The 72,089-nt window shown below is 38.5% G+C and overlaps 2 protein-coding genes across 4 annotated transcripts in view; one reads left to right on the top strand and one right to left on the bottom strand.

Moving 5' to 3' along the window:
* Positions 1–2,431: 2,431 nt before the first annotated feature.
* On the top strand, positions 2,432–32,529 carry RPP30 (ribonuclease P/MRP subunit p30). 3 transcript variants are annotated; one of them, XM_069099203.1, is made up of 11 exons: positions 2,432–2,580; positions 3,817–3,872; positions 5,325–5,381; positions 5,851–5,925; positions 6,842–6,913; positions 9,924–10,013; positions 20,188–20,304; positions 20,856–20,885; positions 24,624–24,661; positions 30,441–30,495; positions 31,970–32,529. In XM_069099203.1, the coding sequence occupies exons 1-10, from the start codon at positions 2,499–2,501 to the stop codon at positions 30,481–30,483; spliced, it is 660 nt and encodes a 219-aa protein (XP_068955304.1). In that variant the 5' UTR covers positions 2,432–2,498; the 3' UTR covers positions 30,484–30,495; positions 31,970–32,529. The 3 variants fall into 3 exon arrangements, with proteins under 3 accessions (XP_068955304.1, XP_068955303.1, XP_068955302.1); XM_069099201.1 differs by lacking the exon at positions 30,441–30,495 and adding an exon at positions 25,217–25,296 and having other exon boundaries at positions 2,433–2,580; XM_069099202.1 differs by lacking the exons at positions 24,624–24,661; positions 30,441–30,495.
* A 5,447-nt stretch (positions 32,530–37,976) lies between these two features.
* ANKRD1 (ankyrin repeat domain 1) overlaps positions 37,977–72,089 on the bottom strand; it is a 392,615-nt gene continuing 358,502 nt past the window's right edge. Inside the window, exons 2-10 of the mRNA XM_069099204.1 lie at positions 49,214–49,304; positions 48,313–48,492; positions 46,164–46,301; positions 45,752–45,859; positions 44,136–44,234; positions 42,406–42,504; positions 42,136–42,234; positions 41,928–42,026; positions 37,977–38,907 (exon numbers count right to left, since the gene is read on the bottom strand). Coding sequence (XP_068955305.1) covers positions 38,797–38,907; positions 41,928–42,026; positions 42,136–42,234; positions 42,406–42,504; positions 44,136–44,234; positions 45,752–45,859; positions 46,164–46,301; positions 48,313–48,492; positions 49,214–49,240 — 960 coding nt within the window. The 5' untranslated portion in view covers positions 49,241–49,304 and the 3' untranslated portion in view covers positions 37,977–38,796. The remainder of the gene's footprint in view (positions 38,908–41,927; positions 42,027–42,135; positions 42,235–42,405; positions 42,505–44,135; positions 44,235–45,751; positions 45,860–46,163; positions 46,302–48,312; positions 48,493–49,213; positions 49,305–72,089) is intronic.

Below are 72,089 nucleotides of genomic sequence, written 5' to 3' on the forward strand. Positions count from 1 at the left end.
GAAAGAAGGAAGGTGAAAGGGAAAGGAGAAAGGGAAAGAGGTACCCAAATGAATGTAGAATTCTAGAGAAGAGCAAGGAGAGATAAAAAGGTTTTCTTAAATGAGTAAAAGAAGAAAACAATAGAATGGGAAAGATAAGAGATTAAGAGAAGGTGGCAAGAATACAACAAAGAACTATAATAACAACAACAAAAAGATCTTAACATCAATAACCACAGTGATATGATTACTGCTGTAGAGCCAGACAGCCTACCGAATGAAGTCAAGTGGGCCTTAGGAAGCATTGCTAAGAATAAGGCTAGTGGAGGCAATGGAATGCCAGTTAAAACTATTTAAATTCTAAAAGATGATGCCATTAAAATGCTGCATTCAATATGCCAGCAAATTTGGAAAACTCAACAGTGGCTACTGGGTTGGAAAAGATCAGTTTGCATATTAATCCTAAAGAAGGATATGTTTAAATTACCAAATAATTGCACTCATTTCACACCACAGCAAGGTTATTCTTAAGATTCAAGGGAGGCTTCAGAAACATGTGAATCAATAATTATGAGAACAGGCTGGTTTCTGAAGAGGCAGAGGAATTAGAAACCAAACTGTCAACATTCAACAGATCATAGAGACACCAAGGGAGTTCCAGAAAAGCACCTACTTCTGCTTCATTGACTACACTAAAGCCTTTGACTATGTGGATCACAACAAAATGCAGCAAGTCCTCAAAGAGATGGGAATACCAGATCATCTTCCTCGTCTCCTGAGGAACCTGTATGTAGGCCAATAAGCAACAGTTAGAATTAAACACAGAACGATTGACTGGTTTAAGATTAGAAAAGGAGTAAGATGAGGCTGTATATTGTTACCCTATTTGTTTAATTTATATGTGGAGTAGCTAGGCTGGATGAATCAAAAGCCACATTTGGGGTTTCCAAGAGAAATATCAACAATCTCAAATATGTACATGATATTACCCTAATGGCAAAAAGTGAAGAGGAGTTAAGAAGCCTCTTGATGATATAATGTTATTGGAGAGTTATTGGATTGATTGAAACTAGATTGAAACTTAACATCACAAATACTAAGACCTTGGCAACTGGTCTCATCACTTCCTGGCAAATAGAGGAAGAAGAAATAGAAGCAGTCTCAGATTTTATATTCTTGGGCTCAAAGATCACTGCAGCCATGAAATTAAAAGAGACTTGCTCCTTGGAAGGAAAGCTGTGGCAAATCTAGATAGCATATTTAAAAAAAGCAGAGACATCACTTTGCCAACAAAAGTCTATAGTAAAAGCTATGGGGTTTTTCCACTAGCAATGTAGGTCTATGAGACTTCGACTATAAGGAAAGCTGAGGGCAGAATGAGGCTTTTTAATTGTGTTACCGGAGAAGACTTTTGAGAGTCTCTTGGATAGCACGGAGATCAAATCAGTCAATACTTAAAGAAATAAATTTAGACTATCCACTGTAAGGTCAAAAACTGGAGCTAAAGCTTAAATACTGGTTACATAATGAGAAGAGGGAACTCATTGGAAAAAACGTGATGTTGGGAAAGATTCAAGGCAAAAGGAAAAGAGGACTGAAGAGGACGAGATGGATTGATAGTATCACGAACTTAAGAGTTGAACAGGTAGAGGAAGATAGTAGCTCTCGGTATGGTCAAGGGCGTTAATAAAGAATGTGATTTGACTGGACAATAGCAACACAGGCTAAGAACTGGGATACAAAGGAAGGTAAAAGGCATCCCCTGCTCTCAAGGATCTCACAGTCTAATGGGAAGACAAGACGAAAAGTGCGGTATGCAGGATAAATTGGAAATAATCAACAGAGGATGAGCGCAGCTGGGCTCCAAAGCCAGAAGGTCTCTACTCTGATGGATGCCTCCATCCTTTATTTCTAATAAACTACGGTGCAAAAGGACTCTATAAATGCGTGTAAGCTACTAATCCCCGCGGATGAAAGTGACTTCTGTTCTCCACTTTTAAGAAATTCTTCTTCTTGGAGAGTCCGCTTCTCAGCTCTTCCCTTTAACCACGCCCCCAGGTCTCCACTTAGCCTTGTGCGAGGACTGAAGGCCTCTTCCGGCCTGGGCTGGTCCAGAGCGGAGGGGGCGGGGCCTGAGACCCGAGAACTAGGACTGACCTCCGAGTTGCCATGGAAACTAGGCCTCGGGAGGCCGGAGTGAGGCATGGTACCGAAAAGATGGAGACCATTGGTTCCCGATCCAGGGAGGAAGGAGGAGACGGGCAACTCAGAAACATTATTCTTCAAGGCGCTACCTATTTCAATAACTGCCCGCGCTAGTATGAACGAGAAAAGTTCGCGAGCTTTGAACAATACTCCCAGGGAGACTAACGGGAGTAAGGGATGAGACCGAAATGGAACTACAATTCCCAGAATGCCCTAGGAAAAGGAAAGAAAGGGGCGGGGTAAGGGAGAAAGACCCCTGGCCCTACTGCGCAGGCGCCTAAGCGAACGTGTATTATTTATCACGTGATGCCGGCATGGCGGTGTTTGCGGATTTGAACCTGAAGAAGGGCTCTGACACGAAAGCGCTTAAGGGGCTTCTAGAGAACGCCGCGCACCGTGAGTGCCCCCGGTGGAGTCGGGTGGTATTGGGGCGGGGGCATCCGAGCCGACGTAAACTCTTTGTGATATTCGCTGTACAGTCTCCTTACAATTGGGGGAATCTCAGCCCCAGAGAGGGGGGGGAGCCACGTGGGGAGAGGGGCATGCCAGGCTCAGGGTGTTGGAGCCTGCCCTCCCACCGGGTGAGACAGCGTCACGCGGGGGCCTGGGTGCAAGAGCCAGCTCTGCTGGGCGACCTCGGGCGAGTCACGGAACCTTCCCTGGTCCCATGTAAAAGGAGGACCAGGTGATGGCCAGAGACCTTTCCTACCCCCAGCAGAGTGGGTTTCTGTCCCCCAAAAGGTCAGCATCAGCATCCCTCGTAGAGTTGGCAGGATCCAGGGGGGCGAGGACGGAAAGCGTTCCCGGCCCCTCCAGCCCGAGGTCGCCGGCAGCTGTTACTACCGTCACCCAGACAGAAGGCTTGTCAGTAAAGTGCAGGGACCTGCCCAAGGACACTCCGACCCGCAGCCCAGTCAGGGGCATCATCGTTTGGGAAATTGCCTTAGTTTCCTGGTCATTGTTTAGGAAGTCAGATTTTTGGCTTATCGATTTAGAAATCCAAGATCACGGAGCCTGATCCCTTCAGTTTACAGATTAGGAAACTGAGGCCCATAGACAAACACAGAGGTTAAATGACTTACCTGTGCTCACACTGGTGGTAAGTAGCAGAGTCCCAATTTGAATCTAGATTCCTCGATTCGGAATCCATTGTTTCTCATCACACCGTGTTCACTGGGTTTTCGTGTATTTTTATCATTGTAGTAAGCTAATGGAACTATATAAGGGAATCAGTATAGAGAAGCCCCCTAAACTACATTTGTCTATGGGAAATGGAAGATAATTTGGTTTATTCTTACTCAACTCAATGATTTCTTTAAAAAAAAATGCTGTTCACTGAACTTGTAAAAAGTTGTTCTTACTAGTGCAACAGTCAGATTTGTTGATTATATTTAATGCACTAGATTTGTGTTTGTTGGGGGGAGTTTCAAAGAATGTAGAAAATAGAGCCCTAGTCCTCAGTGTTTGCTATACACGAAAGAAACTTGTAGTTAAAGAAATGAAGTACACAGTTGAGGGTTAGTTAGTGCTGGGTCAGTGTCATACAATTTTGAGATCTGGACATGGTAAAGCTATACGTCATTGGCCTCTAGGAGAGGGAGATTATGTTTAACCTTGTGTTTAATTTTTTAGTTGGGTTTTCAACTGTTGCCATTAATCATGTTGTGGACTTTAAAGAAAAGAAGCAGGTAAATGTCTCAATGTTTTTATCTAAGTAACAAAGTAGTACTGTGTTTCAGCATCTTTGTGTTTTTCTATGGCAGAAGCTACTTGAAAACATGTATTTTAATTAAGCGCAGAAAATTGGGACCTTTTCCATTCAACAAAGATTTACAAAATCCATACTGTGTTTGTTCCCTTAATTTGAGTCTCAGCAAATTTTCGGTGTATTTAAGTTAGAGATTAATTGAATACTTTCTCCACAAAATCCTACTCCATACAAGCACCTTATCTGCATCAAATCCTGTGCTGTATGCTGGGAATACAATAAAAACAGTTCCTTTCCTCAAGAAACTCATGATTCAAAAGTGACCCAGACTTCATAAAGGATATGCCAATGGAACAAGCCCTGGCAGGCCCCCAGAGGTAGACTATCATCCAAAAACCAGCCTGACTAAATTCAGAGAGGCTTCTCCCTGGAAAAATGACTGCCATATGGGTTGTGTTTGGGTTGGGTTTTTTTTTGCTATAGCAACACTTAAAATTGTCTGCTAAAACATTAATGAGTTTCATGGTACACTAATAGAAGCAATACATAAGAAGGGAACACTGATCTTTTGAAGTCCTGAAGACTACTATTTGTGTGACTTCTAGCTATCCTATGTATGAAGGTACTCACTCATATTTGTTATAGGAAGGTACCTGCTTAGTTGTAGGAAAAAATAACTGAGGTAATCTACATATAGATGTTTATATAGCATGATTTATTAACTACAGGGTAACAACGGTAGAACCAATATTACTAAAATTTTTTCTGGCATAAGTCTTGGTCATGAAGACATATGCTGAGTACATAACTAGAAAATACTTATTGGAATAACTTATTAGGTTTAAGGAAACTTCTGAGTAAAAGTGTTTTGCTTATATTCAAGACTTTATTCTTGTTTACATTTTAAAGAGCGAAGTATGATTGCACTGAATTTAAGTTCTTGTTAAAACTTAATGCACATTTTTGTTTAAATTTGCCCTTCTTTGTATATTCGACATTCATGTATTCCATTGTAGACTACTCGTATATTATAACCTGAGAATTATAGTCCTTCCATGCTGTCCAGTTTTTCCCATCACCTTCTCTCACTGAGGTCCAAGGATAGGTCTTTGTTTCACTTATCATTCTGAAAAACTATTTGCCAATACCTAGCCAACGCATCATAGTGTACTTATATTTTTATGTTATCCATCTTTTTTTTTTTTTTTTTGCCTTTTGGAGGGCAATTGGGGTTAAGTAACTTGCCCAAGGTTACACGGCTAGTTTTTTTGTGTGGGTGTTAAGTGTCTTGAGGCCAGAACCAAACTCTGGTCCTCCTGACTCTGGGGCCGACACTTTTATTCACTGTGCCACCTAGCTGACCCTATGTTATCCATCTTAATGCTACTTTTGATTAATTTACTCAATTTAGGTTTGACTTTTTATCTTGTAGGAAATTGACAAACCAATAGTTCCTTCAGAGCTCTTTTCATCTTTGCCTATTGTACAGGTAAGTATCATTTTCACGTTCTTAGAATTAAGTATCTGATAGATGTATTTGATCTGCATCATTCCCCTCTACAATGCTTTCCCTTTCCCATTTTCTAGTCTAAAATTGACACCATCAAGTCAGCTTATCCATTTAGCCTCTCTTACTTACTGCAGCCCTCCTTATGTTTACTCTTCACTGACCTGCTATAGCACTTTTGGACAGTAGTATAGAAGACACTAATTATAAATTGTACTTTACCAGTAATATATATTAGACTTTGTTTATTCCACTATATTGTATGATCCTTGAGGATAAGGATGACATTTTATTCTTTTGTTTTTCTCAAAGGACCTAATAGTGCTGTGCTCACTTAATAAATGTAATTTGCTTTTCTGAGCTATTTCTTTTAATTAATATTTTTCTCTAGTGAAGAGAAAAATAAAGTAATTATGCCTTGTACTTCTTTAATGGATTCTTTTACCTACAGGGGAAATCAAAACCAATTAAAATTTTAAGTAGACTGACACTGATAGTATCAGATCCATCTCACTGCAATGTTCTGGTAAGTCAGCTTTGTTTTTCTCTTTAACATACATTTCACAGTGTGCTTGTGATTTTTTTTCCCCTTCAAATAATATTTAGTCATATAGAAAGGAATAGCTTTTTATCCTTTTACAGCTTTAAAGTATGTGTCCCATTTGTTCCATTAAGATTTTTCTGATCATCCAAGTTCAAAATGATGTCTTCCTTCTCAGAGTTCTTGCAGCATGCATTGTCTGTACCATTCATAGAACTACCTTCTGTGATCAGTAGGTTCTCTGCAAAAAAAAAACTCCTTTGTGACAAAATGGACAATTTTTTTTTAGCTTTCTAAGTCAGTTTGAAGCGGTGTTAGTATGCAACTTTGACTCACTGGCATGCCCTTTTCAGCCAAGCATGTCATTGCAGCTGATTCCAGTTTCAATTTGCAGAACCCAGCTGCTAAAGAAAAACAGGGAAGATAGAATAGAATCATGATGCAAAAAAAAAAGTTTGACTTCAGCACTTTCTGTCTCTTCACAGCATTGTAAAACTGGAGGGAGTTTTAGAGATGACTTTATCAGTTTCCTCAGCTGTGTGAAATGGGGCCCCAGGGAGGATTAAAGTCCAGAGAGCTGAGGTGATTTTGCCAAGATCACATTCCCAGTGAGTTGTAGAGCTAGCCCTTACAGTAAAGCACTGAGCATTTATTAAGCTCTGCCTGTGTGCCAGACACTGTGCTAACCGCTGGGAACACAGGTGCAAGAAATGAAATCATCCCTACTTTGAAGGAACTGCTATTCTAAAGGGGAAATCAGTACACATGTAAAGATAAACATAATAAGTGTAAAGTATGAATATGCACAATCAATATAAAAAGAAGCCAGATAGTACAGGGTAGCTAGGAAGGAAAGGCACAGATTTCTCTTATGGTAGTATTTTTTTCTTTCTCACAACAGAGAGCAACATCTTCCCGCGTCAAGCTATATGACATTGTTGCAGTTTTTCCTAAGACAGAAAAACTTTTCCACGTAAGTGAAAAATATTGTCATCTCATTTTTTCTTTCATTATGGATATACAAGTTTCGATCCCAGTGCTAACATGCACTATTTGTGCAGCCTCTGCCTGAAGACCACCAAATTTCCAGGAGAAATCCTCCTCCTTCAGGGGCCGGGCATTCATATTTTACTCAGCTCTGATTGTGAGAGGCAGGTTTACCTAATTTCAAGTCTACATTGTTCTCTTTACAACTTTGACACATTGTTCACAAAGAAGGGCAAAAACAGTTTCCTGTTCTCTTGGCGCTCTTATTCTCCTCAGAGAGAACAGGTCTTACTCCTCCTTTATGTGACAGCATTCATGTTCCATCTGGGTCTTCTTTTCTCTAGGCTAAATGTGCCCACGGATCTTTCTCCTAGACTTTGAGACACTGGTGCTCTCTTTGCTTTTATTTTTTCCCTTCATTTTACTCATTCTTTTTGTCATTATCTTTCTCATCCTACCCCTAGGTCTTCCACCCTGCCTTTTCTCCTTTCCTTCTCCCTCTCATTCCCTTTTACTCTTTCCCCTTAATATAGATTTTGGTAATATTTATGCAATAAAATTGTATATTGTCTATTAATTTTAAAGGGCAAACTAAGCTGTTTTTCTCTTAATATACTTGCCTACACCTCTTACTAAAATTTCTTTGCTTTATTTGCAGCCCTCTATTGATTTTTTTCCCCTGTTTGGTCTGTGACCCCAATAGAAAAATGCATTTGAATTCTTATGTACATATGCTCTTTGTGTTATGAGATTCTGTTAATGTGAAATTATGTAATAAAGTTTTGGGCATAAAGGCTACATGTTTAGGGTCAGCAATCTTTTAGAAGTGGTATGACAAGCTAACCTTTTTTTTCTGATTTGCCTAGTATTCTAGCAGGAAGGTCATGGAGACAAAGATGGCCTCTGGTCAAAAAAAATTCCCCCTCTGCCAATTAGCATTATTTTGGGTTAACCAGGTCATCTTTTTCCAATAAAAAGGGTAAACTGCTTTATTCATACCTTTAGTGTAAAATACTTTAATCAGATGTCCCTGCCTCACCCACTGTCTCAGAAAACACTATTTCTGAAGAGAAAAAGGAAATTTTAGATGATGGAGTACTATGGGGAATTAGGGAAGGGAATAAACATTTGTAAAGCACTTTCTATATGTCAGGCACCTTACAAATATTTCATTTGATCTCCACAACAAATCTTTGGGGTAAGTGTTATTATGATCCCCATTTTTCACTTCAGGAAGCTGAGGTCGATAGAGGTAAAATGGCTTTCCCAGGGTCCCTTAGCTAGTAAATATCTGAGGCTGGATTTTATCCCTAATCTTCCTGACAATAGGCCCAGCATTCTGTTCCCTGCTATGCTCCCTAGAACCTCTGTAAGATGTCATAGTAAGAATTTTGGACAGCCAGATTGATGTATAAGGGCACAGAAAGAGGATCAGGAGAGGTTACGCTGAAAGAGGCATGGGTAAAATACTAGAACCAGTCTTTTCTAGAGATCTGTGCCACCCTAATTAACTGAGGTGCATAACCAATATTAGGTTGCCAAATTTGGGCTTTACTTTGTAGAGGGATTCCCTATGGAATTCTTTAAATTACATTTACATTATATCAAAACAATGATTGTCATTCTAAAATTTTGATTTGTGTTCCCCAAAAGGTATCAGCATTTATCATCTTAACATGAGATATGTCACATTAAGATTGCTGAAATACTGGGGCTCATTTGCAAAATTCTGAAAATCATTCTAATCAGTTTTTTTATAATGTCCATCATCTAACATTTGGCATTTTACAAAGTCTATAAAAACTTAGTGATAGTCTACATATTTTTGCAAACCAGTTCCTGGAATTTTTAAGAAAGAAAATAGATTTTTTTCTAAGCAGCATGTCTTGAGATTTTTAGTTAGCTCCCTAATTTATCCAATAGATGGAGCCATTGACTAGGAGAAGGTTTTGTGATACACATTCAATTCTTCAACCACTGTCAATTCTTTATTTTCCTTACTAGTGGAGAGCACTAGTAGCCCTGCTTATGCTAGATTATGACATGGAAGTTCTTGGTAACTACTTCATGAGGTGAAGTCTCAAGAAAAGCACAATTGTTCCCACCATTTATTTTAATGCCTTACATAAAATATCCTTTTAGTCTTCTCTCTATGAAATAGTTAAGCTCTCTAGACTAAGCCACAACAAAAAATCAGTGTATCTGATACCTCTTAGCTTGCATTATGACTGAACAGGAATAAATATATTTTGTTATCTCATCAGTGATGAAGATCTTTTTCTAATTGTTACAACTCTTTTCAACACCTAATTATCCATAGTGGCTTAGAACTCCTGAGTTTAAGAGATCCAGAGCTTCAGGCTCCCCCTATCAGGGATTACAGGCAGGAGGTACTATTCCCATAATTCTTGCTAAAATAAAACCTTAATCCTAAAGCACTTCAGATTGGAACCATTTTTTCTCTTAAGATTTTTTTATCTTTTTATAATTGAGGTATGTAGTGATGTTAGGGCACCTCACATGATTTCATTTGAACCCTTCATTTTGAGACTTGAGTCTATAAAATTGCAAGTTGAATTTTTAATGCACCAGAGCTTGGATAAAGAACTGCCATCCTTTATGGTGTAGATACAAGGTGATGTAGTACAACTGGAACCAGAGAAAATGTAATTGGGAAATGTTTAAAAAGAAATAAAAATACAATCCATCATAGATAAAGTTAGTTTGTGGTTTTCTAAGTCAATATAGACGTGCAAGGATCCTTGTGCACAGTTTAGTGGCCTCAATACTCCAGCTCCAGTGCAGAGAAGAAGTTGATCTATCTTGGTAGAGGGAGCTGCCTTATCCAGGACTTCCCTGATGCCAGTGAAAGGACAGGTGTAGTTCCTCTCCCTGTTCAAATGAGCCTCTCAGTTGGATTGTACTATTTGTCTCATTATCTTTGGCTTTAAAAATATTTTTTAAAAGAAAACAACAAAACTTTGTTTTGCTTACAGGTTGCTTGCACAAGTTTAGATGTAGATTTGGTATGCATAACAGTAACAGAGAAATTACCATTTTACTTCAGAAGACCTCCCATTAATGTGGTAAGTATGGCATACTTTGATCAGAACTGTGATTTTTTTTAGTAAAAGTTAAGAGTAAGTGAGTGAAAGATAATTAGAACAGAAGATAATTACTTTTGGGGTAACTTCTTTTTCATGACTGAAGGAGAAGTTCAGCTTTTTAAGATAAAATAAACTATTAATATGAGTTTGAATAAGGTAACTAATAAAAGTTCTTAAGAGGCACATTTCTTCAAAAAGAATTGGATAATTATCAGTATGTGGAATAAGTACACTGGAAAAAAGAAATCAAAAAGGAAATAAAGAAGCTTGCACTTTTCTCCAAAAACCTGAGAATTTTCATCACCCCAGGGAGTGTGGACTAGAGGGAGAAGCCCTGAGGAATTAAGATTAGAGGATTTCAGGATCAAGAGATTCAGAGGTGAAGAAGGCCAATAGATCAGGTAGTTTGACCCCCTTGTTTCACAGAGGAGGAAACTGAAGCAAGAAAACAAGAAAGGTGACAGTAACCCAGGTGGTAAGAAGTAGAGCCAGGTCCAAGCTTGTGTCCTCTCCTTCCAAAGCCTGAATTTTCCAGCCATGTAGCACTGTCCACCTCTCTGGGTCTCAGCATCTCCATTTATCAAATGAGAAGTAGGACTCAGTGTTGGGTCTTTTAGCTCTAAATCCATGATCCTTTGGATCCAGATCCAGTGTGCTTTTTATACTGTATCATATAGAAATGATCTTATTTTTAAAAAGTTTCCCTGGAAAAAGCAGTTCATGAAAGAGCTTAGAGCTAATAAAGTCATCTCATGAATGGATTACTACAAACTTGAAGAACTTCAGGCTTCTACTATAACATATTTTCCCTTACTCTGTTTCTACTGGTTTTCTAATTTGTCTCATGTTTTGTCCTATTCTCTCTCCTCTCTCTCTCCAGGGTCACATTTATACCAAATAGGTGATCTAACTTCAAAACAGTTTAAAAGAGTTAGCCCCTCAAATCATGTTTAGTGAAGCTTGTTCTTACCAGAGTTTTAAAGAGAGAGAGATATAATAGAGCAGGAGCTTTTTACCTGGGGTCTAAGAAAAGTGTGTGTGTGTGTGTGTGTGTGTGTGTGTGTGTGTGTACACACATTTTTTGGTAACTTTTGATATAATTGATTTTCTTTGTAATCGTGTGTTTCATTTTATGCATTGAAAAACATTATTCTGAGAGGGTCCATAGGCTTCACTCTACTACCTCATGTAAGAGTTCCCTATGCCAAATGACACAAACAAAAAACCATTAAAAGCCCCTGTAATAGAGGAATCTGGCCCTCTGATGAGAGGGGCAGCAGCTTTAACAAACTAACAAGGACAGGTATCAGAATGGACCCCCAAATTATCTAAGGTTTCTGTTCTATAGTGGATTTTCATTTAATTCATTAATTTCTTAAGGTTAGAGTAACATCTAAATCAGGGATTCCTAGCATGGGGAATTGTGAACTTTTTTTTAAGTCTTAATAGTTGTATTTCAGTATAATTGGTTTCTGTTATATAAACTTATGTATTTTCTGTTAAGCATTTGAAAACATTTTCAGAAGGGATCCATTGGCTTCAAAAAGATTCAGAAGCCCTGATTTAAATGGAAAAGGGTTGAATGAGAAATTTTTATTTTTTTATAGCTCCTATCTTCATGTATGAAAGAATGAGTCAAGGGTGAAATAAAAGGCAAAGGGCAAGTTCCCTTCTTTTGCCCTATAATGTATGCTACATATAACCAAAGACAGGATGTAGATTCTTGATCTTTGAAAGAGACAGAATAGATTGAAAGGAATGCAACTTGCTCATATTGATTATTGTGGCAACCAGTCAGGTTGTCTTTCGAATATTGCTCTGTGTGCTTGCATGGAGATCTTCATGTGCCACTTACCCAGCAAAACTGAGTATAATGCTTCAGGGGAAAATATAGTCATTTAGTGAAATAGAGGACGTTCAAGCATTCTTGATGAAAAAACCAGAGCTGAACAGAAAATTTGACTTTCAAATCCAAGAGGCAAGAAAAGTATGGGAAGGTAAACAGGAAAAAGAAATCATAAGAAACTCATTAAAGTTGAACTATTTATATTCCTACATGGAAAAATGATCATTGTAACTCAAGAGACTTTTCTCAGTATGAGGATAGTTGAAGGGAATATATGTGTGTGTGTGTATGTGTATATGTATACATACATATATATGTATGTATAGGAGGGTGTATGTATATAAATATACATGTGAGTGTGTGTATATGTATGTACATGTATACATAGATAGGGCACAGGATGAGTTGAATATGAAGGAATGATATCTAAAAAATAAAATTAAGAGGTGAGAGAGGAATATATTGGGAGGAGAAAGGGAGAGAGAGAATAGGGTAAATTATCTCATGCAAGAAAAAACTGTTACAGTGGAGGGGAAGAGCAGGAACGTGAAAGAGAATGGGTCAACCTTATTGTCATTGAAATTGGCTTAAAGAGGGAATAACATACACACTCAATTGGGTATCTTACCCTACAGGAAAGTAGGGGGGAAGAGGATAAGAGGGGAGATGATAGAAGGGAGGACAGATTGGGAGAGAGGGTAGTTAGAAGCAAACACTTTTGGAAAGGGACCGGGTCAAAGTAGAAAATGGAATAAGTGGGGGTGGGATAGGATAGAGGGAAATATAGTTTGTCTTTCACAATGTAACTACTATGGAAATGATTTGGGTAACTACACATGTACAACCTGTATTGAATTGCTTGTCTTCCCAGTGGGAGTGGGTGAGGAGGGAAGAGGGGAAAGAATCTTGAAATCAAAGTTTTAAAAACAAATGTTAAAAAAAATTTGTTTTTTATATGCAATTGAGAAATAAGATATACAGGCACTGGGATATAGAAATCCATCTTGCCCTACTAGAAAACTAGGGAGAGATGGGGGAGGATATAAGAGAGAACAGACTAGGGGAAGGTATATTCATTAGGCTCATTATCTTGGGGTGGGGGGTAGGGGAAAGATGGGGAGAAAATTTGTAACTCAAAATCTTGTGGAAATAAATGTGGGAAACTAAAAATAAATTGAAAATGAAAATTATGCATATGCTTAAAGTAATATACATTCACTTAGCTTAATAGGGAGTAGAAAGAGGTTCTTTTTTTTTCCCTGCTTAATACTATTCTGGTTTTTCCAATTACACGTAAAGATAGTTTTCAACATTCTGAGTTCCATATTTTTCCCCCTCCTCCCTCTCCAAGATGGCAGGAAATCTGATATACATACATGTAGTCATATCAAACATATTTCCACACTAGTCATGCTGTGAAAGAAGAATCAGAACAAAAGAGAAAAACCATGAGAAAGAAAAAAAAAGAAAATAGTATGCTTCAATCTGCATTCAGACTCCATAGTTCATTCTATGGATGTGGATAGCATTTTCCATCATGAGTCTTGGAATTGCCTTAGATCATTGTATTGCTGAGAAGAGCCAAGTCTATCAAAGTTGATCATTGCACAATGTTGCTGTTACTGTATAGAATGTTCTTCTGGTTCTGCTCACTTCATTCAGCATCAGTTCATGTATGTCTAGAAAGAGGTTCTTGTTTACTTCAGGGGGTTCTTGGGACTCAAGGATTGATTTTTTTCTTGGCAAAAGTGGTTGGCAAGCTTTTTACATTAACACAACCTTGTTAGTATACCATCAAAACCATCATCAGTCATTAACTCTGGTGATGTGGTTTGTTTACTTTTGTAGTGACATTTGGACAAAAATAGATAAGTTTTACTAGTCCAGTGGACAAAAAAACTTGAGAACCTTTGGAGGAACTAACATTCTAGAAGAATGAAGGAAGGGTTCAGAAAATGGAAGACATTGGTTCACTTTGTTCACATAGAAATTATAGCCATTACCATCATGCACTGAACAAATGTTTGGAGTAGCAAAGCCTCATTAAAATACAGGTCTTTCTCATTCCCTAGATATGCTCTTCCTACTCTTCCAGTATCTCTAGACATTAATGGTCTGATGTCAACTTGCAGGGATATTTCTAGTAGAGTGCCTTGACTGTGCTTTATCTTGTATTTCTTAACATTTTCATCAATGACTTGGATGAAGTTATAGATGTTATCTTTCTCAAACTTACAAGTGGTTTAATAATAATAAGGATAACACACCAAATGACAGATTAAAGTTCCAAAACTTGGATAAAATAGTAGTAGGGTGAATGAAAAAAGATGAAATTTAATAGAAAGCAATGTCTTTCACTTGGGTTCAGAAAATCGCTTCTTAAGTCCAAGGTGGGTCAAGCACAGTTTTTGTTGTTCAGTCATTCAGGCTTGTTCAACTCTTCGTGACTCCATGGACTATAGCATGCCAGACCCTTCTATCTTCTATCTCTGGAAGTATGTCCAAGTTCATGTTTTTTGTTTTCATGATACTTTATCCATCTCATTCTCTGCTTTCCCCTTTTCCTTTTGCCTCCCTTTGCCTTCAATCTTTCCAATGTCGGTCTTTTCCAATGAGTTCTATCTTCTCATTCTATGGCCAGAGTATTAAAGCTGCAGTCATTGAATTCAAGCATTTGAAGGATGGTCACATGGAAGAGGGATTGTTTTTGTTTTGGCTCCATAAGGCAAAACTAGGAGCAAAGAAGCAAATTTAAATTTGTTATAAGAATGTTCTAGTACTAAAAACTTTTCAAAGGTGGACTGTGCTGCTTCTGAGAGACTAGATTTCCACTCCCTTGAGGTTTGTATGCAAAGGCTGAATGACTGTTGTCAAATGTTAGTAGAGAGGATTCTTCTTCAGGGCCTGTGTAGTCTGTCCCTCCAATTCATCACAGCCTACCTTCTGTAATTTACTTATGGTTCAGTTTTATTGACACCTAAAGGTGGTTTTAAGTTTATTGAACATTTTCAATGATTGTTTGCATGTTTACTTTCCTTCTCTGGTTAAAGCTTTCTTGTTATCAGTTAAAATTCCTTTTTGTTGACTATCTCAGGTAGAGATGCCTAGGATTATTGAGAAAGCAGGAGTTTGAATTGAAAGAGGAAATATATTGCCCACTTGAATGCCAAAGTGGTCATATGAACTCCATTTTTCATTGCACATGACCTTTCATTTCAATTCAAAAACATTTATTAAGCACCTACAATATGCCAGGCACTTAGGACTAAATTGTAGTTTTGGATTGATCCATGACCGTTGATTTTCTCTAGAGCTAACAAACAAGAATTAAAGATTTCAAAGTAATTTGTCAAAAGAACATTATTCTCTTTTATGTAACAGGCAACTAATTTCTGTTGAAATTATTATAGAATAAGCAATCAAGTACCCATTTTATAAATTTCATTTTTCTCTGAAGGTCTGCTTGTTAATTCTGAGAATTTTATTACCAGTGTTCCTTGATTATAAGTATTGTTCACCTGTTCTGAGTTTATAATGCCTTCTTAATTCTTACTTCTCATTAGGAAAAAAATATAAATTCCCAGTGCCAGAATATTTGGTCAATAAGAATAACAAAGGCAAATCATGTAGAGACATTGTCCCTGTTCATGGAGAGAGCCATTCTGAATAACTATTGATGAGCATAAAAACAATTTGCATTTAAATGTTCTTAGAGGCATAAGTCTAGGTTTTTAGGTTTGTATTTTAACTCAGTGCAACAAGGAAGTTCATATGAGAAACACTCATTTATTAATACTTTATATGTTTTATCCCAGAGTTTTCTTGGAAGTTTAAAAGTAAGCAGAATAAATTGTATTCCAGAACATAAAAACTGGTTATTTGCTGTTTTTTCCTTTTAAAATATGGATCATATATAGTAGCTTTCCAAGAAATCATTTTCTCTTCAATGTAATAATTTAAATAAATTAAGACTGTAAAGTCCATGAGGACCAGGATGTTTATTTTTGTCTTTTGCTGTCTGCATCTGGTATCTAGTAGGCACTTAACAATGATTGTTGAATTAAATGGATAAAACCAGTTAGGATTATTGAGGAACCTTCTCATTCAGTTTTTTAAAATTTAAATTTAAATACAAAATAGGAAAAAAAGAAACAAACTTAAATACTGTAAGTAAAATAATACAAAATAAGAAAAAGCATTGCTGTATGCATATCATAACATAAGAGAGGATTCAGAACATATAGTAATAAATTTCCATTTGAAGAAAACCATATAATAAATACTATGCATTATTTTGAGAGCTGTCCATCTTTGCTTCCTTTTAAATTTTCTTTTGTTCTCTACTGTGCACTTTTTACTTTGTTCTTTTTCTTCCTCCCCTCCCTGCTACAATTAAGCGAAGATATATTTATTTTTATATATGTGTGTATGTATGTGTATATATACAAAACACATACGTAGACATGTACACACAAAGATATACATATACCCATGCACACTTGCTTATACATACATATACTTAGATATTTATAATTATACTCATATATAGACATATACATTCATATGCATCTATGTAAGACTGTACTATACTTATTTATCTTCTATTTCTCTGAGAGTGGATAACCTCTTCATAAGTTCAAGTGTTTCCATCTTTTTCCATATCTACCAACTTGTCATTTCCTATACCATAGCAATATTCTAACCTTATACTGCCTAGTTGTTTTAAGTAGTCTAAAACGATGTTGGTGAATATAGTTGACACATAGTGTAGTTTCTGTATTTTTCTCTTTTGATTAAATTTATTTTAACCTTAACTTTGTCCTAGATCATGATAACTGCTCCTGCGCTTTTTTCCCCTTACAAATTCTGCTCATTGATCTTTATTTTGTTTGTGCGTATGTATCTCTTATTTCCTATCCCTCTTGACTCCTCAGCTTTACTTCTACCTACCTTGCCCTCCTATTACTTACGTATCCCCCCCCAAGGATCCCTTCCTTATCCTCCCATTCCCATTAATCTAAATACCCTTCTGTACCCCCCTGCTTTGACCTATTTCCCTCCCCTCCACTCTAAAGATCTCTCCCTATTCCCTTAGCATTTTATTTCTTTCTGAATTTAGAAGACTTTTATACTCTTCTAGAGATATATTGTTTCCTCTTGAACCCATTCCTGATGAAAGTATGTTTCCAAAACTACCAGTCCTCCTCCCTCATCTTCATATCTTACTTTCACACCTCATTTGTATAAGATAATTACTCTTTTTAACTGTTCCTAAATGGTTTTACTTTTTAAAATAATATCATGCTCAGGTCTACCCAAATCTTTCTTATGAACTACCCAATTACTAATAGCAATCTTAGACACACATTTTAGATTTCCTCATAAAAAAGTTAAATAGTCTATTCTTGTTGAATCCCTTATAATTAGTCTATACTTTACATTTAGTACGTACTTTATATTTCTCTTGGCTCTTGTATGTCAAATCATCTGTTAAGTTCAGTGCTTTTTTTTTTTTAAACAAAATCCTGAAAGTCTGACAGTTCATTAAATGTCCTTTTTTTTTCATTCAGGATTATGCTTCGGTTTGTTGGGTATATTTTGGGCCAGAACCTCAATTCTTTTGCTCTTTGATATAGAGTGTTCCAAGACCTGTGGTCTTTTAGTGTTTTCTCTGCCAGGTCTTATGTGATTCTAATTATAGCACTGTCTTATTTAAATTGTTTTTGCTTCTTGTTGTTCATAGTATTTTATCCTTGAGCTAGGGGTTTTGGAATTTGACTGTGATGTTCCTGTGGGTTTTTCTCAGTGGTAAAGATAACTATAGTGAGTCATGAGAAGACTCGCAACAGGAAAATCTCAGATGAATGGATAATCCAAACCCCTGCTTTTGGCCAAATCTCAGCTTTTCCTCACCTAATCTTTTACCACAGTCCCTAATAACAAAAAGTCAAACTGCCAGTTCAGTATTTTGTTTTCTTATTTTTCTAGTAAAATCACTACTTAATAGCAGTGAAGCTGAAACCTAGGCAGTGGGATAAAAAAGCTGTAAAGCTGAATGAGAAAAAAGAAGTCTTTAAAAATCAAATGAGAGAGACTGAGAAAAAACTTCTTTAAAAAAAAGAACAATTCAAGAAAAACAAAATTATTTCTTAATCGTTATCCAGTTCATAAGCATCTCTTTTGTCTCCAGCTTTTTGCTACGACAAAAAAAAATGCTGCTCTGTATATTTTGTTATGAATGGGACCTTTCTGTATTTGACCTTGGAGTATATACATAACAGTTGGGTCTTTGGGTCAAAAAATACAGACATATTAGACCCTTTCTTAGCATAACTTGCTCTTTTTTTCCTACTTAATATCAATATATTTTTTCTCCCTTTCACTGCCCTCCTCCAGTAGAACAACAAAAAAGAAAAACCCTCATAACAAATAAACAGTCATACAAAACAAATCCTCACATTTTACCTTCTGTTTTCAAAAAAGAGAAGAGATCAGAATCTTTAACCTAGAGAGGAGGGAGCTTGACTTTGATCTCTTGGAAAATTCTAGAAAAAGTCATCAGAAAGATAACAACAACCATGTGGAAAGTGGTGATTGCAAAGAGTCAGCACCACTTCATTAAGAAGAGATCATTCCATACTGACTTTATTTCCTTTCTTTCAGAGTTACTGAACTGGCAGTTGAAATAAATTCTATAGAATATAGTTGGCCTAAATTTTAGCAAAGCACACGATAAAGCATCTCATACTGTCCTTATGGAGAAGGCATATTTATGTGGATCAGATGTGGATTAATTGGTAATGCCATTAGATAGATTCGGAACTGGATTCAGAGTATAGTATATTGAGAGTATAGTTGGTATAGCAGATAATGGCAGCATGTCTCCAGAGGTGGGCCACAGGCATCTATACTCAACCTCATGTGGTTTAACATTTTTATTAGTGATTTGGACACTAATCAAATTTTCAGGTGAGACAGAGCTGGGAGAGATAGCTAACATGATAGCCAGTGGTCAGAATCCAAAAAGATGTTGACAAAAGCCAAAAGCACTGGATTGAATTAATAAGATGTAATTGAGTAGGGATAAAGGTAAAAGTCTTACACTTGGATTAAAAAAATACAAACTCATAAGTACAAAATGGGGAGAGGCATGGTTAGACTGAAGTCCAGAAGAAGATCTAAGAGGTCTCAGGGGACTACAGTTTCAGATTGAGTCAGCAATGTGCTATGGTGTTCAGAAAAGCCAGTGTGATCTTGGGCTTCATTTAGGGAAATGTAGATAGCTTCCAAGAATAAAGAAATGATTGGTTCTCTAATTCGGTTCTAGAGAGGCCCCATTGGGAAGCTTGTGTCTCGTTCTGAGAGCCATAGTAAAAGAAAGGACATAGAGAAACTGGAATGCACACAGAGAAAGGCAGCCAGAGTGATGAAGAGCTAAGTCCCTCTTGTGTGACACTCACATGAAGGAACTGGCAATGTTGACCCATGATTTTCGAAAAACATGCTGATGGTTGTGTTCAGTAATGTGAAGGGCTGTCACATGAAAGAAAGGTTAGATTTGTTCAGTCTGACTCTGTAGGGCAAAACAAACAGTATTGAATAGAAGGTGCAAAGATATAAATTTAAGATTGATGTCAGGAAAAATGACTTGAGCTCTCCAGAGGTGAAATGGGCTATCCCTAGAGTTGGTAGGTTCTATTTATTAGATAGAAATCTTCTAGCAGAGGCTTCGTGAGTACTTGTCAAGTTGGCTAGAGTAGAGATTCATTTTGGTTATGCTTTGATCTTGGCCACTTATGTCCCTTCCAGTGCTCACATTTTTTGATGTGGGTATAATAGATCACTGCATTTGTACTGGAAGAATTGAGTTTAAATCATGGTTGTGAGCTGTGTGGCTGTTGTTAAATCCTGTCATCTTTCTGATTCTTAGTTTTCTTGTCTGTAAAATGGAGAAGATTTTTCTTCAGCAACTCTATGAGTTAAGAGAGCATTTTTTATAATTCTTGAAGTCTTGTGTAAATGGGAATTAGTCATCATCATCTCTCTATCTCTTTGGGGAGAAGGGAAGGGGAGCTATTTGAACCACACCAGATAGCTGAATCCTTAGTTTCATTCATTTTCCAACTATCTGCCAGAAAAAATGTAACTTATTCTGAGGGAGCCCTCTAATTCCTGAGCATATATTTACCCTTATTTCATTCTTGAACTAAGATAGGACTGTTGAAGTTATATACTAAATGAAAAACAAACATCTGTACAGTGGAATAGGGTGATTCTGTATTTTCCTTTTATCTTTCTTTTTTCCAGGCAATTGAACGAGGTATTGGCTTTGAGATTACTTATTCTCCTGCCATCAAAGACTCCACAATGAGGAGATATACCATATCCAACGCACTCAGTCTAATGCAGATCTGCAAAGGGAAGGTATGTCTGCACTCTGAAAAGGATTTTAAATTCTAGCAGGTTAATTTTTCCTGACACATTTGGATCAAATTTCCTGCCTTTATACCAGTAAATTAATGCAAAAAGTGAATACAAAAACAGGTTATATCATATTATAGGTTATTTTCAGGTTTTAATAAGAAGAGAAATCTTGAAGAGCCCAATTCCCAAACAAAATCTTGTAAACCAGGCCTACACTGAGAATTTAGTATTGTGGAAAAAAGTAGAAATGCTATATAAGAAACACTGGTTTTCTTTAGTGAACCGAATTAAATTCATCTGACCTTTTTCAACCTTTTTGAGCTCATTCAGCCTTTCTGAGTTTTTCTATTTGTAAAAAATCTTCTTATTTCCTTTTGTGAACTATCTTTACTTTTATGTTGTTCTCTTTCCTCCTTTTGATTATTTACCTTATTTTCAAAAAAAAGTCTATGTATGAGCCGATAGCTGATAAAAGTCATTAAGTTTGACTAATCTTGCATATTTTAAATCATTTATCTAAAATTAATTTTGATGAATTTTTTATTTTGTAGAATGTAATTGTATCTAGTGGTGCAGAAAAGGTAAGTGCTATTGCATATTTTTTCTTGTTATACTTACATTTTTTTTTGGAAGCCAATTGGGGTTATGACTTGCCCAAGGTCACACGGCTAGTATGCTTACACTTTTAAAATATTACACTCCAAAGAAAAAATTTAAGTAGCAACATTATCAATACTGAGTTATCTGGTCCTAATGAAAAGAGTTCTCATTGCACTTAGAATCTGGGCAAGTCAGTTGGCTGCTTTGGCTCTTAGTTTCCACATCTATAAAATGGAGATCATGTTTAGGTTTCCTTCCTCACAGGTTTATAGCAGGGGGAAATGTTTTGTTAACTGGAAAATATTATGTAAATGTCAGGCATTGTTGTACCTAAGTTGATGGAATGAGATATTATCAGTCAAAAACCATTTATTAAGCACTTACTATGTGCTAGACATTGTATACAAAATATTTTTCTGGGGTTGGAGCCAAGATGATGAGTAAAAACAGGGACTCCCTTGAGATCTCCCTCAAACCCCTCCTGATACCTGTAAAAAATTACTCTAAACAAATTATAGAGCAGCAGAACCCACAAAAAGACAAGAGTGAAATAAATTTCCAGCCCAAGACAGCATGGATAGTTGGTGGGAAAGGTCTCTTGCGCTGGGCTGGGAGAGGAGTACAGATTGGGCCCCAGCAAACCCGGAGCAAGCCACAAGGGACTGAATTGCAGGTATCTAAGATGGTCTCCAAACTTCTCAACCCACAGATGCCAAAGACAGCTTAGAATGTCAATGGGAAAGGTCTGTTGGATCTGGGTGAGAGAGGAGCATAGACCAACCCTGACCCAGTGCAGCCCCAGGGCATTGGCAGTGGCAGCAACAGAAGTGACAACAGCAGCCAGTTGCTTCCAGAACTCTCAGCCCACAGATCGTAAGGGGATCGAACAACTGATCAGAAGGAGATTACAGGGAGCTCTTTGCTGGCACTGAGGCAGGATTCTGTTGGTTTGCCCATACTTGGATCTGGTCTGCAGTCCTGGGTGGAAGTCCTAGGGTGAGGAGGAACTCTGACATAGAGCTTGTGGCAACAGAAGAGAGAACCCTCCTGACAGAAAAGAGTGCTTGTGGTCACTTACTAACTAGAGCACAGGCCAGGAGAGGAGTCACCTCTCCTTTGGAAGAAGTGAAAACTAACAGGTCCCTAGAAGCATGTCTGAAAATAGCTGCACAAAACCCCTGAAGCTTGAGACAGTACACCCTCCACACTAGAAGCAGAGCCCTACCTTACCAAAGAATTTAAAAGTCAAGTATTTGGCCGGGAAAATGAACATACAACCTAAAAAATCTCAAATTATAGAGTCTTACTTTGGTGACAAGGAAAATCAAAACATACAATCAGAAGAAGACAACAGAGTCAAAGCTCCTACATCCAAAGCCTCTAAGAAAAATATGTATTGGTCTCAGGCCATGGAAGAGCTAAAAGAGGATTTTGAAAATCAAAAATTGGGGAGAGAGAGTGATGAAGAAATAACACCTTAAAAAATAGACTAGACCAAATGGCAAAAGAGATCCAAAAAAACAGTGAGGAAAAGAATGTCTTAAAAAACAGAATTGGCCAGATGGAAAAGGAAGTCCAAAAGTTCACTAAAGAAAATAATTCCTTAAAAATTAGAATGGAGGGGCAGCTAGGTGGCGCAGTGAGTAAAGTGTCAGCCCCTGAGTCAGGAGGACCCGAGTTCAGTTCCGGCCTCAGACACTTAACCCTCACACAAAAAAACTAGCCATGTAACCTTGAGCAAGTTACTTAACCCCAATTGCCCTCCAAAGAAAAAGCAAAAAAAAAAATTTAGAATGGAGTGAATGAAAGCTAATGACTCTATGAGAAATCAATAAATTATAAAACAAAACCAAAAGAATGAGAAAATAGAAGATAGTGTAAAATATCTCATTGGAAAAACAACTGACCTGGAAAACAGATCCAGGAGAGATAATTTTAAAATTATTGGACTACCTGAAAGCCATGATCAAAAAAAGAGCCTAGACATCATCTTTTAAGAAATTATCAAGAAAAGCTGCCCTGATATTTTAAAACCAGAGGGGAAAATAAAAATTGAAAGAATCCACTGATCACCTCCTGAAAGAGGGAAAACTCCCAGGAATATTATAGGCAGATAATATTCAAGTTCAAGGAGAAAATATTTCAAGCAGTCAGAAAGAAACAGTTCAAGTATTGTGGAAACACAATCAGGATAACACAAGATTTAGCAGCTTCTACATGAAGGGATCAGAGGGCTTGGAATATGATATTCTGGAGGTCAGAGGAGCTAGTATTAAAACCAAGAATCAGACCTACCTAGCAAAACTTGTGTGTAGTCAATGAGGAAGAAATTGACATTCAGTGACATAGAGGAATTTAATGCATTCTTGAGAAGTCAGCTAAATAGAAAAATTGAATTTCAAATACAAGATTCAAGAGAAACATGAAAAGGTAAATAGGAAAGGGAAATCCTAAGGGATTTATTAAAGTTGAACTGTTTATATTCCTACATGGAAAGATGATGTTTGTAGCTCATAAGACCTTTCTTAGTATTAAGGGTAGTTGGAGGGAATATATATAAATAGACAGAGGGCACAGGGTGAGGTGAATATGAAGGGATGATATCTAAAAAATAAAATTAAGGGGCAAAAGAGAGGAATGTACTGGAAGAAGGAGAAAGGGAGAGGTAGAATGGGGTAAATTATCTCACAAAAAAGAAGAAAAAACTTATACAGTGGAAGGGAAGAGGGGGGGGAGATGAGAGGGAATGAGTTACCCTTACTCTCATCAGATTTGGCTTAAGGAGGGAATAACATACGCATTCAACTGAGTGTGGAAATCTGTCTTACCCTACAGAAAAGTAGGGGACAAGGGGATGGGGAGAGGTAATAGAAGGGAGGGCAGATTGGAGTCAGAAGAAAACACTTTTGAGAAAGGACAGGGTCAAAGGAGAGAACAGAATAATTGGGGGAGCGAGGATTGGATAGAGGGAAATATAGTTAGTCTTTCACAACATGAATGTTATGGAAGTGTTTTGCATGACTACACATGTACAATCTATATTGAATTGCTTGCCCTTTCACTGAGGGTGGGTGGGGAGGGAGGAAGGGAGAAGTTTCACAAATAGAATGTTAAAAATTGTTTTTTACATGAAAGTAGGAAATAAGGCACACAGGCAAATAGGGTTTAGAATTCTATCTTACCCTACAGGAAAATAGAAGGGGAAGGAGATGGGGGGGGCGGGGCGCAGTAGAAGGGAAGGCAGACTGGTGAAGGGTAATCAAAATGCATGCTGTCACAAAGTGGGGGGAGGAGAAAGATGGGGAGAAAATTTGGAACTCAAAATCTTATGGAAGTGAATGCTGAAAACTCAAATAAATTTTTAAAATATTTTGCTCATCACTTGTTATTGAAATAACAGTTATGACAAAAAAAATGAGTTATTTAAAGCTCTTTATTTTCTAAGTAACATTAATAGAGATTGTTCATTCCATGTGAATTTCAAGGATTTTGGGGATCCCTGGTAGTAGGACCCTAGAGTTAGAACTGGAAGGAACCATCATATCCAATCCCTTTATTTTACAGTCAGAATTCTGAAAATTATAGCCTGTATGATGACCATAGTATTATTATTTTTCTTGTCCTAACTATTGCCTTTTTGAGTACCCAGTTATTTACAAAGCAAATTGTTGAATTGTTATAAATGACTTTATCACAATTTGAAAAATTTTGTTTTTCAGCCTTTAGAAATAAGAGGACCATATGATGTAGCAAACTTGTATCCTTTTCTAAAATCATTGTATTGTTGCAGATTTTGGCTTAGTAGATAGAAATGGTAATGTAATATAAAATATTTCTCCTTTATCTATGCCTTATTTAAATTCTTGACATTTTCTAGGATGGTTGTAGTTTTCTTTATTCATTCAAATTATTTAACAGTTATTACTTTTTATTACTTTGAGAATTAAAAAATATGCTACACATTCACAGAAAATTTTAAGAGGCCAATAATTCCAGTCAAGCCTTTGGTGAAACTCTGCTGATCACTGGAGAAAAATTAGATCAAAGAGAAGTGCTTCCTTAAAATAGTTTTTTTCCTAGATTATACTAATTATCTTTCTTCCAAAGAATCCAGGATTTTATTTGGGACATATAGGGATAGAGTATGAATGGATGGAATCTACCAATTAATGATTAAAAAAAAATTTAGAAGACACTGTGTTTATTATGTGACTAGATAAACTCACATTTTAAATTTTATTTTTGTGAGTTCTAACCCATCTTAAGGCATCTTTTGTTGGTGTGATATTGCAACCCTTAATGAATCTGGCAGAGGCCTGTTGTTTGGGCTCTCAGAAAATGATGCCAAGGCAGCAGTATCCACAAATTGCAGGGCAACGCTTCTTCATGGAGGTGAGTGGTGTGCTGTTTCACAGACTTGAAGTATATTTGCATTTAAATTTCTTTGCCTCTGATTTTGTTTTTTGTTCAGATAATGCCAAGGATTTCTAGGAAGATACATGTATTTGCTAATAGTAGCCAGTCAGTCAGAAAGCACCAGCTATGCTAAGTTCTGTGGATACAAAAAAGAGATAAAAGGCAGTCCCTGCCCTGAAGGAGCTCAAACACTAGCCTCCTGACTTTTCTTCTCACAAGATACTTCCCTTTCAGCTCCACATATTTTCTCTGGCTTCTCCCTGTGCCTGGAATGCTTCCCCTCCTCTTCTCTGACTTTTGACCTCCTTGGCTTCCTTTAAGTTCTAACTAAAATCCTATCCTTTACAGGAATGCTTTCCCAAATCCTCTTAATTCTGGTGCCTTCCTTTCATTAATTATTTCCTTTTTATGCTCTATATAGTTTGCTTTATATATATGAGTTTACATGTTGTCTCCCCTACTAGATTGTAAACTACTTGAGGTAGTAAATGTTTCTTGATTGAATCAGGAGACAGTCTTTCTCTCTTTACTTGGCTCTATATTTCTAATAGATTTAGGCAGTTTTCAATTTGTGGTATCTTGAAATATCGTGTCCTGACTTTTAAAATGCTTAGGATTTTCAGGGAGAGTAGTAATTCTTAAATTATAGGTCCTTGGTTTTTTCCTATTTCAGTTGTTTTTAATATCATATATCTTATTTTTCACCTATTTTTCAAACTTTTGATTTGGTTCTAATATTTCTTTCTGTCTCATTGAGTCATTGAATTCTTCTATATGTTCATATAGCTCTCATGATAAGTCCATTTTTTCCTTTGAGCCTTCATTTGTAAATATGAGTTATTCTTCTAGACTATATTTTTTAGGCATCTCTAGATATGGAATAATATTTTTATACTAGCCAATGTCTTCTTTGTTTTACTCATCTGTCCAGTTTTCATTCTTGAAAATTAAGGCAAGACTTGACCCCATGCTGCATTTTTGAGTAGGATGGTTTCCTCTGCATGGGCCTAGCCTGGATCACCTGGATTCTTGCTTTGTCTCTCCCTGGGCTTTGGCTTCCCTGATGCTGTGAGTTTCAGGATCCTCCTTGGCATCTCAGGGCAGGGTGCTAGGGGCCTCAAAGCTCCTTTGCTCTCTCTCTGGGGCTGAGTATTGACTACCATGCTTCACTGGTCCCTGAGTCTTCCAGGATACAAAGCCATAAGGGTGACATCTGTCTCTAGCCTCCCTCTGTACACACTAAGAAGCTCCAGTTTTGACAGCTCCTATTCATGTTGCCCAGGAACTTCCAGCCAACTTCTTAGGCAGTGCTGTAGTGGAAGAAGTCACTTACTATAGTAAGATATTACTGATTTTCGTGGTCATTCAGTCTGGTGTGAATTTTAGGTTTTTGCTAGAGTAACTGTGGGAACTGGACTGTTTGCCTCCATTCAGGGAGCCATCTTGGCCAGAAGTCAATATTGATTAAAATTAATGAACCATTGGTTGGAACCTGAAAAATAAAGCTTACTTCTCAGTCTTTCTTACTTGAATAAAGATCTGCCTACATGAAAGGCAGAGGATAATTAGGATTGGAAGGACCCTTAGGAGTAGTTTCTGGTCCAGACAACCTCCCTCATTTTATATATGAGGAAAATGAGGTCCAAAATCACACAGGTAGTGACTGTGTAGGGATTCAAACCCAAGTCTTTTTACTATTTGTAATGTAATACAAAGGAAAATTCCCAAGGTTCAAAATACCAGTATAGGTGCTCTCCATTTTATTAATGACAAATTAAGAACAGATGGAATCAAAATTTAACTCATTCAAAATGCAGCATTTACCAAATGTGATTCAATAATCTCCAAGTACTACCCCCAAGTGTGATTTAATCAAGTACTACCCCACCCCTGGACATTATATTCATTTAATCAATCACAAAGTCCCTCTTCTAAATACTACTGCACCCCTAGGCTGTACCTTCATTTAGTCCATCACAAAGCCCCTCTTCTCAAATGGAGCTTAGTTTCCAATTATAAGTAAAGTACATTCATTTGTTCAATCACAGAGCACAAAAAGGTCAAAAGTTCCCCAACCCTGGATCACAATTGAATCTACCCCAGAGTTACAACAAGCTTAAGCACAGCATTTAATACCCAAATGGAGGTCTTTTCTTCATCTTGACAAGAGGCAAGTTCTCAGCAATCTTTGTTCCTGGGGAGACAAAGCTTAGCAAGGCCACAAGATACATTGCCAGTCTCTTCATTAATTCATTCTCTGCAGAACAGAGTTCTGAACTGCAGAACAGTCCTAGGACCCCTGAAAACATTAGCAAAACCCTCTTCCAGGATTTCTGTAAACATACAACACGAAAATCCTTCTTTAGGGCTTCTGAACCAACAGCAAGGTTCCAAGGCTAATGCAACAACAGCACTGTCCTTCACCAGTGGACAGAATTCACTCTCTGTCTGCAGAACAGTCTCAGTAGCTCTGAACCAACAGCAAGGTTCCCAGACCTCTGCAACAACAGGGCTGTCCTTCACCAGTGGACAAATCTGGCAAAACAACATCAAAACAGACAAAGTACCAGCATAACAGCCATGTCTCCTCAGTCCTTGGCAGCTCTGGGTGGCAGCTCTCAAAAGTCCTGGGCAATTCAAAGTGGCCCTCAGCAATCCTCTCGCTCTTTCTCTGCCTCCAAAAGGTTCTGCTTCCCAAAAAGTTCTTCTGCCTCTCTCCTTTTTTCTTGTGTCTCTCTAAATTCACGTCACCAGCTCCTCCCAGTTCAGCTCTCTTGTCAACAAGTCCATCCCACAAGTGGGATTCACAAGCTCTGGGTTTTAACACCAAAAACCAAGCCGATACAGGGGGATCTTTAAATTACATTACTATTACACTATTGATCCAATGTTTATCCCTTTTACCCAATAAATTGAAGCTGTTTGAGAGTATTTGCCTGAATTTGACCAGTTTATTTAAAGAGTTCTTTAAAAAAAACTTATTGAACTTTAAAATCAATATTAAAGACTATTTTTAAAATTTTAATATTTTGGTTTTTTCCCCAGTTACATATAAAAACAATTTTAACCATTTTCTATAATTCTGAGTTCCATATTCTCTCCCCCCTCTTTCCCCTCCCCCATCATTGAAAAGGTAAGCAATTTGCTTAAGGTAATACATTTGCAGTTATACAAAATATATTTCCATATTAGCCATGTTGCAAAAGGAAATGCAGACCAAAAAGGCAAAAATGATAAAGTAAAAAAAAAGTATGCTTTACTCTACATTCAAGCTCCATCAGTTCTTTCTCTGGAGGTGGATAGCATTTTTCATCATGAGTCATTCAGAGTTGTCTTGGGTGTTTGTATTGATGGGAATAACTAAGGCATTTGCAGTTGATCATTTTACAGTATTGCTGTTAGTATGTCAACATTCTCCAGGTTCTGTTCCCTTCAATTCGTGTAAGTCTTCCCAGGTTTTTCTGAAAGCATCCTGCTCATCATTTCTTATAGCACAATAGTATTCCATCTCTAAAGAAGTTGATGTTTTACATAGAGATTTGCTGAAGAGAATAAGGGACTTGCCCACAGTCATACAACCAGTGTGTGAGACAAACTTGAAGCCAGGACAATTTCAAAACTATAAATGGCACAACAGCTGATCTTTAGTGATAGAAGGAGTTTCCTCATCAGGAATTCTCTGCACCAGAAAGCCAGCCAAACCAGATACAAATGTAATTGGAAAATGTATAACAAAATAAAAATACAAAGGTAATATTAATTTGTGACTTTCTAAGTCAATGTACTAAAGACCAGGATTCATTTCTATTCAGGTTTGACACCACTAGTCTACCCTATTGAAATCATACATCTGAATGAAAAAAGTCAATAAATAAACTTATACTGCCTAGAGCATTCAACCTGGTTTTTTGTTTGTGCTGAGGATGGCATTGAAAAATTATTCCTGCTAAATATTTTGTTGCAGGTTAGTACTTAGAATTATCAACCACTGACAGTCTTGATATAATTGAGTTGTTGTGCAAATTAACCTGTGCATTGCATGTATAAAAAAGCATTCTAACCTTTTTTTGTACATAAGATATAATGAATCTTGATTATTATTTAAAAATTAGTTCATCAAATCAAGATAGGGCTATGTTTTAAAATTTGCCACCTTTAAGAACAGATTCTCTATTTTTTCTTGCAAGGATTCTATGCAAACCTAGAAGCATTAGCAGAATAAAAAATCTTCTTTGCTCCATAATAAGCTAATTTAATGCTATATTATTTCATTCTTGACACCTTTTCAGGGGAACTTTTCTCCAGTAGATTCTTCACAGGACTATTCCTTAGACAAAACTTAGTGGGGTGAGAAAGAGCTTTTTGTTTTACTTGCTCACCTGCAATAACACAGTTGATTGAAATATAAGGGGGAAGGGATTCTTATGATGCAGAAATGGGGGTGGGCCAGAGAAAAGGAGTACTAACAAGAGAAATCCTCCTGCACAGCTGTAGGAAGAAAAGCATTACCTAGGGGCAGCTAGGTGGTACAGTGAATAGAGCACTAACCCTGGAGTCAGAAGAATCTGAATTCAAATCTGGCCTCAGACACTATACACGTTTACTAGCTGTGTGACCTTGGGCAAGTCACTTAACCCCAACTGCCTTGCCAAAAAAGGAAAAAGAAAAGTATTACCTCTTAATGAGTTACAGACTATTTTTAAAATAGAATTATTTTTAAAGGAGATAATTTCTGAAATTTCCTAAGATGATTCACATACAGAAGTTGAGTAGTTCTGTTTGTATTAAATCAGTTTAGGTTAAAAAGTTCACTAGGTAAAAAATAGGTATTAGAACTATTTTAAAGATAAAGCTTTAAGATAATCTGTTTTAGTAAAAGTGAGTTTTACATTTTTACTTTTACAGTTTTGGTTTTATACTATCCATTTATTTAGCTGTTTGTATTCTATTCTTCATGGTCTTGATGTTATGAATAAACATTTCCAAATTCAGCATCATTTTCCACTTAGGAAAATGGAAATCATTAGCATTTTCCATTTATTTCAAAACTCTTTAGTCCATAATTGTATATAGTATTTTAATGACCTTGAATGAGATTTTATCTTTAATATAAATCAAAGTGCTTTTAAATGGATGAAGGTATATTGGACCCAAACAAGTTAGCCATGCTAAATGGTAAGGAAGCATTCAAGTTTTTCTTTTGTCATTTTTTTTTATCTTTACATTTAAAGAGTAACATTTAAACATATCTATTGTCATCAACAGCTAATATTTACTGAAGGCTTACTCTATAGAGCATTCATTGAGTTGGGTGCTTGGGAAACACAGAAAGTATAAAATAGGCAGATGTAGAAAGCAAACAGCAAATGATTGGGACAGATCGTAAATGCTATATGGGTTAGTAATTGCTAAAGATTGCTGTGATTGGGGTAGACCTTGTGATTAAAGTAGAATTTAAGGTGGCCCTTAAAAGAAAGGGGTCAGCTTTAATAAGTGATGAGGAAGACCTTCCCAGCAGAGGAAATAGTATAGCCAAAGAGAATAACAGGCTTTCCCTAACATGGCATTCAAAGCCCTTTAAAACTTAGTCCCTATATTATCTTCCAGTATTCCCACCATGAACACTTTATCCTTCCCAGATTGGTATAAAGAAAAAAGCATCATAGTTAGAGTCTGAAGAACTGGGTCTAAGCCCCAAATTCAGAAATTTGCTGACTGTGTGTCCATAGATAAGTCACTTACCTTCTCTGACTTTATCCATCCCCAGTGCTTATCACAGTAGCTGACACTGAGACAGCACTTAAATGCTTGTTGACTATAAAATAGAATAACAGTACAGTAAACTACTTCCTAGGTGGTTGTGAAGAAAACTCTTTGAAAACCTTAAATACTGTGTAAGCCTGATCTGTTGTTCCCTGAAGTAAGCCCCTTGAGATTGGGGCCCTTTATGGACTTCTTTGTACCCACAGCACCTGATGAAGTGCCGTAGACATAGCATGCATATTGTTCAGGTGGATTGTTGCTTAGCAGTGAGTGAGTCCATATGGTTTTGTGGCTTCATCCAGCAGTGCTTGGGAGCTCAGGAGTAGACAGGCATTAGACGGTGACTTTGAACAGCCAGGGCTCAGTATTAGAGTATAGAGTAGAGATGGAGGAGAGATGAAGAAAAGGAGCTAGAAGGGGGTCAGAGAGTTTACTTTACACCTGCAGCCATCTCTGTGTCACTAAAAATATGCCTTAGATTATAGGGGGCTAAGATGCTGTATTACTATGGAACACTGATCACGATACACGCATGAATCATAGTATCCCTGTGTAAATGGGGGTATGATAGTACTTAAAAATGAGGCTGATCGTATTTAAGCCCAAGAGAAGATCTGGTCCCTTCGTTTATTCCTTGCAGGCAATTTAAAATTCAACAGGGCACTTTATTCAGATGGTGATGATAAAGTAGTAGTTGATGATGGGTCTCTTTTAAAGTATCTAGTTAATGGTGGCAAAACCTTTATATAGTGAATGTCTTTGGGCCCAGAGCAGTTTTCATTCCAACTGCGTAACTCTTAGTAGGATCTTGATATTTTATTAGTTATTTCATTCACAGGTTAAGTTAAAATAGCAGTGTGTGTGTGTGTGTGTTTTTTAATTCTAGAAACCAGAAAGACTGCTTTTGGCATTGTTTATACAACAAAGAAGCCAAGAACAAGTGAAGAGGAGGACAGTGTTCCAGCCTGCAAAAAAGCCAAGTGTGGGGACTGACTGAAAGAGGTGCCTGCACTTTTACCGACCCATCCCTCTTGTTTCATTGCCTGTCACCAACAGCCATGAAGAAAATACTTTTCCAAGCTACCTGCTTGAATTTTACGTTGGAATTAATCATTTTATGTCCCAGTCAGTGAAAAAGGAAACAAACCAATGAACCACCAGTAATAGCCTTAGCATCAATTAATATGGATAAATTTTGTTTAAATGAAAAATAGAGGAAAATTTTGTCTCTGCTTGCAAGTAAGACTTTGTAGAGAACATAGTTGACAAAATGTTTTAATTCATTGAAGTTTTACCTTATCTCTGTTTTTTATTCTTTAAATACTTTTATGCATTTCTGTACAACCATATCAGTTATTTATTTTGTCCATATTACTACTCAAGATAAATAGTGTGTTTAGGGGCATATTAAAATTTGTCCTCTGAGTAAAACTTTTGTAATACTGATTTTGAGAGGAATTTGTCCCTTTTTTTTATGGGGGGGAGGGGTGTCTTTTGTTGTAAGATGCATCAGAAAGTTGTTATAAGTTGCAGAAGAAAAAGATATTGATGTATTTGTTTTGATACCGTGGATACTTCCTAGCAAATCCTCAAATGGATCCCTTTACTAAGTGTATGCCCTCTGTGGCCAAGAAGCCAGATTTATTGTTAACAAAGAAGAGAAATTATGTCTTGTAACTTTATAGTACTAACATTGACTTGTATTTTACCACGGTTTGTTGCTTCTCATTGACTTAATTTTTGTTGTAGGAGAAATTGTGTACATTGTTTTACCTTTGCCTTCTTCACTCGACTTCTTAAGTCATCCCATGTTTCTCTGAATTTTTCATGTTTGTCATTCTTTATGGTGCATTATAATTAGCTCATTATATTTATACACCATAATTTGTTCAGCCATTCCCTAGTCAATTGGGATGTATTTTGTTTCCAGTTTTTTGTTATCCTAAATTATTTGGCTATATACATATTTTTTGTACATTTGGGTAATTTCTTGCTTTCATTAACTTCCTGGGAACGCAGTCCTCATAGTAGACTCTCAGGGTCAAGATGTATGAACATTTTAGTAACTTCTCTTCTATAATTCCAAATTGTTTTCCAGACAGATAAGCAAATTAATAGCTCCACCAACAGTGAATTAACCTGCTAGATAGCAATTATTTGAGGATCAATTATTTGAGGTCAGGTACTGCTGTCTATAACCAGATCAACAATTAAGAGATCATTATCTGTAGTTGTATTGCATGGAGACCACATATTCATCACATGTATTAAAAAAAGAGAGAGAGAGAGCCTAAAGCATCAGCTTCAGCAACCTCGCATAGAATGTGAACAACACAGACAGCTAGATGGCACAGTGAATAGAGTGCCTGGCCTGGAGTCAGGAAGACACAACTTCCTGAATTCAGAACTGGCCTCAAATACTAGCTGGGTGACCCTGGGCAAATTACTTAATCCTGTTTGTCTCCATTTTCCTCATCTGTAAAACAAGCTAAAGATGGAAATGGCAAACTGCTCCAGTATCTTTGCCAAGAAAATCCCAAATGGGATCTTAAAGAGTGGACACGACTGAAAAACAACAAAAAGCACTGTAGCAAAAAGGGATTTTACAGAAAGCAAGAGGGGAAGATAAGAGTATACATGTTTGGAAACAAGTAACAGGGAAGACAAGAGGGACACCTGCCGGCTGGTCCACACAGGAGCTGTGGCTTCTTTTCCAGTCCTGATTGTACCGGGATTATGACCTTCTGAGTTTCCAGGAACAATGTCTGGAAGCTAGAAATAGAGCCTAGGGCAATGTCCTCTTCTCATCACAGTGGTGGCAAGAAACCTGGGCCAGAGTTTCCCATCACAGTCTTTCCCTTATCACAGTAGTAGCAATAGCCCTGAGCCAGAAATTCTCTTGCCATATTCCCTATCTACCCAAATCCATTCTGCCATTGGATTTTCCTGTGATCTAGGACTTTTGCTAGCTGGTTGAGTAATACCTCAGAGTGTTTTTGTCTTTTCCTGTTTATTAGTGATTTTGCACATTTTTCAGGTGATTATAATAGTTTGTGCTTCTAGTTAGTTTGTGAACATTAGTGATAACTCGTGGTATCTATAGATTTTTACTGTCAAATATACCCCCATCCTCCAGGCTCTCTTCCTCTGATTGTGGTTGCATTGCTTTTATCTAATACGTTGTCTTCAGGCCTTCGTTTGGTTATGAATTTCTCCTCATTCCATAATTACAAGAGAGTGAACCTTCCATTAACCTCTAATTTTTCTATAGTTAGATATTTTATATTTAGATTCCTTATATTATTCTCATCTACTCACGCTGTGCTGCAGCCAACTACTCTCGCTTTTACAGGCAGGTATTAACATGCTCCCTCCTGCCTCTCTGTCTTTGTTTACAGTTAGCATACATTTAGTAAGTCAAGTCAACAAGCATTTAAGTGCCTACTATGTTCCAAGCCTTGTGCTAAGTGCTGGGGTTGCAAAGAAAGGCCAAAAAAGATCCCTGCTTTCAAGCTCACAGTCCAGTAGAGACAATGTGTCATCAACCATATATAAACAAGGTATATACAGGATAAATTGGAACTAATCTTACAAGGAAGGCACTAGCATTAAGGAGGATCAGGAACTTTTTTTTTTTTTTTGTAGAAGGTGGGATTTTACCTACAATTTGAAAGAAACCAGGAGTTAGAGACAGAGAGAGAAAATTCCCAGGATGGGGGGGGGGGGGGGGGGAAGGGAACAGCCAGTGAAAATACCTGGAACTGAGAGATGGATTGTCTTTTGTGGAGAACAAGGAGGCCAGTGTAACTGGATCCCAGAGTTTATTGTCGGGAGTAGTAGAAGATAGAAGACTGGAAAGGTGCCTGGGAGAAGAAGAACATTATGAAAGGCCTTTAACAACAAAGGGTTTTGAATTTTATCCTGGAGGTGCTGGGGATTGAATAGGGATGGAGGAGGGGATGACATGGTCCAATCTTTGCTTTGGGAAGACCACTTTGATACCTGAGTGAAGGATGGACTAGGGAAGGAGGAGGCAGAGAGACCAGTCAGAAGGCTATTGCCCGAATGTGAGATGATGAAAGCCTTCTCTGGGATAGTGGCAGTGTCAGGAGAGATGTTACAAAGATAGGATTATCAGGAGTTGGCAACTGATTGAATATGGAGTGGGGAGGGAGTAAGAGTGAGTCATATATGGCACATAGGCTGCCAGCCTTGGTAACTGGTAGGTCACCTGCAAAAATAATAGGAAAAATGGGAAGAAGGGAGCATCCTCTTCAACAGTCATCCAACTGGAGATATCCTACTTAGTAGGTTGTTGGAGATGTGAGAGTTAGGAGAGGGGTCAGATCTGATTAAATCTGAGAATTATCGGTAGAGAGATGATAATTGAAATTGAAACCACAAGAGCTGATGAGATCACCAAGCAAAATAGCATAGAAGATGAAGAGGAGAGGGCCCAGCACAGAGCCCTGAACTAATATTAGCCTAATTAGTCTCTAATTTCTGCACCCTGGCAAGCTCTCATACCACTGCAAGATTATTCTCCTAAATCAGTTCTAACCCAGCCATTCCCTTGCTGGGAACTTTGAATGGCTCTTCATTGCCTTTAATCTGGCCAAACCACATTACTTGATGTTTACCAAAGCACACCAGGTCCTTTCTTCCCTCTGCATTTTCACTTGGGCTTTCTTCTGCCTCAGTTGTTCAGCTATCAAAATCCTACCTGTCCTTTAGACCTATTTCTGGTTCCACCTGCTACATTAAACCCAGCATGACCCTTGAACTGGTGAACTGGGATGTGCCTTTGTCCCCTCAAAGTCTAATAGCAGTTAGTTTATACCTTTCTTGTGGTATGCCTTGTATTTTGGTCTAATCTGCCCTGGGGCTAATAAGCCCCATGAGCACAAAGGTTGCCTTGTTCATGTTTGTATCTTTCTTAATGATAGAGTACAGTAGGCATCAAATAAATATTTGTTGAGGTAGATGGACAGCTATTCACAAGTTAGAGATAATAAATCTAAATAATTGAGAGTTGGTTGTATTCGGAGAAACCTCCCAAATGAGCATTTGACATAACAAGAAGCTTACAAATCTAATCGTCTTCTCATTCCTTTCCATTTATTATTTCTCTCCATTGTGTTGCTATACAAACGGCTTCTTTCATTTTGGGAATATCGCTATTAGAATAATTCAGGGCTTTTTCCTTGTATGCTGAAAGCATGAGCTGTTTCATAAATAAAGAACTACATAATTAGCAATCTTGAAAATTGGTATTGATTGGTTTTGGGCCTAAATTTTCTGCTCAGTTGAATTAGAAAATCTATGCATCTAAAGAAGACAAGACTGAAAACAATGCTTCCTTTCCCCTCCCATTAAAAATAATCTTCCCTTGTTTCAGTGCTCATGATCCTCCAAATTTATTCAACGCACAATTCTTTTTTATACCAAGAGTAACACTCTTCAAACCTTTTAAGTTGCAAACACAAACCCTACCTGTGCCCATAGTTCTGCACTGATGCATCTGAAAGTGTTATACTTTAGAGATATTGGTAAGAATGTGCATCTTGGCAAAATCAGTTTGCCAGACATGTGGAAATTGCCCAGGGAGGCCATTTAAAATTAAGGTTAACTAAGTGATGTCCTCAAGATTATTTTTTTTTTGCTAGACTACTTTATGGATTAATTATGCAAATTAATGTATTTATTGGGGGGAAAATTATGAAATGAACCAAAAGAGGCTGAAGCGAGAGTATTATCAATAATCGCTGGAAAATATCCTAGAATTCTAGTGCTAGAAATGACATTAGAGAATATATGGTACAATCCTTTCATTCTGCAAACAAGGAGACAGGGTGGGAAAAGGATGTAAGAGAGGACTGGAATCTAGGTCTTCTAACTCATGGTCTTGTCCTGGCTCTAACAGTAGAAGACTTAGTGATTATCCTGTGCTTCCTAAATGAGTCCAAACTTAGGAATAAGTAGAGTGAATAGTCCATGGAAATTTTCAAGTGTAAATGAAAAAGAAAGCTATTATTTACTTGAAAGTCCAACTCTTTGTATCCCACTAGAAGAAAACAGAATTCAGGTCAAATATGGTAGTGTTAGTTCCAGATGACTGAAGCTTGAACACATTCATGTTTTCTGTTAAATGGTAAAATCACATGTAAGAATTGAAAGTTACATGTGCTATTGGTCACAGTTGCTTAGTGTTTTCTCTTTATTTTGGGTGTGGGAGAAGTGCTATGCAGAGGCAGTTTTATTAGGAAGTGATTGATAGGTCAAAATGTATCAGTATTTTTTTTTAACTGAAGAAATTTGGACTGTAGAACAAAAGATATCAAAGCCCTTTCTGTAAGTATCATGGGTACACTAAAAAGAGTATTGTTTTGGAGTCAGAGGACATGGGTTTGAATCCCAGCTTTGCTACTAGCCTCAGGCAAGACCTTTTTTAAAAGCACTGTGGGTCTCAGTTTCCTTATTTGCCAAATAAGAGATTTGAACTAAGAACCTAACTCCAAATCCAAGCTAAAACATTTTATTCCATATATTTTAATGTCCAGTGTAGCTTCATACACTCTAAATAGGATAAATCCAACAGTATGTTTCTCTTCAGATTTTACATGCCAGGTTATGTCTCTTGCATGTTCCTCCGTACTGTTGAGTTATTCCTTTTTAAATATGACCCACAGCAAGATTTTTCCCCCCGGTCATTCTCTTTCCTTACCACTAGATGCCGCCCTCCTGCTACCCAGCTCTGAGGCTGCTTTGAGTCATTGTCATTCTCAAGCCAAGCCTGTTAGATTGAAAGACTGGGGAAGGAGATTGCCTCCAGTTCTCAGGGATGTCCTTTGCAGCCTGGTTTTTTCCGGGTTAATAAGGAGCTCAGACTAGGATTTTACAAGAGCATTCAAGTTTATTGTGGTAATTACGAGTACAAAATGTACATACAAAGCAATAGAAATTTACACATTTACAGCTTGGGTGCATACTCTCTAGGTTTGTGTTGCATTCCCTGTGTAATGCGACACGTTGGCTTTGTTCCCTTCCCCTGCCTGACACTCACATTCATAACAATCTCTCTGAATACAACACTCCCCTGATCTCACTACAGATTCCCTGGGCTTAGTCAGAATACCAGTCAGTCCAGTCCAAGGAGCAAAACGGCATACTTGACTTTGAATATTCTCAGACTTTAATCACTTTCCTTTCTCTTTTCAACCAGCCTCCTTTCACTGTCATTTTGCTGAATTTAGCGCCAGCAGCAAAACTTCAGGAGAGAAAACAGACCACAATGCCCGCCTTGAAGTTCCTTACACTCATGTTGGCCAGGAAAATGGCCACTGTCTAATATCAATGGGCGTTTGTAATGCCGCTGGCTAATTAGATTTAGCAACTATGTACCGGAACTCTCTGGAAATTTTACACAATAATTAAGCTTTGATCGGCAAAGCAGTGATCTTGAAATCTGTGGCTCTCACTAGCAACCTAATAAATAAATAGGAATAAATAAGGAAAATAAATAAAGCAAATTCACATTGAACTAAATGGAATTTTTACATGTCTGTTTTTTTTTCCCAAATTGTGCATCTTTTTCACCTTTTAGCACTTTCACTAAACACTGCTTTAGAACTAGATATGTAAGGTGAAGCAGGTTTCCTGGGGCGTCTCCGCCCCACCCTCAAACCCTCGACCGTCTGACAACTGTCGGCTCCTTTAGAATGTGGCTATGCGAGAGGTTTTGTACGAGTTCTCTTTAAGACTGTCAAAGATCGCCTTCGTACCATTCTGCCACTGAAGAACGAGATCCATTGGGGTTTTCCCATCCTGTTCATAAGAGAAAGGAACATTTTACTTACAGGTGGAAAGAACAGATAAATTCACAGCTACAAGATTTGTTTGTTGTTTAAATACAGCAATGGATTATGCACAGTAGAGATCCTTTGCACGTTTTTCGTGGTCTTCTACAGCTAATGATGGTCAGCCTCGTGGTCCCATATGTGTACATGATTCCTTTACTGTAAACTAGGTGCCCAGGACAGTACTTCTGAACTCCTCCAAGCCACTTAGGCAACATTAAGAAAGAGATCTGCTGGACTGTTTCTTCTCTTTTTCTTTTGAGGGTTCACACACTAGTGTCAAAATAGGTTAATCCATCTCAAATTATTTTGGACTTGTCAATTACATACATACATTTTGAAATTTGCTCTTATTCTGCAGTTCACAGATCATGTTTTTATTTCTGCTACTAGAAAAAAGGGGAGGGGGAAGCATTTTTCTAGTCCTGCTATTTCTAGGCCCACATGTAAAGGATGAACCTTACTTTAAGAAAGTCTAAATTTAATAAAATAGATAAGAATCTAATAAATGCCATACTTTGTGAAAGTTGTGACTCATGCAACCCAGGGACATGTCTCTGAGAACAACCTAGAGAAGGCTGGCAGGAGAGTATGATCTTCCAGCATGATATCAACTTTGAAAGGTTAGAATCTATCCCAGAACATCTATATATTTTTTTTCTCAGCCTCCTTAGTAGCTGGAATTATAGGAGTGTGTCACCATGCCTGGCTAGTGAACTTATTTTTAAAAAACATTTTAAAAAATGTATTGCAATACACTTGCACTATATTTTTATTTTTATGTATTTGGTTTTATGTGTTTTATTTTCTGCATTTAAAAAACATTTTGAGGAGGGGTCCCTAAGTTTTACCAGACTTGTCAAAGGAAAGGTGGTTATTCGTGTGATAAAAGGATTATCTGTTCTACCAAAAGATTCACTGATAATAGGGTGTTCTTCAAGTCCACTTAGAAATGTTTTGATTTTCAAAAAGGTGATTTTCACATAACTTTTCCAGATGGAATAAATGCATTATGTAAAGTGAGGTATACCTGTGGTTTAGGAAATGTAAAATGTTTTTGATAAATACTGCATTTAAGGCATGTTATTTTTAATTAATTGTACTAATTAGAGATAATGAGTATGAAAGGGTAGCTCAGAGGTAGAATCATTCCATTTATTTTGCACAAATAAATCTATATAAACTTGGTCTCAGTATTCCCTTTTTATGTACACCTGCCTCAGGATTTATAGTTTGCAAAGGACCAAAAATTTTAAATCTAGGTCATTTTAAAATGAAATTTTATCTTATAGAAATATTACATCCTCCATTTTCAATATTTCTTTTCTAGGTGGCATTTTGACATCTAGGTTTAAGGGCAGAGATCATACTTATTTATCCTTGCTTCAACAAGCATTAATTTATGAAGTCTCTCCTGCATACCAAGCACTGCCATAGATTCTCAAGTAGATACAAAAATAAGACCTTTTCCTAATGGAGCTTACAAGGAATATGGCACATATACAAATAACCACAATACAAAATAAAGCAGAAGAAACATGTAATTTGTGTTGCACAATGTATTGTATACAGCCAGTACCTAATACATGTAGAATGAATAAATTATATTTACTTTTAGAGAAGGTGATTCTAAGCACACAATGGATGTTCAGTGTTGCTTGGTGTCAGGGAAATGGAAGGAGGGATGATTATATACACAACTCAGACATGAAATTAATAAAATATTTGTGGAGGAAAGTATACTTAACTCAAAGAGGGGGAATAGTGGGTTTTGGGTTTGTTTGTTTTTTACATTATAAGAGGATTTGTCCTCTTAAAATAATTCACAGAATTGGGGTTTTTTCAGTGCTGTTTTTTTTAATTATCCTGCTAATGGAATGCTTTAAGTGGTGCCTGGAGGCAAATTGAAGTTAAGGGTTATGGCAGTTCTCTCAAAATATAGACAAAAGAATGACTTGAAAAAAGTTCTGGGGGAGCTGGTGGCAGGCAGCAAGAGGAGGGCGACAGGAAGGATGGTACCTAAACTATCTAACTTTGATGTCAACATTAACTGGAATTCATTGCATCATTGCTCTGCTCTCCATTCTAAAAGTTTCGAATATTTCAGGAAGGGAGCAGGAATTGGAGGGGTAGCTACCTCTCTAAATGCCCCTTGGGCTTAACTCAGCTGTTGGTGCTCAAGGCAGGCTGTATTTCAGTGACTCATGTGTCTTACTGTGAAAGTGAATGCTTCTGATTGCTCTCTTGTCTAGAAGTCCAAACTTAGAGTTGGGAAGGAAATATTTTGCATAGAAAGGAAGCGACTTTGACTGGGAAGCAGTCACTGTATTCCAAGAACAGGGTTTTGCATTACAGAGCTATTCTTTTGTTGAGCAAATTAAAAGTCATCTAACTATCAAATGGAGGATTTACTTAACACAGATGGAAGTTTTTCCTATCTCTGGCCAACTGACCGAAGTTTTCTTCCACTGTCACTATGGAAACCATTGGTGATTTTAGAAAAGACTATCCACTCTCTTAAGAGAGTCGCAAACCCCCCTAAAACATGTAGCTATGTGAATTTTTTTGAAGCTGTATTTAGGGCAGAGCCAGGAAGGACAAAGCATTCATGCACCCTAGGAAAAATGTGAAAATTGTGCCTTTTCTGTGTTATTATTAGGTAGAAGCTTTGAGCTTTTATAAATGTTTAAAAGTATGTTATGTGGCTAAAACTCCATGTTACTTGATATATCATAAAACAAAATGCCTACATGTCATAGAGAAGATCCAAAGGCATTAAAAAGTATACTTTTACATAAAAAGTAATATTGAAAAGTATCCTTAATTGTTCTTTCCCTACTCCCCACCTCACCCCCAAACATGCCAAACCCGTGTGTTACAGGCTAGGTGACTTCCTACTCTGCTCTACCCCCAGTCCCAGTCCTGATTAAAGGACTTCAGTAGATAGGGACATTTGGCAAATGATGGAGCTGACTGCTAAGTACTCACGCAGTTCTTGGCATTGAGATTTGCTCCATAGATAATCAGCAGTCTTATCATTTTGTAACGGTTCATCCTGACAGCATCATGCAGAGGTGTGTCTCCTTCCTAAAAGAAATAGAATAAACAAGATAAAGAAAGGATGCAACAAAGCTTTACCCAAGTGCAGTTAGGAAATCCAAGGTCTGGAGGCAGAATTTCAACCCCTTTGACTTACCCGGTCTCTGGCATTAAGGTCAGCTTCACATGCAATGAGGTGTTCCGCACACTCATACCGGCCTGTCCTCACAGTCACATGCAGAGGTGTGCTGAGCAGCTAGAGAATCATAAGAGTGGACAGTCAGAGACACATAGTAAGAAAAGAATCCACACTATCTTCCTGTCAGTCACTAGCCTACCATAGTTGGAAAGAGGAGGCAAAATTGACGATGGGATTTTCATTTAAGTAGTATGGGGTTTCCACTGCTAAACCAACAAGGAATTTTACCTTATCTCGAGCATTGACGTTTGCTCCTTTGTTTAGCAAAAACTTCAGAACATCCAGGTTCCCACCACGACATGCCCAGTGAACAGCAGTAGACTCAAGCTACATCAAGAAAGTAATAGAATATGAGATGATATATACTAGAAAGCCATACGCTAGGACAGGTGGGACATAGCCCCTAAAAATCAGTGACAGCATGAGTGATGGGGGACAGAGGTTGGCGTCCAGGGAGACAGCATCTGTGGCCCCAAGGTGCTTCAGGTTGTATTCTTTTTGTCGTGGACACCTAACATTCTGCTGGATAGGAATCTCTTCTATTTCTGCATATCTGAACAACCTACAGGCTCTTAATTAATGTTAGTGATACCTAAGCAGGCAGAGTATGCCCTCCCAGAAGTGGTAGCTAAAACACAGTAGAAGCTAGAACAGATCTTAATTCCAATCTGACACATTGTGCCTGCTCATTCTTTCACCCAATCAATCCGTGGATACAATTTTCAGTAGTCATGGATGTTGATAACTTCTGGACCTACAATTTACAGTTACTGCATGCTATACATATTAATAGAAGCTTCCACCAAGGCAGCTAAATTTAATGAGATTTTGTCTTTCAGAGTCTCACTTGCCCCTGGTGGTAGTGTTTCTGTCCAAATCCCATGTAGGGACCCAGATGCCAGTGGCTTTTGCTTTTCATTTGTTTATCTATTTATTTATAATTCTCTATGTTTGGCTTAAAATTGAATGTAGAGATCTTTTTTATAAAAACAATCTGCTTCCTCCACCCCCATGCCCTACCCTTTGTTACATATTCCCAAATTAAACTTGTTTTGAAGAATATATTCTCTCATTTATTGAGCAAATATATAAGGCATATGAATCTTTGTGGAAATCAGTCATTCAGTTACTGAGGCCTTTAGAGGGGGCACTTTCCATAAACCCACTATTTAGCCCACACTGAATTTCAGAATCTCACTGATGCAGCAGGCACATGCACACATATGGGTGTAAAGCCCCTGTATGCTGCTGACACCATGTCATCATGGATATATAGAGTGAGGTTGTATGCTATGAGAGGGCAGTGAAAGGGTACTGAAAGGGACAAATTGACTATTTTTTCTCCAAAGTGCTACTGACTCAATTATGACACAGCACCCAGACCACAATGACCATAATGGACCCTGTTCAAAAACAGATTCCCCCTCTGTCCCTTGTATAACCCTTCCCTTCCTGTTCAGAGCAAAGGGAAAATATATTCCCCATGACTACTTTCAGCCACTGTCCTTTTTTTCTTTCTGTAGAGGAGTTCCCTTCTTTATGATCTGACCTTTCTCAATTTTCTCAGTCCTTTCAGCCAGATTTTTCATTGTGCCTTGTTTTTTTCTTAACTGTCAAGTACTCTATTCATCTTTCCTAAGTTTAAAGCTATGCTTCCTTGGACAAGGCTTGAACATCCCTGGTCTTCGATTTCCCTCATCTATAAAATAAGGACGTTGAACTAGAAAACTGCTGCGGTCCTTTTCAGCTTAGGAAGAAAGGAGAAAAAGAAAGAAGGAAGGAAGATAAAGAAGGGAAAGAAAGAAGGAAGTGAAGGGAGGGAAGGAAGTGAAGGGAAGGAAGGAAGGAAGAAAGGAAGGAAGGAAGGAAGGAAGGAAGGAAGGAAGAAAGGAAGGAAGGAAGGAAGGAAGGAAGGAAGGAAGGAAGGAAGGAAGGAAAGAAGGAAGGAAAATATTTACCATATCACGGAATTCAATTTGGGCTCCAGCATTCAATAACTTTTCCACAATGGCCAAATGTCCTTGGGAGCATGCTCGGTGAAGAGCTGTCCGTTTGTACTATTGAAAAAAGACAAAGAGCAAAAGAAGGGTGGCAATAAATATGAAAGCTCTGCAGAAATCCATTCCTTCCTCCTCGAAGTAACAGGTTGCTTAACTCTTAGGATTTCTAGTACTTAATACGTTGATATCAGGTTTGCTAAAGTTCCATAGCAAACTCTCAGTACAGCTGTCTATCAGGCATATAACAAAGGTGTTGAGGTCTGTAGTGTGGCATGCAAATTTAAAAGGTTCAGAGACACTTAGATTTTGGAGTTTTTCTTTTATTGTATGTTGTAAGTTCATTGTTTACTCAGCACTTGTCATAAAAGATCAAACAGTTACCTTCCACCTGGGGAATAGGGCTAGGTCAGATGGGAGATTAATTTTGTAGCTGAGCTCAAAGATCCATCTGATTCATTTCATAGCCACAAAATACAAAGTTTTGAAGAATTTTCGCAAATAAAATAATTTACATTTACATGGCTCTTTGGGGTTATTATACATATAAAATTTCAGACATATAGGATCTGCCACAAGGTAGACATGTGCAAGTATAAATTGACCTCAGTAGTCCCTCCCTTCTCTAAATATATGGTCCTATAATCTCAGTTTTGCAAATGAAGAAACTGAGTCTCAGACAGATTCAAGGTCTTAGTCAAAGTCATAGCCAATAAACAGTGCAACCAGGACTAGACTCCAGGCTTTCTGAGTTCAGATACACTGCTCTATCCATAGTGACTCATTGCCTCTGGAACCATGCAAAAGGGATCTAGTACCTTTTGTTTCATGTATTTAGATTTATCTTCCTGGGGAATATTAGTGTGTTTTGATCCAAAAGATCCCTTTCAAACAAGCAAAGATGATGCCTAAACTATGTTTTTCTGTGGTTGACTTGATTGATCTGAATAATGTAAATGATAGATATCTTTCCCTCTTCACACATCCAAAGGAACTTTTAAAAAGTTCTGCTATATAATTGTTTTACTTTGTTAGAAAGGGAAGGTTCCTTGAGTGGATATCCTATGGAGAGCAGTAGTTAATGACTGTGATGGAAAAAACCAAAGGCATCAAGAGAATATAAATTTTTGAAACATTAAACTATTTCTAAAAAGTCAGACAAAGGCAAGGAAGACTTAAGGACTATGGGAGCAGAGCATGGTGTAAGGAGAAGATCATGATTTGGGCTTGTTGTTCCATGCAATCGGGTTATTTATTCCCCAGATGACAAATGTTTCCAACTGCTAAATTTGGGGGTGCTTCCCAGCAGGGTTGTGATGAAGCATCAGAAACATAAAAAGGGAGGTGGCTAGGTGGTGCAGTGAATAGAGCACTGGCCCTGGACTCAGGAGGACCTGATTTCAAATCTGGCCTCAGACACTTAACACAAAAACTAGCCATGTGACCCTGGGCAAGTCACTTAACCCAGTTGCCCTCCAAAAAGCAAAAAAAAAAAAAAAACCATAAAAAGGACAAGATCTGGGGAAAACAGAAAGGACCTTGAAGCAGATTTATTAAAGCATAGCTCAAGGACTTACTTCATCACATGCATCTGGATCTTTCTTGTCAGACAAGAACTTTTCAATTACTGGCAGCTTGTTGTCTAGTGCAGCCTTCAGAAAGCTCTGCACATCCACAGGTTCTGTCTAAAGACCAAGACAATTGCATGTATGTTAGTGTAGTTGCTCTAACAGTCAGTCAGTCAACAAGCATTTATTAAGCACTTACTGTGTGCCAGGCTAAGCACCGTGGGATGCAAAGAAAGGCAAATATATGGGCCCTGCTCTCAAAGAGCTCTGATTTTAATGGGGAAAAATATGCAAATAACTATATTCACAAAAGAAATATATAGTGTGAATGGAGGGTATCTTTGGAAGAACAGACGACTTATATCAGCATAACAACCATTCGGACACTGGACCACAGTTCTCACATCCTTATAGGACTTACTATAATTTCTGGTTCGGGTTCCTTTAAAATGGGAACTTTGACTTTCTTGTATTTTTTCCTTTTCTTGAGTTGAATGATAGTTTCAAGGTCTTGTAAATTTTCAAGCTTTGATCTCTGTTCCAGTTTTTTCTTCTTGAGCTGAAAAACAAAACAAAACAAAAAAACCTGACATTGCACACTCTGGTAACCCTTTTGTGGAGAGCGCCCTAAGGACAGGTGTTCTTCACCTTTTTGGAGTCCTGGTTTCATTTGGGCATCTGGTGAGACCTATGGAGCCCTTCTCAGAATAATGTTTTTAGGTTCATTAAAGAGAATACATAAGATTATAAAGTAAACCAATTTTATTGAAATCATTTTCAAAAATATTTTAAAAATCTAAATTCATATCTTGCAGATTAAGGATCCCTTTCCTTTCTAGGCTATTTCTATATGCAGAAGGTGAATGACTAAGGGCAGTTATTTATATATTTCAAATATATTTATGTATTTCATATTTTTCCTTAATATAGACATTTCAGATTGAAGAGCAAGTCTGGACTTGATTTATTCAGACAATTGCTTCCGTTCCCCATTTCACTTTGCTTGTCTGTGTAAGTATGGAAACAGCCTAAACCCTAAATGTTGGTGCTTCCATGGTAAAGAGACCTCAGGCTTTCACAGTTGTTATCATCAGCCCATAAAATGTGATGTGGTAGGGAAAAAAATGGTTTTAGGAAGTTGAGCCACCTAAGCTTCATCTCTGCCTCTGTCTCCATCCAACTGCAGGATTCTGGACAAATCATTTAACCTCTCTTTGTTCCAATTGACTTATGAACTGAAGTGGTTGGGTCCCTTTGGGTCCCTTCCAGCTCCACCACGAATTCTCTGAAACTCACTTTTCTTTCCCTTTATTGCACATGATTTAATCATTTTAAGAGAACTATGGACACTAGTAAAAACAAATCTCAAATAATTTGGAAAAGAGACCTATAGAGACCCGGTAGCTGAGGACCTGGATTAGAATCCCTGTTCTGCTGCTCACTGGCAATGTTACCTTGGGTAAGTCATTTAATCATGCTTGCCCCCAAGTTTACTCATCTGTAAAATGAGAGAATAAGTCTGGATGATTTCCAGTGCCCCTTCCCCCACTTCTAAATCCATGATTCCATAACCTGTTCTTTGAAAGTCATGTGATCCTGTGGTTCTAACATTTACCTTTCACTACACATTTTACTTCTTTTCTAGTAGATTACTCACACTTAAAACTCCATTCTGTAGGTTGGCTTTCTACACAGGCAAGCAACTCAGAGAAAGTAAAGCAATTATCTAGGCTCTCATTCTCATGGACAAAACACATGTAATCATGGAAAAAGTCATCACCTTGATTTGAATTAGTTAGCCTCTAAGACTTATTACCTTTCCATTTCATTTTGTTGTTGTATACAATATGATAATAGAAAATGTAAGGGTTGACTTGGGATCCCGTGGCAATAGTCTTGTCAGGCTGCTACTAGGTTATGACGGAGATGCTTCCAATCTTTCTCTTTGAATAACTTTCTCTTTGATTTACTTTTGAATAACGTGACTTATTCAGACAATTGCCTCTATTTCCATTTTACTCTGCATGTCTGTGCAAGCATGGAAACAGACTGAACACTAAGTGTTGGTACTTTCATAGCAAAGAGACCTCAGGTCTTCACAGTTATTATCATCAGTACACAAAGTGTGATGCGGTGGGAGAAAAAAAAGCCATTCGAGGAAGTCTAGTAAACCAAGATGCATCTCTGGCTCTGCCACTATCTAGCTTTGGATCCTGGGCAAATCACTTAATTTGCTCATTTCGAAGAGGTTTTTTCCAAAACATTTTGTGCCATCTTAGGCAGGAGATTTAAGTTATAGAGACTTCAGAGACTGTCCAGTTCAACTCCCTCCTTTTACAAATGGGCAAACTGAGCCTTAAAAAGATAAAATGACCTTCGAGGTCACCTAGCTAGTAAGGAGCAGAACCAGAATTCAAACCTAGATGCTCAGACTCCAGACCCAGCACAACTTCCACTACACCACACTGTGTCCCTGCTTGTAATGATTTTCTTGGGTCCATTTCCACCCAGCTAAGATTTAGGAGGACAGAAAAAGAAATCACAAGATGCCACCAAAATTTTTTTTTTACCTCTGCCTCTCGCTGTTTCTCATTTTGTAAGGTTTGACTTTCCCAGATCAATGAGTGTCTTGGAAGTGTCTTCAGGTCCTCTTGCTTCTCTAGTGTCACAGTAGCTTCATATTCTCCATTTTGGAAGTCTTCTGGGAGGAAGTCCCTGGTCTCCCTGCCATCATCCTTCTTCCCTGTCACCTACAAAGAGAAATGCAAGATCAAAGGCAAAAGGGCTTTGTCTCAGGTAAGCTCCCATGAAGGATGCTAAATTCTCCTCTAGCCGCTGATTCCCTGGGGAAATTCTACCTTGGCAGAAAGGGCAGGCTTAGATTCCAAGTTATAATACTCTAATGAAAGGACTAGCCACAGATATTCTCAGGTTGTCATGAAGTGATCCCTTTTCACTGTACTGGGCAAATGAAGGATTAGTTTAGGTAGACATGTTTTAAAAATATCTTCTTCATTTGCTTAATCAAAGTTTCCCTCCTACTTGCTCCCCAATTATTAAAAACTCATAAATCTAGTTCTTTATCATTTTTACCATTGAGTTTTGAGAAGGTTTAAAAATGTTATATTATTTAATCCATCCCAATATCCTTGGCTTCTAAAAAGTATATCCTTTCTTCTCAGATATTTTGATAAATATGACCATTTGACTTTCAGCAATAAATCAAAAGAGATAGTCATAATTCAAAGTATGCCCACTAATTTACTATCAAAATTCTCCATTTTCTAATCAATAACATGTCATATCAGATTATAATAAACTTTTCACATATGGTTCAGATATATGAAAGAAAATGACATACTCTTTTCCCATTAGCAACCAGACCTGAGTCTCTAGTCTACATGAATTCTAAAACAGGTTTTCAATAATATATACATATATATATACATATATATGTAAATCTCTACCTACCAGTTCTTCCACCTTCAGCAGCATCATCTTTGCCAGTCCTTGGTTTTTGGACAATAATCTTACTAGATGACACCCCCAAGTCAGTTCTGCTGAGACACACTAACCAATTAGGCCTATATATATGATGGAAGGAGGAAGGCTGAGTGAGATAATCTTCCAACCTGGGAATCCAAATAACCTCCTTGCTCCTCCCACCACCAGTCAACTCATAGGCAGGTGAATGTTCATTGCAGACCCAGTGTCTGGGAGTCAGGGAAGCACAGGGAGGGAGGGGCATTGCAGTCTAACCACACTGAATATGTGAATCAGGGGGAAATGTGAGATGCCCATTCCACTGGCAGTGACAACATAGCTCAGCAATGCTAGTCATCTGATCCATCAAGTGCCCATGGGACAGCTGTCTGTTGATATTGCACCATATCTCTCCATTTTTTCCCCTTCCTGGCCAGCTTTTGTGTGAGTAACATATCAAGAAAATGTAAATGCCCCATGTATCACACTCACAGTAACATCTTTCTGATAAGCAGACTTATCAGCACTTCCCTTAAGGGAAATGGGGCTTCAGGACATGTAAACAGCTTTAGAGGACAGGGCTTAAGTTCCTGATGGCACTTGTCTATATCTGTTTGGAATTCTCTTGAGAGTTATTGAACCAGAATGATGTCTGGGGCTAAAAAGACCCCATGACATGATAGAGTGCCATCATTAGAAGAACTCAGAAGGATCCAGCTATGCATTTTAACTTAATGTTGTCACTGGACCTAATATAGCACATTGGGATTCTCAATCTCTGTATTGAAAAAAATAAAATAAAAATTGTACCCTTTAAAAAATATTTTCTGAGCTGATTCCAATGATCTATGTTGCCAGCAAAGAAATTAGGGTCTAAATTTAGAGCTGGGAGGAACCTTAGAGGTCATTCCAACACCCTCCTCTTAAAGATAAGGAAACTGAGGCACAGAGGAGTTTGGTTATTCATACAATAGTCACAGAGGTAATATGTAACAGAATCAGAATGAGAACCCAGATCCTTTGACTCCAAATCTAGCCAATGTGGCCACTGTGCCATGCTGATTTCTTCCAAGGTTCAACTATGTTTGCAGTGGAATGATGTGAATTATTCCTTTTGGAGTCTGAATTTATGACCTGTTGGGGACTAAATAAATCCCTCCCAGAGAACGAGATCCTCACGCTGTTTTAAAATTACTTACCATTTCATATGATCAAGAACAGGAACAGGCTTTAGATATTATCTAGTTCAAGCCTTTTCATCTGCGAGATAACAAAATAGGAGGCCCAGAAAGATCACCCTTTACCTACACCATGCCCAAAGTAACAGTGAAGGAATTCAAACCCAGGTCTTCTGACTCCAACCCACTTTTCCACATACTCAAATGGAATCAGGGAATCAAATAAGTAATAGTAAACCCATTCTAGGACTAACCAGGGTTTGTGAGACATGTGGCAGGTGAAAGAGGAAATGACTGAGGAAACAAAGAATTTCAATTTATTAAGCAATGTGTACCAAGTGCCTAACAAACCGGGATCAAGCCCCTTCTTCATCATAGGACTGGCCCTTAAATACGAAGACTTTTATACATTAAAACACAATTACTCAAATAAGGTCAATTGATTAAAAGGAAACAATTAACCAGGATACAAGATTAGGAACTTTCTAAATTGGGAGGGGAGAGCAAAGAGTTGTAATTCTCTGAAATCAGAAAAGGAAGTGTCCCACTCCCACCCCCACCCCCCAATGTCTGTGAACAGTCAAAGGAAAATGTAAATAAGAACTGACGGATCACTACAGGGCCAGTTTTCAGATAAGATACATGGGTTGCTTGAGTTGAACCATTGTGAGAAAACTCCTTGCATCAGTTTTTGGATGACTGGATTTCTGGTTAGCATAACCTTAACTAGTTCCTTAGTTAAGGGTCTCTTAGCAGCAGGTAGATGTGGTCCAGAGCTAAGTTAAAACAATGTGATAAGGCTTTCTCTCACCTCCCACAATTTTCTCACAAGACAGAAATTGGACTAGACCTAAAACCGAATAGAAAGGGAACTGAGCTAGATCCAGAATTGAGTCCGAGAGGGTGTCAGTGGGGTTCACTCAGTTCCCAACACCACTTGCTATCCCAGCAATTCCCTCAATTTCCTCAATCATGAATGGACAAGGTGAGATTAGTTACTTTGAATTAGTTGCTTTGAATTCCTAGACTGTAAGCTCCATGAGGGCAGGAACAACGCCTTATCTAAACTTTGAATCTTCTCTAGTACCTATTACAGTGTTCTGTATATAGTAGGTACATGATATCTAAAGAGGCTTTCTTGAAAGAGGCTGCTGGAAAATTGTGCAGAAAAGCTGCCAAAGGATGAGTGTAGTGAGGCAAAAACATGTGATTCCAAAGGACTTGTAAAGTCCTGAAGGGAGTGAAATTCAAGGTCCAGGGCAAATAACACAATACATCTCCTAGCCCATGTATCCAGGCAAGCATGTGCTGGAACCAAAAGAAATCTGCTACAGAGTTGATTGTTAAATTTTTGGTAGGAGCATTTACGCTTCAGAAACTGGCAAATGATACAAATCAGGACTTGATTTGTTATTTTCTTGGTTATCTAGACTTAAGAAAATGAAGGGAGAAATTTTGATTATGTAGCTAAAGTTAAAAATGTGTCATGCCTACATTTTTCCTCCCAGAGAGCCTATGGTTAAACATTTACTAGCACACTGCTAGATCCAAGGAAATTGAATTAAAGTGAAAACAAAAGGGATTCTTTAATGAGAAAAGAAATCATAAAACATGCAACAATAGGGAAGTGTGTGGAAGGAAAAAAGGCAGGTCTACCAATTTTGTCTTGCTGAAGGGAAGAGAGGGACAGGTTATGGGCTAATTGTGTTTTGATGAGTCTACATTTTTTGGTTTGGTTTTTAGTTTGGTAGCTGTTGTTGATTTGTTTTTTTTAGTATCGGTGGGCAGATCTAATTCCTCCTACCAGCTGCTTCTCTGAATCTCTGCCAATAGATTGGGGCTATCACCCTATTTATTGTACCCTAGAGAAAGCTCTGAATGGAAGAATTTTTCCCACTAGTCAATGCTTTACAAATGATATATGTTAGAAGCAGTTGTACTGGAATGAACAATAAATTAGGAGTCTTGAGACCCAGATATTAGTCCCCAATATGACCTTGAACAAATTTCTTAACTTCTCTGAGGAGAGAAATTGTTTCCTCACCTGTAAAATAGGTATGCTATTATGGCATAAATAATTAATTATACTTATTATAAATGTTAAGGCATTATGTATTATAAATAGTAATATAATAATATTAAATGATAAATATATTATAATATTATTTAAACTGTGTGTACCTCCCAGGGTCATTATGAATGTAACAGGAAGCTACACAGGATTGTTCTGGCTTCTCCCCACCCAGTTCCCTACCTAAAAATGTCATGGGTGTGTTAAAGACTGCCCTTGGGTTTTACTTTTCATTTCTATGATTCCCTAGACCAAAACTCCCTTCACTGGCTACTGTTCCCCTCTATATGTTAGGTCCCTCTTTTAGAATGTAGATTTCTTGAAGGCAGGGATTGTCTTTGTTTTGCATTTTTGTCTCCATTGCACATAGTAGTCATTTAACGTTCATCTATTCATTCTTTCAGAGGCACACAGGACTTTGGAGAGTAGCAGGCAGTTAGACAAGAATGGCTATGGCGGGGCAGGAGGTCCAGAGTACAACTGGGGAAAGAGTGGCGTGCTCTTGTTGCCTGGACATTCCCCTGTAAAGTCAGAGTTCTGCAGAACTGGGGTATAAAAGGAGAAACTTTAATTACACTTCTTTCCCTTTGGTTTTTTGTTTGTTTGTTTGTTTTTGTTTTGACAAGACATCCGGATTGGAGCCAGGGAGTTTGGGAATCCCTGGCTAAAACAAAGGAATTAATGAAGTATTCCCTACCTCTCAGAGACAGCTTTGCCTCAGGACTGGCCTGACAGGTATCCCACTGGCCTGAAGAGGCGGAAGAGGCCCAACCACCTAGGAGGAACTGAGGGGACTTTCACTCAGTGTGGAGGGAAGAAAGCAACATTGTGCAGACCTAGCCCAGGAACTTGTGGGGAAGCTTCAGGCAGAATGAATTGGAGGTTCCTGAGAAAGTCATCCCAACCTCCTAAATTAGAGACATCCCAAAAATCCAGAGAATGTCCAAAGACATTCCACTAGAAAGATGCATTTGGGAGCAGCACAGATAAGAGATATTATTCAAGTTTCTGGAGAATTGTTTACAATGAGCATCTTTATGACTAATTAGCCGTAGTACTAATTTGTTTTTGTTGATTTATTCATTCTTTAGAGGGGGAAAGAGGAGGGAATAAGCATTTATTAAATCCCTACTATGTGTCAGGCACTAAGTTAAGAATTTTACAAATATTATTTCCTTTGGCCCTTACAACAGCCCTGCAAGGTAGGTACCCCATTTTGCAGATGAAAAAAACTGAGGCAGACTGAAGTTATGTGATTTGTCCAGGGTTACACAAACAGTGCCAAATCTGAACTCAGACCTTCCTGACTCCAGGCACAGTATTCTGCCCACTCTGCCACTTAACTGCCTTAGATATGCTGCTATGTGATATACATTGTATCACAGCCCCAGAAGTGATCGATCGATCACTAAACATTCATTGAGTGTCTTCTGTGTCGGGCACTGTGTTAAGTGCTAGGGATACAAAAAGAAGAAAAAACAAAGCGAGTCTCAGCCCTCAAGGAGCTTACAGTCTAGTGGGCAGGTGAGGCAACATGACCTTTCACTGGAAAAATTTGGGATTTAGACCAGTTCTTCCTCTTCACAGTCTTCCTTCCATTTTTTTTTTCTTTTTGGAGGGGGGAAGGTAGGGCAATTGGGGTTAAATGACTTGCCCAAGGTCACACAGCTAGTTTTTTTGTGTTAAGTGTCTGAAGCCGAATTTGAACTCAGATCCTCCTGACTCCAGGGCTGGTGCTCTATTCACTGCACCACCTACCCACCTCTACTCCTTCCATTTTAATGAGCACTTTCTAGCTGGAGAAGTTTGTGATTGCTGTCAGCACTTCACTCCTCTGTATATGTCTTGACATCAAAAAGCAAGACTCATTCTAATAAGTTCTGTCTGGGAAACACTTTTTTGTCCACTGGCACAGTTAACAAATCCTTCTCCTCGCCATGCCTCTTAACCTTCTCCAAACCAATGGCCACCTACTTCTCTTGGCTCCCAGTGATAGTTGGCTAAGCTGGGTCTGACGTGAACCCAGGTCACATGACATTTGTCACACAAATGACAGTCACAAAAGCCACACAAACATTATTAAAGGAATTTTCGTGGTATTTTCCTGAGTGTGAGGGAGTTGGAAGAGAGCTGGAAATGGAAAGTGTTGCTTGTGGGAAGGTGAGGAAGGGCAGTTTGGGCAGCATTGTAACAGTGTCCCTGCCTAGTCTCCCTTCTTCATTCCCAAAAGACGATATATGTACCAAGGAAATGGTGCATTTATCCCAGGGTTTAGGATGAGAAGTGGAGTCTTTAGGGGAACTCCAGAAATATCCCCTTTTCCCTCTAGCCTCTTTACTTCGTCCATTCCCTTGAAGTGAAGGCAGGGTTTGGATAGAAAGAAGACAACATGATATATAGAAGAATAAAGAGGAATGAAGGAGGAATAAGGAGACCAGAGTTCTGGATGATTTGCTACTGATTTGTTAAATAACCTTGAGTAAAAAAAACAACAACACAGCACAACACTACACAATATAATACAACATTCACCAAATGCCTACTGTCAGACAAAGCATGGCGGCATAACTATAATACAAAATTGGGTGTGGAGGTGGGCAAAGGGGAAAATAGTTGAAAGTAAAACAAACTTCCAGATCCTGAAAAGGAGGCTGGAGGGGGGGGCGGGTAGAGAGAAGGTTTGGGAAGGAGGAAAAAAGAAAAGAATGAGAATCTAGTGGGATTCTACTTAGTTAATTGAAGAATAGTTGCGTAAATTGTATATTAATGTAATAGAATACTATGGTGCTATAAGAAACATCCAAAGATAATTTCAGAATATCCAAGGTAGTATGAACTAATGCAGAGGACAGTGAACATAATAATCAGGGGAACACTTTATACAAGGACATTGTAAATGAAAACAACTTTGAAAGACTTAAGGACTCTGTTCAAAGCAATGGCTAACCATGTCTCCAGAAGGCATAGCTAAAATGAAGCATGTTACCCCTCTACTGAAAGGTGATCAATACAAGGTGGAGACACACATTTTTGAACATGTAACAGTCATTGTGTGGATTCCTTTTACTTGACTATTCTTATTAGTGACAAAAGCACCTTTTCTTTCTCTAGATTGATCATGAGGGGGAGAGGAATTACCAATCATGAGAGCCATCGTAACATTTTAAAAAACACACTGATAAGAACAGAGAGAATTTCAGGAGGGAGCACAGACAAGCAGGACAATTTTGAAAGTTTATGTAGAGTTTATTCTACACTTCTTAAAAAGTAAGCACCGTGAAATGGAGATTCATAATTTTTTACACAATCCTCTTTTTGTGTTCTGCTTTATTATGGAAATACTCTTTTTTTGGTATTTAAGTTCAGAATAATTTTGTTTTTATTAGTAAATAGAAAAGTTATATAATCTGGACAGGTAGATTGGTGAGGTAGGTTTATCTGAATTCATAGTGATTCTGCATTTGGAAGGATAGCTATCAAATGGCTCTTGTTTATGTCCCCTGTGAAGAAAACAAAGCTGTAACAATGGGCTGGGGTTGTAACTCCTAGCTGTGGTCTGGGGAAGATCCCTCTCTGCAGTGTGGCACTCATTTCATCCTTATGCTATAAAGCAAGAGAAACTAAGCAAGATAAGGACGAAGTCAACCACAAGGATTTATGAGGAATCAAATTAAAATCTGGTCCATGTAATCTTTAACAGAATAAATTTAAGAAAAACATGAACAGAAATAAAACTGGCTCATCAGGTGAAGTTCGTCCATTGCATCTCTCAGCTGCCTTCCTTCTCTCAAATGTCCTGTTCCATGATCGACACACCTACGGTCACCTCCCAGCTTGTCCGTTCAGATGGAGGTCATCACTGTCTTACAGAAAGGAATCATCTGCCACCCTGGTCACACCGCTGCTTTGGACCACTCCTCTTCTATCACTGTTCTCCTTGAAAACCTTCTTCCTCCTCCCCAAACTCCCCACCATCACTACATGTGGAAAAAAAAATCTCTGCCCTCCCCTTTTTTTGAAGGCCAGTCCCACGTTAGTTTTCTCTCTTCTCAAACTAGGAAGAAACACACGTCCCAGAGGGTTTTGTGGCTACAAATGGGAATGAGGTGCTAATAAAATATTATGAGAGGTTGGGGAAGGAGTTTCTGATTGGTGGACATCAGGAAAAGCTTTCCGTCGGACCCAGTCCCTGAAGTGGCCTTGAAGGAAAGGGAAGAATTGGTGTACTACTTTACACTTCTTTGGACCTCAGTTTCCCCATCTGTAAAATGAAAGACTTAATTGTTAAGGATTCTTCTCACCCTAAAATGGATTGATTTCCTAAGTTTGATGAATCAGCAAACAGAAACAGTTCCCATTCATACAGTAAAGCTTGGGGGCAGGAGGTGATTTGGTGCAATAGAAAGAATGCCTCATTTGAAATCAGAGGAGCTGAGTTCGAATCCCGAGCTCTGCCACTTCTTGCTTAAGTGACCCTCGACAAGACACTTAACATCTTGGTGGCTTCAGTTTCTTTGTAGAATAATAATAGCTTACATTAGGGCAGCTAGGTGGCACAGTGAATAGAGCACCAGCCCTGGAATCAGGAGGACCTGAGTTCAAATCCAGCCTCAGACACTTAACACTTACTAGCCGTGTGACCTTGGGCAAGTCACTTAACCCTAATTGGCCTGCCTTCCCCTCTCCAAAAAGCAAAGAAAAAAATAGCTTACATTTCTAGAGCACTTCACATACATTACCTCATTTGATCTGCAAAACAACCCTGTGAGGTAGGTATGATTGCTATTCTCATTTTACAGAAGATGAAATAATATGAGAGGTAAAATAACTTTCCAGGGTCATATGGGTGGTAGCAGAGTTTTGTTTCCAAGCTGGGTCTTCCTGATTCCAACTAGAGGACCTTGAAGGTCCCTTCCAAATTTAAAGCACCGATTCTACTCCTTTAGACTTGAGCTCCCCAAAGCTCAGAGATACTGTAATGGCCTATCAAACTTTCATCAGCCCTTCGTCCTTTGCCAGTGTCAGAGTGGTGATGGCAGAGAGCCCAGTCTTGTTAGCGACTGTTTATTAAAATTCTCACTCTCCCACACAATGGTTTCTTTGGAGGCTAGACCATTGAGCCTGGGACCTGTACTGATTTCCATAACTTCATTAAGGCAGAGCCATAAAGGGTGGGGGTGGGGATAGGAGAGGGGAGGGGGAAGGGGGCAGAGGAAGACTTTTTCTCAGCTATCAAAATACTTTACAGTGAACAAGACTAGCAAACCCCAACTGTGGATGGAAACTGGGGAAAGGAGGGTGAAAAATCACTTAGCATGTAAATGCAAAATGATTTGCTTCCTCCTTTCTGAAAAGCTAAATTTGCTTCATGAGATGAAGTTTCACTGCATGGGCAATGAGATGATACTGCATTTGTATCAGGGCTATTTTTAAAAAGTCTCTCGGATTGTCATAGTAACGCTCTGAAAAGGCTTTGATGCAACTTTGGAATTACCTCACATCCAATTACGTGTGGCACCCACTTGGGATGAGAGATAAGTACTTCTGTGACTGCAAACAGAGAAAGAAAATCCATTTAACCTTTTTAGTCAATTTGTTAAAGGTAGAGTAGATATATTAAAAATGTAATTTTTGACTTCAACTTTAAGAGAACTGGTAAAAAAATTCCTCAGTTTAATTTGTAGTTTTATAATCGAAGGCAAAACACTTGAGAAAATCGTAAATTTGAATTCCTCAAGAATCAGCTAGGGCTAGAAAAAATCTTTAGATTCATCAAATCTGTCCTACTGCTTCTAGGAATAAGTAACCGCTGGCAGATGAGAAGATAGAATATATATATATTGGTAATTTTTTTTTCATTATAGGCATTTCTCAATGTACTTCCCCCACTCCTCATCGAACTTTCCTATGTAACAAAGAAAAACAGTTAAGCAAAAACAACCAACAAAGCAACCATGTCTTATGGTGTATGCAACATTTTGTATCCAGGGCCTTCTACTTCTCTACTGAGAAAAAGGATATGTTTTGTTTTCTGTTCTCCAGAGTCAACTGCAATTGTTCATTGAAATTAATGAGTTATGTTGACTTTAATTCTATTTCCATCTATATTATTATTTGCCTGGCTTTGCTTTCTTTGCTCTGCATCAATTCATACATGTCTCTCCATGTTTCTCTGAATATTTCTATGATTGACCTTGTTGGAGTATATGTCCAGTAATAGGATTGTTGGGTTGAAGGATAGAAACAGTTTAATAATTTAGCATATTTTTAAAGACCATTAACTCCCTCAATCAATTTTCAGTGCTTAACAAACTGGAAACAAAGCAATTGTCCAGCTAACAAATGAGTGGAATGGAATATTACTGTGTTAGAAGGAAGAGTGGATGTGAAAAATACCAAAAAGCATAGGAAGACTTATATGAACTGATGCAGAGTGAAACATACAGAATGAGGAAAAGAATATATATAATGGCAACAATATAAATGAAAAGGACAACAATATCACAAATATCAAAACAATTTTGTAAAGTTATTATGACCACGTTTGGTCTCAAAGAAGAGATGTGAGGAGGAGGCATGACCCCGACACCCATCTTTCAGAGATAAGGGACCCACTGCCTATAATTTTAGACTTTTTTGGTATGTTGGTTAATTTTGCTAAACTATTTTTAATTCTTTATTATAAAAATGGCCCTCTAGGAAGGGGGAAAAGGAAGACAAAATTGAGAAATGTGCCCCTTTCAAAAACAAAATATATCAATGCAAATTTACTCTTTCAAAATTTCCAATGCTTAAAACTCCACCATCTGAAATTTATGTGTTTTAAAATTTTATCCTTGCAGATTAAACTTGTGACCTTTTGTTCTCTTCTCAGAAGAAATGATTCCCATCATCTGTAAACATTCATTGAGACTCTTCTAGGAATAAATTTCCTTGCTAAGTGCTGGGGATGGGGGAAGGGGGGAAGATAGAGAATCAGAGTCAGGGATTCACCACCCAACCTTTCCTATACTCTCCTCTCCTATCCACTTAGGCTATACTGGACCACTTGCTGTCCTCTATGTATGCCCTACATTTTCTCAGCTCTGAGCTTTTGCTGATGCCTTCTTCTCTACCTAGAATATATTCTTCCTTCTACCTGTTGAATCACTACTCCTCCTTTAAAGCCCAATATCATTTCCTTTTTTAAAACCAAATTATCATTTCCTCCAGGAAGCCTTCCTTACACATCCCAACTATTGGGACCTTTCCTTCCACAAACATGCACAACCTTTAACTTGCACATCTCTGATTCATTGATGCATTATTTGGCATGATAGCTATTTAGCGATCTTCTTACTTGACAGGAAAGTCCAGAAGGGCAGGTATCATGTTTTGTCAAAATCTTACATCTTCTCCAGTGTTTACTGGAACTATTGTGTTCACTATGGTGCTTTGTGCATATTAGAACCTTAACAAATATTTGTAGCATATGGGGAGTTTCCTATACCAATGAAACCACAACCTGACTCCTATTAGCATTAAACACATTAGCATAGTCTCTGTCCTTACAATATTAGTCACCAATCACTATATAGATTATTGTTGGATTTTTCCCCCATCCAATTCACACTTCTCTATATTAATCTCAGAATGGACCTTCCAAAAGCTTGCTTGTAGTTACCCATTTCTCTCTTCTCTTGCCAGTGGCTGTTTACAAATTTATTTCATGGTGGATGCCTTTCCAGCTTCAGGAATTCCATTTGCAGTTTCCTTATTTTTTTTTTAACATGAACACTTGGAGGTAAAAGACAGGCAGAGGTATAACTAAGGTAGGGAAGCTGGAGATTTCTCCCAGGCTTCCCAACATCTACCTGACAAGGGGCCTCTCTCTCCCCTCGTCCAGACATTCCTCATTTGTGGTCCTGCCAGCCTCATGGCCTCTCCCAAAACCTTTTCCTCCTCTCCTAGTTCCAGGCTGCAACTCTTTGGTGGTCTTGTTCCCATTTTATCCTACACCAGCTTGGAAATGACTGGCCCAAGGCATAGTAGGCACATTATAGTATCCCTGGGCAAAGGGAGATGTCTGCCATTACTACCTGCTGTACCTGCCTCTTCCTTCAGGCAATTGTGGGGTGAAGGAGGGAATTGACTCTTTTGGGAATAGGCTGATTGGATCCCCTCACCCAATTATCCTCAAATGGGGAGGATTTAACTCCTCGCTCTGATTGCAGTGAAGGTGATGGCCAGCTCCTTGTGCCCACCAAGGTAAGATCATGAGATTTTCTTGCACTGAAGATAAACCCCACCCTGCTGGGGTTTTTTCCCTTGGTGGGGCACCTCTTATAGCAAAGTGACAGTCTTGTGGAAGTTCTTCACTGCAGGTCTTTTCCCTTAGCACCATAATTGCCAGTTATAGCTCTATGGACAGGGAGACAACAAGAGTGTACACAAGTTGTCCTTCACCTTCTACCTTTCATCCCACAGCTCTGCAATTGGCTGCTAGCTCAGCAAGCTTAGACTCCCTAGAGCCCACAGGAATGTGAAAGTGGAGTCCCAGCTCTCCTGGCTACCTCCGTGTTTGGTGCTGTTCAGATCGGGGTGGGGTGAGGGAAGGGAGAGAAGAGTCAGTCCACAGAAATGACTTACTGGTAGGCTGTTGTGCACCCTCAGCTTTCCTGGCTCCCAGCGTGACGTTCATGGAAATGGAATGTAGGAATTTCTGACCCTGGGCAATGGGAACTTTTACTGATCAGTTAACACACAGCAAGCTACCTCTGTGTCCTGCCTCTGTTTGCTCCTTGGTGGTCAGAGTACTGTTATTATCAGAAACTGGTTATAAAAATTAGATGGGGGAATTTATAACTACTGCACTCCCCAGCTATGATTGGGACTTCTCCTGTGACAGAGCTATGGCAAGGCTGACTCCTTATCTTTAATGATAAAAAAAAGAAGTAATGTGGGGTAGTGCAGTGGTATCATACTCAAATAGAAACCAACCCCTGTGGGGCCTATATTGACTTAGAAAACCACAAACTCACATTATCTATGTTGTATTTTTGTTCATTTTTTTCCCCAACATTTCCAAATTACATTTTGATCTGGTTCAGTCTGTACTTGGAATGGTAGCTAATCACAATTTTAACATCTCTGGTGCAGTGGATAACTTGGGTTTAAATCCTATTCTGACACTTATTAGCTGGCCCTGGGCAAGTCCCTTAATCTCTGGGCTTTCCTTACTCTCCTCATCTGTAAAATGAAGCATCAGCACTCAATAATTTCTAAGGTCCTTTCAAGATTCTCAAACTATAATCCTATGAACAAAAAGGTAATCATTTCTGAGCAACATTCCCATAAGAAAGGAGAGATCTTGTCTAGAAGGCCTGATTGTTCCCTTTCAAGGGGGACTATTGGGTGGGTGGGGGCAGGGGATAAAAAAAACATTAGGCCTCCCAGATCTTTGCTCCTCTTTAGGGCTGTGGGTAGCTCAGATTTCATCAAAGAATTTATAGTGCAGACTGACGCCTCTGAGCTTGGAATCATCTCAGCACTAAGTGGAGTGTCTGAGGAGGGACGGGCACTGTCTTTTCTGTATAAGCCAGGAATTGTTTACCAGAGAAGAAAAATGCACTCTCACTGAAAAGGAATGCTTGGCAAGGAAATGGCCTCTGAAGGCATTGCAGGATCGCTCACTAGGGAGTTAGTGTGGGTTAGTAAGCCGTTAACCTAGGTAAAGCCTATGAAAACACAGGGAGGCTGTGATCTCTGATCTCCAAGGGACTGTTAAGACAGAGGACAGCAATTTTAACATGCTGGTTATGTTGTTTTCTAACACCTAGGACTTTGATGGACAGGTGCCCCTTTACCTAGGAAAACTCTGTGGCAAAATGAAAAAACAAGCACATCAGGAAATGAAATGGAAAATGCACAAGAAGGAGAGGCTTCATTTCTCAATGTGAATTTCTCCTGTCCATCTAGTTCAGCTTGGTATCTGGTCAAAATTCTTCTTCCAAAACCACATCATGGTCCTATAGTTTCAGTGATTCCAATGTTTGCCTGCCAGGACATTTAGAGGAATTGGGGAGAGTTAGTAAATGTCCTTATTTGGTGGCATCCTGAAGCCTCCTTGTCTTTCCCTCCTCCCTTTTCCAGGATCTGAGAAACTGGTCAGCTGAGGCCCACATTCCCTAGCTCCTGTCCTTGAGATTGTCTTTGTAATCCCCAAAGTTTCTCTGCCCCCATCCACTCCCAGCTCTTCATCCCCTAACCTGACACTTGGCCCTTCAGCTTTGAAGACAAGCAGATAACATCTGAGTGGCACTTCTCTCCCTCCATTTCTCCCCTCCCCTCTCCTCCCCTTCCTTCCCCTCCCCTTCCCACCTCTCTTCTCCTCTCTTTCCCTCTTCTATTCTCTCTCTCTGTACATCTGTCTCTTTGTCTTTATGTCTCTATGTCTCTTTCTTGGTGTCTCTATCTCATCTCTCTATCTCTATGTCTCTGTCTCTGTGTGTGTGTGCCTTTCCTTTCCATGCACTAATTTCCTGGGAAGAAGAGAATAAATTAAGGAGAAAACCCAGAGGGGATGCCATTTGGAGGTCATCCATTCAAAGAGTTCCCCCCATGGCAAATCACAGCTTTGAACCCAGGACCAACAGCTTGTCTCTTCCTTAGGAGAATCTTTCAAAAGGGCCCAGGTGCAGTTCAGTATAAACTTACTAACAGTTTGGTAATCATCTTTCTCATGCAGCATTAACAATCCTTATCAAAATAGGAAGAGCAAGTTATAAAAGTAGTCCTGGCCAGGTGTGCTGGCCTAGGCCTGTGATACCTGCTCCTAGGGGTGGGTGAGGCTGGTGGGTCTCTCAGGCTCTAGAGTTCTGAGATGATGAAGGGCCTAAAGCTGAAGTGCTCGTACTAAGTCCAGCTCTAAGATGCCAAGAAATGACTCTCAACTTGGGAGGCTGTTCAGGCTACCTAAGGAGGGATGAACTGGCCTAAGTCACAATGAAGCAAGTCAAAGTTTCCTTGCACATCACCAATGGGATCTGGCCAGTCGATGACTGCTACATTTCCAGCCTGGGAGAGAGAGGGAGACCCAATTTCAAAAACATACATACAAAAATTTAAAAATTAGATTAATTTAAAACTAATATAAATTAAATAATTTATAAATATATATAAATAAAAATGGATACATAAATAATTACTATTATTATTAATTATTCATTAAACATGAGTTACACTATGTCCCTGCCCCCTAATAATCCAGACCTTAATCTAGCCAGTTCTCCTTGGCATAAATTTATACATTAAAATGTATAAATCAGAATTCCAGACTGGAAGGCTGGGGAAGGGTTGAATATGTATATGTATATGTATATGTATATGTATGTGTATGTGTATGTGTATGTGTATGTGTATGTGTATGTGTATTCATACACACACACAGTCATTTCCACTGGGGAAATAACAAACATACCATGGAAATATCACAGCATCCACAGGAAAAATGCATCCCCAGTTGGTCCTTGGAAGCTTCTCTTCAGGAAATCCTCAAGAGCTCTTTGCATTTGCCAGTTGGAACGATGGTTCTATGAATTTTCCCCCAATAGAGAAGCTCATTACAACATCAGAAAATGACAAGTCAGTCACACTGTGGTAGAATGATTGACAGACTCTAGCAGTGGCCCAGAATGGAACTGGGAGGTGGGATGCGGGAGAGGATTTGTCCCTCAGAAAAATAAAACCCCAGCCAGTCAGCGATCCAGAGACTTTGAGGAGACAAGTTTAGCTAATCCTAAATCAAATTCACCATAGTTTAAGTTCAGTTTGAACTGAACAAGAGAGCTATTAGGATTCATCTTATATTCTCTGTGTAGATGAGGGAAGATTACTCAAAAAAAAATTTTTTTAAAGACCCAAATAGCTGTAGTTCTCAAAGAGCTTCTAGCAGGGACACTACCTGAGTCAGGCTTAAATATAAGTAAGATGCTCAGCAGAGGAAAAGCTCAGGAAGAGTCAGCAAGAAAGAAGCCCATGGTCAGAGTGAGCCTGCGGTAGTGGATAGTGTAAATTTCTAATTGATAGTTTAAGGGAGTTCAGTACATAGACCCATAGATTTAGAGCCGAATAGGAACTTAGAAACTATGTAGTCCAATCTCCTCATCTTACAGATAAGGAAACTGAGACTCCGAAAGGTAAACTAATTTGCACAAAGCCATTCCAATTCAACACAACAATTCATTAAGTCCCTACTATGTGCCAGGTACCCTGTGAGGTGCTGAGTATATAAAAACAAAACAGTTCCTGCCCTCAAGGGGTTTATATTCTATCAGGTTACAATCTAACCTTGTAGATTTAGAGCTGACTTAGACCTTTAATTCAACCCTTTATTTTATAGTTGAGCTAGACTCACAGATATGATGTGACTTGAGCAATGTTATTTCAATTCAATTCTACAATTCACTGAGCACCTACTATGTGCCAGGCATTGTACGAGACACTTAGGACAGTTAGTGCTGAGTGCTGCAGATAGAAAGAGAAGGAAAAGAAAGTCCCTACTTTCGAGGAGCTCACAGTCTCATGGGGGAGACACATTGAGAGAAAGAAAAGCCCAGGTACAACTGAGTTACATGCAAGATAAATGGGAGATAATCAACAGGGAGAAGAAACTAGCACTAAAAGGGACCGGAAAAGGGTCCTGGAGAAGGTGGGATGTAGGAACAAAAAGGAAAATAGTCCCTGCCCTCAAGGAGCTTACATTCTAGAGAAGGGAAAACAGCATGTACACTGATAAGTAAAAATCTAGAGCTAAGGCAAATGCAAAGTGAAAACAAAGTAATGTGGGAAGGAGAAGAGTTGATATTAACAGGATGTTTAGTTAGTAGGAGACAGTGTGATGTAATCAAAAGAACACTGATCTTTGAGTGATCTGAATTCAAATTCTGACTGACATACATTCACTTTGTGACCTTGAGCAAGTCACTGTTAGCCAGTTTCTTCATCTTTAAAATGGGAATCAAAGTAATATATCTATAATCCTTCTTACAGAGTGGCTGTGTCCAAAAGTGCTCTGCAAACCATAAGAACCCCACAGAAATAAGGTGCTAGAGTAATCAGCCTCTTTTCAATAGAGAAATTGAGTATTTCTTATAATATGATTCCTGGGAATTTATTCTTTAATCTGTATTGTACATATTCACTGGATTGGGAAAAAAGGGTCTGTGTGATTTTTTTCAACAATTTGTCAGGGATATTTTCTGAAAGATTTTCTTCCTCTTCCCTCTCCCCCCTCCTTTTGAGTGGAAGGTTAGAATAGATGACCTAGAAGGTCCTTTTCTACAAAATGATTCAATGATTCAAACCGATACTCTCAGCCTCTGGGAAATGGGCCAAGGAAAAAGAAGACTGCTGAGCTTTTATCCAGGAAATCTTTGACTCTGTCCAGGTGGGGTTTAAATTTCTCTTGGGGTTGTTTTTTTTTTCTTTCTTTCTTTTTCTCCCTCCATTTTCCCCTCTTCCTCTGTCTCCCTCCCTATCCCTCTCTGGCTCTGTTTTTGTTTCTTCCTCTCTCCCTTCCTCCCTTTTTCCTTCCTTCTCTTCTTCCCTCCTTTCCTTTTTTACTTTTCTCACTCCTTCCCTCTCTTCTTTCCTCCCTCCCTCCCCCTCTTCCTTAATCCCTCTTTCTCTCTTTCTTTCTCTCTCTTTCCTTCTTCCTTCCTTTCTTTCTCTCTTCCTCTCTTTCTTTTTTTCTTTCCTCCTCCCCTTTCTTCTCTCTTTCTTACTCTCCCTCTCTTTCTTTTTCCCCTTTCTTTCTCTATTGCAAAACTCTGTTCTCAAGGCATTCTTAGGCAGGCAGTCTTGTCACTTGTGTGTGTGTGTGTGTGTGTGTGTGTGTGTGTGTGTGTGCTACTGCTTCTACTGTGATGCATTTTCTATTGAGAGAGTCAGTGCTAAGGGATGCCCAAATATGGTCAATGATTTGAGAGAGGGCTGAGTTCACTGAAGCAAAAGCTGGTGCTACTGCTCTTGCCCACATTGCAATACTGTGGGAAACAGAGGAGCACAACAAACACATGGTGCACCTTTAATCTGGAGGTAGCAGAGAAAGGAATAGACTGCAACAACCTGAATTTTAGACCTCTGTGGTTCTCCCCAGCAGCTTCCCCTTTCTACGGGCCAGAGTCATTGTCAATCCTGAAACATTTCATAGGGCCATAGAGGAAGAGCCAGAAGGGTCCTTACAGATCTAGTTCAACCCTATCACTTTACAGATGAGGAATTTGAGGCACAGAGAGTTTAACTGTTTTGATCAAGGCTACCCAAGTATTAAGTGGCAGAGTATGGTTTGAACCCAGGTTCTCTGATGCTTCTAAGTGACAGCTAGTGGCACAGTGGATAGAAGCCAGGCCTGAAGTCAGGAAGATCTGAGTTCAAATCTAGCCTCAGATATTTACTTAGCTGTGTGACCCTGGGCAAGTTACTTAGTCCTGTGTGCCTCAGTTTCCTCATCTGAGTTGAAGAAGGAAATGGCAAACTACTCCAGTATCTTTGCCAAGAAAACCCCAATGGAGTTACAAAGAGTTGGACATGACTGAACAACAACAAAACCTCTGACTCTAGATTCAGCAATCCTCCCATTATACCAATTTATTGCTGGTATTTCATTTATGATCATTTAATTACACACTTATGGAGAACATGACACAGGGAAAGACTGATGAACTTGGAGTCAGTAAAGTCCTGGGTTTAAATCCTGCCACAAAAACATGCTAATTGTGTGGCCCTGAGCAGTCATGTAACCACACTAAACCTCAGTTTCCTCATTTGTGAAATGGAGATCTTAATACCTACAGTATTTCCCTCTTGTAGATGTGAGAACTAAGAGAGATAATGTACAGAAAATGTCTTTTGCTGATGTTTGTCCTTTGTTCTCAAAGATGACTGTGACAACAGGAAGGTGATTTCATGACTTATAAGTGAATTGGATTTAAGCGAGGGAGGGCTGTGCAAAGTCTCCAGCCTCACTTTCTCCTCTGGAGCCATCTGGGTCCAGTGGCCAGATATAGATCAAGACAACTGGAGATGGCCCAGGATGCAGTGGGGGACCTTGGCCTTTTCACACTAAGGTCCTTAATAGGACTCAGTTTGACTGAGGCAAAGCTTATTCAGTGATCAAAATGTTTTCCAACCTTGAAGGAAGAACATAAATGTCAACATATTCAATGGATCTTGTGTGTCTGTCTCATATCTCCTACTGTGTTTTAGTCATCTCTAACAGGATGTCCTGTAGACATGTTAAACCTAACATGTTCAAAACTGAACTCATTATCTCTACTTCTCACCCATTGCTTCCCCAATGAAAAATTACTTACAGTACATATGTATATTATATTATATTCATATACACACATATATTATAAGTAATTTTTATTGGGGAAGCAATAGGTGAGCAAGATGATATATCTACATATATCTATGTCTATATATGTGCACACACATTGGTGCATACACACATATTTACTCCCAATTCTTTCCCTCTTCCAAACTTCCTTATTACTGTTGAAGGCACTGCCTTCTTCCCAGTCACTCAGGCTCATGGTCTCAGTGTCATGCTCATTTCTCTCACCTTCCATTTTCAATCTGTGGCCAAGTCCTGTTGTTTCTGCCTTTACAACCTCTCTCGTATATTCTCTTTGTCTCCTCTGCACTGTCACCACCTTGATGTACCTCATGTCTGGACTATTGTAATAGCCTTCTCACTGGTCTTCCTGCCTCTTCTCACTTCCATTCATCTTCCACTCATCTGTCAAAGCAATCTTCCTAAAGCAAAGGGTTGACCGTGTCCTCCCCTGCCATGCTCATTCAGTAATCTCCAGTGGTTCCCTCTTACCAACAGAATCAATATAGAACCTCTGGCTTCTTTTGAAGCTCTTCATAATCCAACCCCTTCCTACCATTCCAGTCTTCTTACATCTTACTCTTCTGTATTTACTCTGCAAACCATTAATACTGGCCTCCTTGACACTCTACTTCTTGACATTGTACTCTCACTGACTGTTCCCATGTCTGGAATGCCTTCTCCTTAGAAGGATGTGGACAAGAGTCACATGGCATAGATAAGCATGTATGAATTGCCATCTATATCATTGGAGGGTATAAGCTAATCATTGAGGTCAAATCAAATAAGGTCGATAAGCAATTTTTTTATTATCTACTATGTGCCTGCACTGTGCTAGGCAAAGCAAATCCTAAACGGAGCTCACAGTGGAATGGGGAGGGGAGATAACATGCAAATAACAACATACAAACAAGACAAATATAGAAAAAATGGGAAACAACAAAGGAAAGGTGCTAGCATTAAGGAGGTATTCAGAATGGCTTCTTATAAAAGATGGAATTTCAGCTGGGACCTTAAGGAAGCCCAGAAGACCAGGAGGTAGAGAGGAAAAGAAAGTAATTTCAAGAATCTGTCATTTCCTCGGTCTGGACACCCCTTCCACTAACAAGTTCCAACCCTTTGGTAACTTAATAGAAAGTCTTTGAGAGCTGTTGTAGTCAAAAAATTAAAAAAAATTTTAAGGTTATCTCCCTGTGTTTTAACTTATGAAGCTTTTCTCAGTATGAGAATAGTTGAAGGGAATAGAAATGTATATATATATATATATATATATATACATATATATATGTCTATATAGAAGGGTATATGGGCATATGAATGTGTATGTGAGAATGTGTATATATGTGTACAGGTATACATAGACAGAGGGTACAGGACCAGTTGAATAGGAAGGGATGATACTTAAAAGGTGAAATTAAGAGGTGAGAGAGGAATATAATGAGAGGAGATGGGGAGAGACAGAATAGGGTAAATTATCTCCTATAGAAGAGGCAAGGGAAAACTGTTACAATGGAGGTCAAGAACAGGAAGGCAAAAGGGAATGTCAACCCTATTCTCAGTGAATTTGGCTTAGGGAAGGAATAACATACACACTAAATAGGGTATCTCACCCTACAGAAGAGTAGGGGGGAAGGGGATGAAAGGGGTATGATGGAAGGGAGGGAAGTTGGAAACACCCACTTTTTTTTTTTTAAAGCAATCAGGGTTAAGTAACTTGTTCAAGGTTACACGGCCAGTTATTTCTGGGTGTGGTGCTAAGTATCTGAGCCCAGATTTGAACCCCAGGTCATCCCAACACTGGAGCCAGTGCTCTTACTTGCTGAGCCACCTGGCCACCCCTAAGCAATTGGGGTTAAGTAACTTGCTCAAGGTTACATGGCCAGGTGTTTCTGGGTGGGTGCCAAGTGTCTGAGCCCAGATTCGATCCACAAGTCATCTTGACAGTGGAGCCGAAGCTCTTACTTGCTGTGCTACCTGGCCGCCGGAAACACCCACTTTTGAAAAGGGACAGGATCAAAGTAGAAAATAGAACAAGTAGGGGGTGAATAGAACAAGTAGGGGGTGGGATGGGATGGAGGGAAATATAGTTAGTCTTTCACAATATATCCACTATGAAAATGTTTTGCATGGCTACACGTGTACAGCCTATGTTGAATTGCTTGTCTTCCCAGTAAGGATGGGTGACAAGGGAGGTAGGGAAGGAATATGGAATTCAAAGATTTAAAATCAAATGTTTAAAAAAATATTATTATTATTATTATTTTACATGTAACTGGGAAGTGGGATGTGCAGGCACTGGGGCATGGAGATCCACCATGCCCTACTTGAAAGTCGGAGGGGAGATGGGGGAAGACATAGGAGAGAGAAGATTGGGGGAGGGGATATTCAGTGGGATCGCTGTTTTGGGGTGGTAGGTGGGGGAAAGATGGGGAGAAAATTTGTAACTCGAAATCTTGTGGAGATAAATGATGTAAACTAAAAAAAATAAATTAAAAAAATTTTTTTAAAAAGGTATCCCCTTGTGGCAGACTTGGTAATGACCCTCATTTTTAAAAAAAAATGGGTAACATTATTTTATAGTAAATCCATTTGGATGGAGAAAGTCCCCGTAAAGTTGTCTGAACTATGGACAAATCTTTTAAAAAGAAAACCCAACTTCTTAAAAACTATTAAATCAAGAAAATTGACCCATTTTAGTTCTGAAGTCTAAAGAATTCTGAATTTGTCTCCCATCACTCAGTGCCCAAATAGATACATTTAAGTACTTTGCCTTCAAAAATGAAGGGTAATTTTGTATCCCTAAGGTTTAACCTGAGTTTTAAGTCAATTTCCAGAAGTCTCCATATACTAAAAACACCTTTAAGCAGCCTACAGGAAAGAGGTCTTTTATTAAATAACTGCTTTTTCTAAGGTGTTTCAGAGAACTCATTTATACAAAATTGTGCTAAAAGCTGCAGAAAATCTTCAAGGTGGACAGCACAGTTTCCAACGGCAAGGATCACCATACCATTAGCACTGTGGGAAATGTGAAGGTTTCAGTACAAAGAATGTGCCTTTCCTTCTTTCTTTGCCTCCAACTTTAAATTTGGGAACTTTCTGAGAAGCATTGCCTAGAATTCAGGGAGGTTGTTTACATCAGAGATGTTTCCTTAAATTATGCCTTTATTACAGGGGTTCTTAACTCTCATTCAGGTCTGTGCTATTTTTAAAAAACATTTTGAAAACTGTGTACCATATAGTAATCTTAGTATTTTATTTTATGTATTTAAAAGCATTACTCTGAGAAGGGCTCCATAGACTTACTGAGGTGGCCAAATGACAAAACAAAAGTTTATGAACTTCTGTTCTAAAATAATAATAATAGCAGCAACATATCTGTATGGCTCTTTGCAGTTACAAGATGCTTCACCTATATTACCCACATTTTTCAGAGATTCAGAGTTGGAATGGACCTGAAAAAAAAAAACAGTACCCAAACAAAAGTGTCCTCTGCAATGTCCTTGACATGTGGCCGTCCAATCTCAGCCCCAGTCTTCCAGTGAAGGGGGAACCTACCACTTACCTTCTCAAGCAACTGTTCCACTTTTAGACAATTGTAACTGTAACTGTTAGAAATGATTTCCTTCTATTAAGCCCAAACCTGACTCTACAACTTCTTCTCATTCAAGTATCTTGGTCTGTGCCATGGGGCTAAACAGAGCAAATGCAATCCCTCTTCCCATGATTGTTATCATATAAAATCATATATTAAAAAATAAATATCATATAAAAATTCAAATATTTTAAAATTATCATATCCTCTCAAGTTTTCTCTTCTCCAGGTTAAACATTCCCAGTTCCTTCAACCTACCTTCATGTGTCCAGTATTCTCATAGCTTTTGTCTTCATCATCTGGGTATGCTCTAGCTTGTCAACATCCTTCCTATAATGTGGCCCCACGACTAAACACAATATTCCAAATATCCTCTGTCCAGGTGGAGGAAAGTGGAATGATTACCTCCCATGTTCTTGATCCTATGTTTTTTTCTTGAAGCGTAATATTTCATTAACTTCCTTGGCTGTGCTAATTGACTCACATTGAATTTTCTTTTGCTTTTTTTTTGTGCCTTTTTTTGGGGGGGGGAATTGGGGTTAAGTGACTTGCCCAAGGTCACATGGCTAGTTTTTCTGTGTGTGTGTTAAATGTCTAAGGCTGCATTTGAACTCAGGTCCTCCTGACTCCAGGGCCAGTGTTCT

The sequence above is a fragment of the Petaurus breviceps genome, unplaced genomic scaffold, assembly GCF_028583685.1.
Source record: "Petaurus breviceps papuanus isolate PSGF00001 unplaced genomic scaffold, PetGlider_PUasm1.0 37, whole genome shotgun sequence".
Lineage (NCBI taxonomy): Eukaryota > Metazoa > Chordata > Mammalia > Diprotodontia > Petauridae > Petaurus > Petaurus breviceps.

Excerpts from the sequence above, each read along its gene's own strand:
- RPP30 (XM_069099201.1), top strand. The coding sequence starts at position 2,499 with ATGGCGGTGTTTGCGGATTTGAACCTGAAGAAGGGCTCTGACACGAAA. Across the intron at positions 3,873-5,324 it reads ACTTTAAAGAAAAGAAGCAG|GAAATTGACAAACCAATAGT; the intron begins GTAAATGTCTCA and ends TTTATCTTGTAG. Across the intron at positions 25,297-31,969 it reads GGCAACGCTTCTTCATGGAG|AAACCAGAAAGACTGCTTTT; the intron begins GTGAGTGGTGTG and ends TTTTAATTCTAG.